This window comes from Octopus sinensis, linkage group LG17 (genome assembly GCF_006345805.1).
Source record: "Octopus sinensis linkage group LG17, ASM634580v1, whole genome shotgun sequence".
NCBI classification, from domain to species: domain Eukaryota; kingdom Metazoa; phylum Mollusca; class Cephalopoda; order Octopoda; family Octopodidae; genus Octopus; species Octopus sinensis.
In genome coordinates, this window is record NC_043013.1 from 16,214,983 (window position 1) to 16,277,482 (window position 62,500).

The window sequence follows — 62,500 nt, forward strand, 5'->3', positions numbered from 1 at the left end:
CAATCAATTTCAAAGAGATTGCACCAGTCAGTTGATAAGAATCAACTGTAATCTCCTTGACGTTATTTGCCATTCTTTAATTGTTTAAGATGTCTTCCATATTATTTAGTTGTAATGTTGAAAAACATATAATTTAACAACGTTTACGGTGAATTTGTTTTGCATTTTAACAGTTTGTCAGGAGAGGAGAAGAAGCAGTGTTCGTGATTGACTTTGCTAAGCTACGCTCTAAGATTAATGTGATTGATACGATTGATATTAATGATTAATACTTTAAATACAAATAATATAAGACATTTACCAGCAGCTATCTAGAACTTGTAATTATTTTTACTTGCAAATCTACCCATATACGATGGAGGTATAGAATGAGGTAGCGAAGTCATAAAAGCAGTATGTATTGAGAAATATGTAAACGGACTTTATAGATTACTGGATGATGTCTTAGAGAAGTCATATTATATTTGGTGATACAGCATTCCATTGCAGCTATATGACATGTGTTTGTGACTAAGTGACATGTGATGATGATTCACTCTCGAACTGAAATAAGCTCCCAGCCTCAGTATCATGAATGGCTATGCGGACCACTCCTAACGAAAGCCAGAGTTTCCTCCGACCACTACATAAGTATTAAGAAAACAAATGCTATTTAGATATACTTTTATATTAGTTGTTTACACTATTTTACGCTTGTTTATACTCTTATACATTCAAAGTTCACAAATTTCCTTATTTAAATTATGAATCATATTCCTTTCGATAGTATCAAAATGACTACAAAACTCTTTTGTGACGATATTTTCTGTGGTATATCAATTCAAGAAGGCGGCGAACTGGCAGAAACGTTAGCACGTCGGACGAAATGCTTTGCGGTGTTTCGTCTGCCGCTACGTTCGGAGTTCAAATTCCGCCGGGGTCGATTAAATAAGTACCAGTTACGATATAATCGACTTAATCCGTTTGTCAGTCCTTGTTTGTCCCCTCTATGTTTAGCCCCTTGTGGGTAGTAAAGAAATAGGTATATCAATTCAAAACTCGATATCCACGAAATAATCATACTTTCTGATTTTCTTAATGCGAAAACCCTTCCTGACGATCGCCTTTGTAATCCCGAAAAATGTCGTAACCAATGGTCCAGCCATCTGGCCGTGAAGAGGGAACAGAGAAAGAGACAGACAGACGGACCATTATAGTAACGCCCATTATAGTAAGATAGCAAATCTGGCAATCTACCATGGGGAAATAAAGGGATAGTATTGCAAATCAAAATCCTCTAAATTCATGAACTATACGTGGGTGGGGATCCAGAGTTAATCCTCGTCGCCGGAATTTTAACAAAAAAATCAAAGGTGAATTATTTATACAAAACTCAATATCCACTAAATAATCATACTTTTTCACTTTTTTTTTCGCTAAAAATCTTCCTGATTACCTACTTTGTAATCGTGAAAAACATCGTGACCCTTGGTCCAGCCGTTTGACTGTGAAGAGGGAACAGACAGACGGACTTAAGATGCTTGTGGCTAAATCGTATCATAAGCGTCAAATGCAAATGTGACACAAGAATATGTTTGTTAGTCTGTTGTCGATGGTTTATTTGGTCCACTAGCGTAGATGGGAGGAGGAGGGTTGCGGTACTTTTAAAGGAACACCACTTTTGGATCTCCTGTAGGCAATATGTGCTTTTTGTGGAGTCCCGGGACGGCCGCCCCGGGTGACACACACTCTAGTTACGAAATCATCAAGAGACTACGAAATCATCTTTGAACATCAGATGTAGAACAGATTATCTCCAAGTAATTAGAATGGCTCCGAAAATATTTATGAACTTCATGTATTCACTCAGTATTTGAATAGTTTATTGTTTTTTTCTGCTGGTGGTTAAGAATCTACAAAATTATTTATGAACCTCATGTGTTTATACATTAGAAGAATAACTAATCTGGTGGTGATTAAGAATTTACGAAATTATCTATGAACTTCATGGGATCTTTTCGGTTTGAACGGCAGTTTCTAACATAATTTCTAGGTAACTAAAAAATTTTAAACTTCGTATACTGGTAGAATGTGTTTATAAAATATCTTTTTTCTCTTGGCTTTATTGAGAAAATTCTATTGTTTGTAAGATATTTGTTGTTTTTTTTCTTCAATTTCTGCAATTTCAACCAATCACTGATGTCTATTGATGTAAAAAACATAAAAATATGTCCCTCGCTTAAGAAACAGATTGGGTTTATTTACATCTGTGAAGAAAAAAGATACTCTTCCCCCCACCCCTAACCCTAAAACAGATAGAAATGCTAGGGTCATAATTATGGGTGACATTTTCATATGACACCGCTAGAAAAAACTGCCGTTCAAACCGAAAAGATCCGAAGAATAACTATTATAATATGGTGGTGATTAAGAATTTACGGAATTATCCATGAACTCCATGTGTTCACACAATGGTAGAGCAGCTTATCTGCTGCTGGTACTTAAAGAGTCTACAAAGTTATCTGTGAACCTCAGCAGCAGAGTAACTTACATGCCGCTGGTTAAATGACTACGAAGTTATCTACGAACATCATGTGTTCACTCGGTAGTGGAATAGCTCACCTCTGGTACTTCAGTGGCCGCGGAATGGTTTGCGGTAAAATGAGGAAGAGAATAAGGAGGATATGAGCTAGAAGAGAAATGTGAAACAGTGAGCAGGAAGGAGTAATTTCAGAGTAAAAGAAAGAGCAGATGAGAGAGGTAAAAGAGAGATGGGGAGGGAAATAATGAGCGTGAGAGAAAAGAATGATAAAGAAAATGTGAGAGAGTGAGGAGAAAGTGTGAGGAGAGCAGAATAAAATGAAAGAGAGGGGTGGAGTGAAAAACTTAGCTGCGAGAAAGAGAGGGCAAAGATGTGTGTGTGTGTGTATGATAGATACTTAAACATATGTAAGTAGTTAGTGAGGGTATATGTGCATAATAACATGTATGTTTGTATGTATCTATGTATGTGTGTGTATATATGTGTGTGTATACACACATCTATCTATCTATATTATATATATATATATATGAGTGTATGCGCATGAATATATATATATGTATATATATATATATATATATATATATTATATATATATATAATATATATATATATATATATATATATATATATATACATATATATATACATATACATATATATATATATATATATATATATGTATCTATATAAGTATATATATATATATGCTTATATACACATGCATATATACATGTATAAACATACACATACACATACATACAACACATATACACGCAAATGGCTATGCATATATCTATACACACACATGCGAACATTCAAACACTGACACATATGCATATATATACACATACAAATATATATAAAAACAACTAACAGACAATTATCTGCAATTATGCTGCTACACTGCACAACTTGCCAATTTCCTCTTCTTTGTTGCGCTGCACATTGCACAATACAACAACAGCAGCAGCAGTAACAACAACAATATCAATAACAACAACAACAACAAAAACAACAACAACAATATCAATAACAACAAAACAATAACAACGACAACAGCAACAACAATAATAGCATAATAATAGCTGGAATAGCATTAGAAGTGACTGAGTCAATATTGATGTCGACAACTACAGCCACAACAACAACAAGCACAGCAACAACAACAAGCACAGCAACAACAACAAGCACAGCAACAATAACAACAACAACAAGCACAGCAACAACAACAACAACAACAAGCACAGCAACAACAACAACAACAACAAGCACAGCAACAACAACACAACAACAACAACAACAAGCACAGCAACAACAACAACAAGCACAGCAACAACAACAACAACAACAAGCACAACAACAACAAGCACAGCAACAACAACAAGCACAGCAACAACAACAACAACAACAAGCACAGAACAACAACAACAACAGCCACAACAACAACAAGCACACAGCAACAACAACAACAACAACAACAGCCACAACAAGCACAGCAACAACAACAGCCACAACCACAACAAGCACAGCAACAACAACTACAACAACCACAACAAGCACAGCAACAACAACATCAACATCTATACGCACAGCAACAACAACAGCAACAACAACAGCCAAAACCACAACAAACACAGCAACAACAACAACAATAACAGTGACAAGAACAAGACCAGCAATAGTACCAGCTTCATTAACTGCAGTCGCTGCAACAACTACAGCAGCAGTTGCAGCAGCAGCAGCAAGAACAACAACAACAATAACATCAACAACAATAACAGCAATGTTAGAAACAACAACAGCAGCAGCAGCACCAGCGATACCAATTGCATTAGCTGCAGCAGCTGCAGCGGCAACAACAACACTTTATGCCCAATTGCCTTATGTGCAGTAGCTTGCAACAACGGCAGCAGTGTTAAAAACCGCAATATCTGCACAATCTCAGCAATAATAACAACAACAACAGCAACAACACCGGCAGCATTTGCTGCAATGGCCGCAGTAACAGCTGCATCATTACCAGTTGAACTAACTTCAATAGTTGCACCAGCAACAACACTTCAGAGTGCAATATCTACACCAAGTGCAGTACCTGTAAAAAAGCATCAGTACCAACAATAATGGGTGCATAAATTGCTGCACAGTCACAACAACAGCGCTATTGGCAAAGACACAAGATGGAGTAACAAGAGTGGTTGTAACAGCAATAATAGCAACGACACTAAAAGCTGTAACAGTGACACAACATGCACTTATTGCATTAGGGGAAACTGCAGCAACAACATCAGGAGTCACACTAATTCCACAACCTCAGCAACAACGACAACAACAATTTCCGGCTGCACCAGGTGCAATAAAGGCACTAGCTGCAACAACAACAACAACACTATAAAAACTATAACAGTGACACAGCGTGCACTAACTGCAGTAAGTCAAACAACCACAGCATCAGCAGCAACAGCTGCACTAAATCCACAATCTCAACGACAATGTTAAACTTCCAGCTGCATCATGTGCAATAACGGCAGTAGCTGCAACAACAACACTATAAACTGCAACAGTGACATAACATGCACTAACTGCAATTAGTCAAAGAAGAACAACAACGTCGACAGCCACAAATGCAGTAACACCACAATCTCAGCAGCAACAACGATTTTTAGCTGCACCAATAGGTACAACAGACTGCAGTATCTACAACAGCAACAATAACAGCATTATAGACTGTAGCTGTGACACAACATGCACTAACTGCAGTTGGTGAAATTACAACAACAACATCAGCGGCCAGAACTGCACTAACACCACAATCTCAACAGTAACAACAATTTTCAGCTGCACCAGGTGCAACAGACTGCAGTAGCTACAACAGCAACAATAACAACATTATAGACTGTAGCTGTGACACAACATGCACTAACTGCAGTTGGTGAAATTACAACAACAACATCAGCGGCCAGAACTGCACTAACTCCACAATCTCAACAGTAACAACAAATTTCAGCTGCACCAGGTGCAACAGACTGCAGTAGCTACAACAGCAACAATAACAACAACATTATAGACTGTAGCTGTGACACAACATGCACTAACTGCAGTTGGTGAAATTACAACAACAACATCAGCAGCCAGAACTGCACTAACTCCACAATCTCAACAGTAACAACAAATTTCAGCTGCACCAGGTGCAACAGACTGCAGTAGCTACAACAGCAACAATAACAACAACATTATAGACTGTAGCTGTGACACAACATGCACTAGCTGCAATTGGTGAAATTACAACAACAACATCAGCGGCCAGAACTGCACTAACTCCACAATCTCAACAACAAAGTTAACTTCCTGCTGTACCAGGTGCAATAACGGCAATAGCTGCAACGACATCTCTATAAACTATAACAGTGACACAAGATGCACTAACTGCATTAAGTCAAACAACAACTGCATAACTTCAACCTCAACAACAGCAAAAATATTATTTGTACCAGGTGCAACATCAACAGTTGCTGCAACTAGAGTTCCAGGAGTAACAACTTCAGTCGATCCACAATGTTCACAATAAATATAACTACATGCAACAGTTGCATTAGCTGCAAGACTTCAGCAACACTACAAAGAGCAACAGCTGCATTTACTGCAGTTGCTGTAACAACAGCAACAAAGTAGTGTCAACTGCACTTCTGCAACAAAAACAATTGTATTGTCACAAACAGTTGCACTAACTGCAACAACAACTTAGCGATTCGGCAAAAGAGACCGATAGAATAAGTACTGAGCTTACAAAGAATAAGTCCCGGGGTCGATTTGCTCGACTAAAGGCGGTGCTCCAGCATGGCCGCAGTCAAATGACTGAAACAAGTAAAAGAGTAAAAGAGTAACAACAATTTTATTAGCAGTAATATCTGCATTAGCTGCAACAACAGTACCAGCAGTGATAGTTAAAATAACTGCAATAGCTGCAACGACAGCAGACAAGAACTAATCTCGGAGGTCCGAGGAAGGCAATGGAACAACGCCATCTTCTAGATCAAACCAATAAGATTCATAAACATACATACATACATACATACATACATACGTGAATGCATACATACGTGTGTATTTGTGTGTGTTGTGCGTGTGTGCATGCGTTAGTGTGTGTGTATGTATGTATGAATGAATGTTTATGCTTACATATATGTGCGTGAATGTTTGTGCGTGTATATATATATATATATATATATATATATATATATATATATATATCTGTGTGTGTACGTACGAACATATTGTTACGGACCACCTGCCGTCGCTCAAACTCTTCGGAAAAACCCGGGATCCTACCAAGTCGAGCAACGACGATTGACCGGCTCGATCGATCAGAGCGAGTTCGCCACGGAAAGGAGAGAATTCGGCGGGGAAGAATGGCAGCAGCGAAACCGGCGACCGGAGATACCAAACAACAACAACAGTAGGAAGAGACACAAAGAGAGACGGCGGAAGGCAATTGGCTACATTTAACAACAGTTTATACAATTATACAGTTCATAGACAAATAAGTTCAGATCAAATCAAAACAACGACACATCAGGTATACATTTAAAGAAAACAACAAATCAAAGCATTTAAACAGTTCAAATAACGTACACATTAACGATACAGTTCAGAGTTCTTTTAAAGTCTTTCTCCTTTTTTTCACATCACGTATCAACACAATTCACATCGTTCGTTATAATCCCTTTAGCACTGTTCTTTCTTATCAACAAGTCTTTTACTTAATTCACAATGTCCTTTATGATCTCTTTTTCCAGCACATCAACTCTTTTACATTTCAACATCAATACAACAATCAACACAATTCAACAACACATACCGTTTCAGTTCCTACTATGATAGCCGTGTCTTCTATCCGCCGTAATCCCTCCTTCGCTCTCAGTCCTCTGTGTCTGTCTTTCTCAACTGACCGCTTCCTTCGTAATCCCATCTGCCTTGTTACCACCTCAATTTCTCCGGCTGAACTGACTCACAGACTCACAGCTCCTGCTTTTTTATGGGGTAGTTTCCTTGACCCTTCCCTGACCGGGAAAAGGGTAGAGGTCTTTCCAAAAGCCATCACTCTTTCGTGAATCTGACAGAACAAAGGACAATAACTTTATATTGTAGACTTCCAGACTCCAAGCCAGCAAAGTAGGTCAAAAGCAATTGTTTACCAGTTGACCTACTCGTATCAATATGAAGTTGGCGAAAAAGTAATTGTAGCTTTTTCTTATTTTAAATTTACATGTTTATTTTGCAATAAAATATTACTTAACTGTGTTCACATAATTTACCATTTTTAACCAAATAGTTTAGTCTATAAATTTATATGATTTATGATAACACTATTTAAGAAATTTTTCTACTTTCCAAAAAGCTAAAAGTGAAACATTGGCAATTAGTAACTTTTTGAAAGTGATGAGATGATAGGTGGTTGTTTGGGAAGGTAATTTTAGGGTTTGTTTAAGAAAAAAGGAAGAAGATTCGTACTCCCTGTTTTTTTTTCTCTCTGTGAATTACCAAGTAAAAATTTGGAAAAAAGTAAAAAATGAAGAAATTAGGGTGGGGAGGGAAAAAAGTAAAAGATTGAGAACGTGTTTTTTGGGCGAAATCCTAATCTCCTGTATCGAAAACATAGGAATCGGAAGAAATTTAGGAAAAATATAAGGGGCGGAGGCGCAAATGTCACCGCAGATATGCTAGAAACGACAGGTAAAGGACAGGATTTCCGGGAAAACTTCCTTTTAAGTTTATATCGAAGATCAGGTTTTTAAATATGCCCATCGTAAATACAAATTACAGAATGGAAAAAAAAGGCATTTCAATTGGATTTGAGCTGTAATTTTGCGCGCGCACACAGCAAGAGATAACATAATTCGTACAGAAGCTTTACCTAGTGTGTGTGTGTGTGTGTGTAAGCATGTGCGTCCCAAAGGAAGTTATTTTATGGCATTCTTTGGTTTGAAGCAGCAAAGTTGTCAACTCGATCTTACGGTTGATCATATGGGATCATGTGATTGTTCGTTAATTTCCGTAATTTTTTTAATTTCTTTATGTTTTGAAGAGAGCAGAGAAGAGAAAGTGAAAAGGTGATATTTGCTTTGAAGTGAGAAAAGAAAATGAAAGATGTACGTACGTTATATAAAATGGTCGTGTGTGTGCGCGCGTGCGAGTGTGCGAGTGCATGAGAGAGAGAGTGAGGGAGTGAGTGAAGGTGTGAGTTGTCATTCTATATTTTTTGTATGCATGTGTAAGTGGCACTCGCTCTCTCTCTCGCTCTCTCTCCCCCTCTCTCTCTCCCTCTCTTCCCCTCTCTCCCCCTCTCTCTCCCCCTCTCCCCTCTCTCTCTCCCCTTCTATCTCCCTATTTCTCTCTCTCTCTCACAGACACACAAATACACACACATGCACATTATGTTTCATATACATGTGCGTATGTATGTGAGAGAGAGTGAATGATTGTATTTCCTCATAACACATATAGAAGGGGTGTCTTATAATGAAATATTTTTGGTTGTGGCTTATTTTGATACAATATTTATGTGTACATTTTCATAAATATTTTTCTGAGTAGAATTCAACGCATGCGTTGAAATATTGCCCGAAAATAACCTCAAAATTGTGCGACACCACTTCGTTTCCGAGGATATTTTAGTACTTGTACTAAAAACATAGTTTATTTGGTAACCTTTATATTGGGTCTTCCCATAAATAATGCAATTTTTTTGCACGTCATTTATTTTGGTGGGTAGTGCATCGTTTCCCATTCAAACTTCTCCAGCTTTTGGAATGTCATTTTCGTTGTATGTGGCCGAGCATTATCCTGGAGGAAGAACTATTTTCGTCTTGAAACCAAAGATGGTAGTTTTTCTTCTAGCGCTGACTTAAATGACTGGTTGAACGACCAAATTCAAACTTCTCTGCTTGTTCCTCAACAGTTACGATAGGATTTTGTTCCACCAGGATTTGCAAGATGTCCTTGTCGTGCTCTACAGATCTTCTAGGATGAGACTCGTCTTCTAGGCTGTAGTTTCCGGCTTGGAATTTCTGGAACTACAGTTCACACTGGCTTACGCTTATTGTCCGATCCCCATATACTCCATTAATATTCTTTTCACTTTCCGTTGCGCTGTTGTCTTTATAGAACTCATAAAGCAAAATATGCCGAATATATTCCTTTGTCACTTCCATTATAGCTTTGAAAAAATAACTGTTAAAATCGAACTGCACTCTTCAAAACTTGCACTAAGAATAAGGACAGGGTAAAATCATTACCTACTTTTCTAGCAAGTTGATGCAGGTAGTTTATCCCGTCCCCCTTCGACTTTTAGTTCATGCAATTGAAAAAAACGATTTATTTATGGGATGACCCGATATATATATATATAATATATATATATATATATATATAGATAGATAGATAGATAGATAGATAGATAGATAGATAGATAGATAGATAGATAGATAGATAGATAGATAGATAGATAGATAAGCAGATTTCTATATCATAGTACAGGTGTGACTAATCCCAGAGAAGCATTACTTTCATTATTCTACACATTGTTACTCTCCTGATGCCACAACTTGTAATTTTGGTTCAAATTGAAAGTGAGAAACTATTTTCACTTTCTAATGGAACCTGGCCGTTTTAGAGCAGTGTCCTTCAAATAACTATAGCCGGTTGTCGAGATAACGTAGAAAATATGTAAATATGAAATCGGACCCGATTTCAGAATTATTCCGCGCCGGCAAAAGTGCTGGGGACTTTGTTAGAGCCACAAAGTATGTCAAATCTACCGTTTTTTATGGTTGTAGCCAGTTTGAAGAAAAATCGGGATCTTCAGAGAAAGCCTCACAGTCCTCGCAGTGATCGGAAACGTACACCTCGCTTCTTGGCAGATCGACTGAATCGAACCCCAAATCATTTGAGCTGAAAGAAGTTTCAAACTTTTTAGTCGTCTCAAATATCGTGGCGGAGACGTCTGCATCTTCGTGGATGAAAAGAAGTTCATGGTAGACAAAGTTGAGAACCATCAAAACTCACAAGTGGTAGCATACGACCCTTCCCAAGTTCTTTCAGCTATGCATAGCAAGAATCCAGCTTCTATTATGATCTTTGAAGTTGTTGCAAGCGATCGGAAACTGATGCCGCCTTATTTTATTAAAGTGGGTCTTAAAACCAACACAACAGGGTATCTTAATCTTAGAAGTTTGTTGCCTTGGATTAGGAAGCATTATAATGCAAGTCGAGTCATGTTTGTATAGTACTCCGCATCCGCCCATTCTTCGAAAACAGTGCAAGAATTTTGAAGAAGGAATTTCCCGTGTTTGTTCCTAAGGATGTCTGGCCCTCTAACTCGCCAGATTTGGATCCGTGTGATTTTTGGCTATGGATTGCAATTGAAGCAACATCCAACGCAACTTCTCACTTTTGTGTGTCTTCACCAAAGGCTTCGATCAAGCGAGCGTTCGGTAAAACGAAAAAGAAAGAGATGGCTAAGGTAAGGGTATCATTTCGTAAATGGATTGAACTGGTAAAGAAAGCAAATGGCGGTCGCATGGAACTGAAATGAGGGCTAAACACTCCAGAATGAATTGGCATAAGCATAAAATGTCTAGTGTTTGATTTATACTAATTAGAATAAAGATATTTAAATGGTCCCAATTTATCTGTTACACCCTCTGTGTGTGTGTATGTATGTGTGTGTGTGTGTGTGTGTGTGTGTGTGTGTGTGTGTGTGTGTGTGTACACATATATGCTCAAACGGGGCAGTCTGTTGGAACAAGTACCCTTCACAGTCAATTTTTGTCAGCGTTGCTCGTCTGTTTGCTAACGTTCAGTCTCTCTTGCATACGGAATGGTCCTTTACAAATTTACAAATTTACAGGTGTTCGGGTGTTTAGATTAAATCAGGCTGCATAGTTCTTTTAAGAATAAATACCAAACTAGTATTTATTTTGATGCCTTCGTAATTTTGATATCTTCGTATTTAAAATGTTGTCGTTTGGTTATGACGAAGTATTTCTTTTCACTAAAGAAGATTCATGGAAATTTTTGTTGCTGAAGTTTAGGATGAATTAAGTGATATTAACATTTGCAATATTTTGTTCTTTCAAATACCATACAGAGCTTGACAATGCGATGGTGTTGCTTTGTTTCATGTGAACTTATGGTTTTAAGTTCAGTCTTTTGGGGCCTTAAACCGTAACTCAATAAAATTATTGTTTTTATTTTCATAAATATTTTCATAAAGGCGCAGGAGTGGCTGTGTGGTAAGTAGCTTGTTTACCAACCACATGGTTCCGGGTTCAGTCCCACTGCGTGGCACCTTGGGCAAGAGTCTTCTACTATAGCCTCGGGCCGACCAAAGCCTTGTGAGTGGATTTGGTAGACGGAAACTGAAAAGAAGTCCGTCGTATATATGTATATATATATATATATATATATATGGGAGCACTCCGTCGGTTACGACGACGAGGGTTCCGGTTGTTCCGATCAACGGAACAGCTTGCACGTGAAATTAATGTGTAAGTGGCTGAGCACTCCACAGACACGTGTACCCTTAACGTAGTTCTCGGGGATATTCAGCCTGACACAGAGAGTGACAAGGCCGGCCCTTTGAAAATACAGGTACAACAGAAACAGGAAGAAAGAGTGAGAGAAAGTTGTGGTGAAAGAGTACAGCAGGGATCACCACCATCCCCTGCCGGAGCATCGTGGAGCTTTAGGTGTTTTCGCTCAATAAACACTCACAAAGATTCCCGGTCTGGGAATCGAAACCGCGATCCTACGACCGCGTGTCCGCTGCCCTAACCACTGGGCCATTGCGCCTCCACTATATATATATATATATATATATATATATATATATATATTATATATATATATATGCGTGTGTGTGTTTGTGTGTCTGTGTTTGTCCTCCTAGCATTGCTTGACAACCGATGCTGGTATGTTTATGTCCCCGTTACTTAACGGTTCGGTAAAAGAGACCGATAGAATAAGTACTGGGCTTACAAAAGAATAAGTCCCGGGGTCGAGTTGCTTGATTAAAGGCGGTGCTCCAGCATGGCCGCAGTCAAACGACTGAAACAAGTAACAGAGTAAATTGCCAAAATGTCATAGCACTTTATTCTGACAATTCCAGTTACGTCCTTTGTTGTCCAAATTGACGGATTTTAGAGATAAATGGCAAAAGAAATGTTTTCCAGGGTTATAGGGCTTATTAAATGATTTAGCACACCACACCACCTGCGGTGATGCTCCTCATATTCGTCAAGCAACTATAGCTTACTTTTAACTTTAGCCGACTAAATACTTTATAATATTTCTGTCTTGTGGAGAAATATTTCTGAATCGGGCTTAGTTCTTGCCAATATTGAGTTTCACATTGAAGATGGATGGGAGGTTGAATTAGATTATATTACTTGCATGGTAATATTTGTTTACTTTATTCAGGCAATAAAACAGCTACTATTCACTACTACAACCTCTACTGCCACTGCTACTATTATAACCCCCGCCGCTATCATCCCCACTAGCAACACTAACAACAACAACAATAACAACAGCAAAAATCATTTCGTCTTTACTTTCACTCTCTGTTTCTACCTCCATCTTTCCAATATTCTCTTTCTCTCTCTCTTTTGCTCTTTCTTCTTCTCTCTCTCTCTTCCGTTCTCTCTTTCTCTCTCTTTTGCTCTTTCTTCCACTCTCTTCCGTTCTCTCTTTCTCTCTCTTCCCGTCTCTTTCCTCTTACGCCTACCTTTCCTCTCTGATTTTTTTTCGTTCATTCTTTGTCCTCATGTTTATTGAAGTTTTTTTTCAATTTTTTTTACGGACTTTCTTTTGCTGTCTTTGTTTCTCTTTCTTTTACTTTCTTTCTCTCTTTTCACTTTCTTCCTATTTTTTCACTTTCTTCTTTTCTTTCTTTCTTTCTTTCTCTTCTATTTCTTTACTCATTCCTCTCTTTTCTTTTCGTTTAATTTCATTTGTTTTATAATCCCTATTCATTCTTATTCCGACAATATTGCCTTCCGTAGATTCTTCTTCTTCTTCTTCTTCTTCTTCTTCTTCTTCTTCTTCTACTTCTTCTTCTTCAAATTAATTTCCTTAATTCATTTCTCTTCCTTTGCCTTTGTCTTCATTCATTTATTTCCTTCTTTTTCTTTCTGTTCCCCTTTTCCCCTTTGTTAATAATCCCGTATGCCCCCTTTTCATTTCCTTTCTCTCATCCTTTATTTCTTATAATATTTATCTATTTCTTCTCTTCTTCCTTTCCTTTTTATCTTCAGTGCTGCTGCTGCTGCTGCTGCTGCTGCGCTGCTGCTGCTGCTGCTGCTGTTGTTGTTGTTGTTGTTAAGAAAGAAATCTGGCAAAACTGTCTGAACGTCGGGCAAAATGCTTAGCAATGTTTCTGGCCGCTCTTTCAGTTCTGAGTTCAAATACCGCCGAGGTCAATTTTGCCTTACATCTGTTCGGGGTCGATAAAAGAAAGTACTCATCAAGTACTGGGTCGATCGTATCGACTAATCTCCTTCCCCAAATTTCAGGCCTTGTACTTCAATTAAAACGAAGTTATCATCATCATCATCATCATCATCATCATTATTATTATTATTACTATTATTATTATTATTATATTATTATCATTATCATTATTATTATTATTATTCTGTAGTCTTTTCTTTTCGCTTACTATTTTTGTGTTCCTCCGCCATCCACACAGCTTTCTCCTCCAGCTAAGACTCTCTCTCTCTCTCTCTCTCTCTCTCTCTCTCACTCTCTCTCTCTCCCTCTCTCCCTCTCTCTTTCTCCCTCTCTCTCTTTCTCTCTTTCTCCCCCCCTCTCTCTCTCTCCCTCCCTCCAGCAGACGACATCTCACCACTTATTGTAACAAATACAGAACCAGTTACATCATCAATAAATGTAATACAAGTAAAAAAAAAAAAAAAAAGAGAACTTTCTTTGTATTTTTATCTTCGCTTTGTAGTCTTTATTCACTTATTCCGTCTTTTGTTTTTCGCTAATGAAAAACGCTTCCAAAGTTCGATTTCCACTGAACAAACTAATTACAACCGTCCTCGATTTACACAGCACTCGCTCCAAATGATTCTATTTTAACACAGTGTTAGGTTTTTATTGTGTTTTTTGTTTGCTTTTTTGTTTGTTTCCTTTTTCGTCTACAGAAACGCTCCGTCGTCGTTCCATTTCTTTGATAGTTTGTTCGATCACATTGGAAACGAACGGTTCAGTGAATCATATTTTTTTTCAATATTTCGTTAAATATTTTTGAGATTATATAACAGAGTTCCAAATGTCATAAAAGTTGATTTCTCAGGAAATGAATTATAGTATATTAAGCATCTTCGAAATGGATAAATATTCTTTGTTTATGGGTTAACAACGCTGCCCAAACTTTCATGTAGAGAAAGTACAGCAGCATCGGGTGTCAAACGATGGTGGGGGGAGGGGGTTCAAACACGCGCGCGCGCGTATGTATGTGTGTGTGTGTGTAGTGTATATATATATATATATATAATATATATATATATTATATATATATATATATTATATACATATATATATACATATAAGTAATGTGTGTATATATATATATATATATATATTATATATATATATAATTTAAATTTTGAATTTTATATTTTATATATTTTGTATATTATATTAATTTTATTTCTATGTATTGGCTTATGTTTTTCACTGTTTGATTTGCCTAATAGTGGTTTTATTTCTAATTTAATATATATATGTTGATTCGCTAGCTTCTGCACGCATTTTTTTTCTCTCCTTGTTTCTCTCCGTGTTTCTTTTCTGTGTATCTTTCTGTTGAAGAGCGTAGGCTCGAAACGTAAAAGACTTGTTTTATTTATATTCCTGAGCGCCATACTAATACAATTGTTTGTTTGTATTCCACCTGCCTTCGTCTTTTGTTTATTTTCATAAAGCTTCCCGTTATATATATATATATATATATATATATATAAAGAGTTTGTTAAATGGAGAGAGAATGAAGAAAAACGGAGAGAGAAAAATGTGCAGAGTTCAACGGTCCAACATATATACACACAGAAAACGAGAGAGAGAGAGAGAGAGAGAGAGAGAGAGAGAGAGAGAGAGAGAGAAACACACACACACACACACACACACAGAGCTTCCTCTCTTCAGCAAGCGCGCTTAGAATGTTCTTTTACCGCTTGCTTACGTCGGTCCACTTTGCAACACTCAGCCAACACTCAGCGGGTAGGCGTGTCTGATGTACCTCTTTCTGAGGTAACCCATATGTCAGATAAGGTGCATCTGATGACGCTTTGAGTCTAAAGACTGTGAAGACTCTGAGGTGCATCTGCTAGCAGGCTCCCCGAAAGAAATTGTGCAAGGTGGAAAGGTATTGCGCCCGGCCCGTCTCTGAGAAGAGTTGCGGTGGTCAGGGAGGGCTTTCCCCACCCCACATGATGCCTTTGCTGGACCTCCGGGATAATCTTTGGACAGGTATACCGACTGACTCGCGACTACCCCACCACCATCACCACCACCACCACCTCTCAGCCCGTCCCAAAGGACGAAGACCGGTGTGTATGTATGTACGTATGTGTATATATATATATATATATATATATATCACGTGACCGACCAGACCATTAGATGTTGCTACACATCGCTGGTCACAATGCGTTCGCATTGTTTTAGCCTTCGAATGACGCCACCCCGCTGGCTAAGCGAGCAGCAAACAGAAGAAAGTGTGAGAGAAAGAGTGGTGAAAGAGTACAGCAGGGATCACCGCCCCCCCCCCTGCCCTAGCCACGTGGAGCTTTTAGGTGTTTTCTACTAACTTTTAGGTGTTTTAACTAACTCTAACTCTTAATCCTTTCCGTCGAAGAGCGTAGGCTCGAAATGTAAAAGACTTTCCCCATTCTTCCCGAGCGTTAAACTAACACACCTGCTTCTTCTACTTCCTACACCTGTCTTCGTCTTTTGGTAAACTTGAAATTCACAGGAGTCCTTTTTTGCTGGGTCTCCGGGATAATCTTTGGACAGGTATACTGACCGACTTGTCACTACCCCATCACTATCATCAGTACCACCGCCACCACCTCGCATAGCCCGTCCCTAATCGTCAGTGCATGTATCGGTCACAATAGCGTCCCAGACCTGATCGTAGATTAAATCCCACAATTAAAGTTTTATATCGATGCACCCTGCTTCTATCATGTTGCACCGTCTACAGTGGACTGCTGCGGCAAACTTCATCCTTACGTTGGCTGTTTACTGACCGCTGGTACTTTGTTAACTACTACAACTACTACTACTACTACTACTACTACTACTACTACTACTAGTAGTAGTAGTAGTAGTAGTAGTAGTGATGGTGGTGGTGGTGGTGATGGTAGTAGTGGTGGTAGCAGCAGCAGCAGTGATGATAGTTGTAGTAGTAGTAGTAGTAGTAGTAGTAGTAGTAATAGCAGTAGTAGTAGCAGCAGCAATAGCAACAGCAGTGATGGTAGTAGTAGTAGTAGTAGTAGTAGTAGCAGCAGCAGTGATGATAGTAGTAGTAGTAGCAGCAGTGATGATAGTAGTAGTAGTAGTAGTAGTAGTAGTAGTAGTAGTAGCAGCAGCAGCAGCGATGGTAGTAGTAGCAGCAGTAGCAGCAGTAGCAGCGATGGTAGTTGTTGTAGTAGTAGTAGTAGTAGTAGTAGTAGCAGCAGCAGCAGCGATGGTAGTAGTAGCAGCAGTAGCAGCAGTAGCAGCGATGGTAGTTGTTGTAGTAGTAGTAGTAGTAGTAGCAGCAGCAGTAGCGATGGTAGTTGTAGTAGTAGCAGCAACGATGATAGTTGTCGTAGTAGTAGTAATAGTAGTAATAGTAGTAGTAATCATTCAACCTCGAGTGGTCTCCTCTGTCCGAGCATCACTCACTGCCATGGCCAATGACCGCTCTGTCTAATCTACGTGTATCTAGTCTCGCATGGTCCAATGTGTCCTTTCGTTATTTAAAAAAGGTAGAGCGTAACATATGTAAGGGAATTCAACTGCTATTTCTAACAGGTTTGACGATCGTGTAGAAGCCAGTCACACTTCGAGGGGAGGTTCAGAGGTTTTGGTGGTGGTGGTGGTGGTGGTGGTGGTGATGGTGGACGACGAGGTGGACTTGGAAGAGAGGGACGTTTTCGGTACATCTGCACCCATCGCAACTGGCGCGTCTCCAGAAATATGGTGGAATTGTCGTTTCTGTTGCTGCTGCTGCTGCTGGTGGTGGTGGTGGAGGTGGCAGTCGTCGTTGTTGTCATGGTAGCTGTAGAGGTAATAGGGGTGGTAGTAGTGACGGTGGTGGTGTCGTTGTTCACGCCTTTGTTGTTATTGATGTTGACGTTGTCGTTGGGTACTACTTGAGAAGAGTGGTCCCGGTGCGCGCACTCGCGTACTCGCGCATCCGCGCTAGCTAGTGGTGACTAGTCGATCCTACAACGACGACTGGATACCTAGCAAAGTAAATAAAACACAAAATAAATATTTTTTTTACACAAAGTAAATAATTTTTTTAAAGCAAAGTAAATAAAACACAAAAACACAAAGTAAGGATCGACTAGTCACAACTAGCTAGCGCGGATGCGCGACTACGCGAGTGCGCGCACCGGGACCACTCTTCTTAAGTAGTACCTTGTCATTGCTGTGGTTGAGGTTTGTATTATCGTATTGGTGTTGGTGAACTGGCAGAATCGCCAACGCGTCGAACAAAAATGCTCAATGGCATTTCGTCTGGCTCTTTACTACATTCTGAGTTCAAATCCTGCTGAGGTCAACTTTGCCTTTCGTTCTTTTGGCATCGATCAGATAAAGTACCAGTCAAGTCGATTTATCTTGTACCAAAATTTCAGACAATCATATTGTTGTTGTTGCTGGTGTTATTTGTGGTGGTAGTGTATGTCATGAAGTTTCAACAATCGTTTGACAGATTAAATTTTAATTTTACAACCACTCATTCAATTAATCATTTATCCAGTCATTCACTAACACATCTATTCGCTCATTCATTAACAACAATGGAAATGGATTTCAAGCACTAGGGTACGCTAAAGTCCATGAGACTGAGTATGGGATGAAGGTGGGGAGTTAAACTCTATAAACGCCCCCATTAATTGAAAAGAACGGAAACACTATCCCATGCGTGTCCCCTACTTCAGCTACTGTTTACACCTTCATTCATTTAATTATTCATTCATATAAATCTATAAATCTTCGCTTATATTTTTATTCAGTCATTCGACCTTTCTTTAATCTGTGTTTCTCTCTTCCTCTCTCTCTCTCTCTCTCTTCCTTTGTATTTTATATCCATTCACCATCACCACACACCCCTTAGTCGTTTCAGACCCCATTACAACTGCCACTACAATCACACTGCTACAACTACCACTGTCATACTGCCGCCACTACAACCATCACAATACTCTACCCCACAAAACCATTATAACCACCACCACCACCAATTCTATATCCATCAGAGCAACCAACATAACTAGCACAGCAACCATTACCATAGCCATCATTGCACCACCCCTACAACTGCCAATACCACCACTACTACAACCCCATTACAGCTACCACCTCACTATAACCAACACCACTACTATTTCTATGACCAACAGTTCAACTGCTACAACTAAAACAAACAATTACTACAACAAAAACCACCGACACTACAGCCACTGTGCACCACCAACTACAGGAGGTGCAATGGCCCAGTGTGAGGTATAAGAATATCCTAAGCGCACTTGCAGAGAGGAAGTTGTGTGCGTGTGTGTTTCTCTCTCTCTCTCTCTCTCTCTCGCAGTCGGAGGATCGCGGTTTCGATTCCCAGACCGGGCGTTGTGTGTGTTTATTGAGCGAAAACACCTAAAGCTCCACGAGGCTCCAGCAGGGGATGGTGGTGACCCCTGTTGTACACTTTCGCCCCAACTTTCTCTCACTCTTTCTTCCTGTTTCTTGTCCCCGACTTCCTACGCAACCGCTGACCCTGGATATGCATTCATCCATCCGTCGATGCTCTCGGTGTCGGAGGTTGACCTGCTTTCTCTTCTGCAGGTCCTACGAATAGCAAAGGACCACGTTTCGGACTTCTCCCATCTTGCAAGCTCTGGGATGAAGACCGTTCACTCAACAGCAACAGCACCACCAACTACAATCACCAATACCACCACCACAATATAACCTAGCCACACTACATCAGTAACCGTCATTTCACCTGTTAACAAAGATCAAATTTCCCCTTCATGATAATTAATGATTTTTCTGTGAAATTCTTAATTCATTGTAGTGAACCCCACTTTTCATTGAGAGTTACTAATAATTATTGCCAAATTTCTGCTTTCACTCACCAACTAAAATGCAATTTTAAATTCATTTTTTTTTTTAGCAAACACCATTCATCACCAACCTGAATGATCTAAATTATTGCTGTTGGTCTACTTCAGTTATTTCCCTTTAACTCTTTTTGTTTTTTTTTAAAGAAAAATAACTATTATAGGCACAAAAATGGCTGTGTGGTAAGTAGCTTGCTTACCAACCACATGGTTCCAGGTTTAGTCCAACTGCGTCGTACCTTGGGCAAGTGTTTTCTACTATAGTCTCAGGCCGACCAAAGCCTTGTGAGTGGATTTGGTAGACGGAAATTGAAGAAAGCCCGTCGTATATATATATATATATATATATATATATATGTGTGTGTGTGTGTTTGTGTGTCTGTGTATGTTTGTCCCCACCCCCAACATCGCTTGACAACCGATGCTGGTGTGTTTACGTCCCATAACTTAGCAGTTCAGCAAAAAAAAGACCAATAGAATAAATTCTAGGCTTACAGAGAATAAGTCCTGTGGTTGATTTGCTCAACTAAAGGCAATGCTCCAGCATGGCCGCAGTCAAATGACTGAAACATATAAAAAATGCAATAACTACCAGCCAGAATTGTTTGTAATTCTTTTTACTTGTAAGATGAAAAGAAAATGCCCTCCCCATCCTTAGCCCCACCACAATCTTGCAGACTAAATCTAACTGTTGTTGCACTAATGAGGTTTAATAAGACTGAAATATGTCAGAAGCAATCAGTCATTTCCTTAACACTGGTCAGATTTCACCTTTAAGGAATATAATAATTAAATTTGAAAGCAGTGTCTTAATTATGCGACATTAATTTCTCCTTTTCTTTGAGTTTCCTCAGCAACTCCCACTAGGCTTTTGTTCTCTTTCTCCAGCTTAAAAGTAAATTTCAATTCATTCATCATCATTTAACGACCGTTTTCCATGCTAGCATGGGTTGGACGGTTCGACCAGGGTCTGGAAGCCATGGAGGCTGCACCAGGATCTAGTCTGATTTGGCAGTGTTTCTACAGCTGGATGCCATTCCTAACACCAACCACTCTGTGAGTGTAGTGGGTGCTTTTTACGTGCCACCGGCACAGGGGCCAGAGGAGGCTGGCAATGGCCACGATCGGATGGTGCTCTTACGTGTCACCGACACGGACGCCAGTCAGGCGGCACTGGCATCTGCCATGTTCAGATGGTGCTTTTTACGTGTCACCGGCTTGGGTGTCTTAACTGCAATTTCCATTTGAATAAGCTAAGAACATTTCTTCTTTTTTCTCTCTCATTTTTCCATTCCAGGTTTCCATTGCAAATTTTTTTTTTATGCATGCATTATCCTGTACATCGTCAGCAACCACTTTTATTAAAGGAGCACTTGTGAATGTATCTTACTGTAGAAGGGAGTGAAGGAAGGGGAGGAGAGAAGATGTGTGAAGGAGGAGGTAAGGAGGAGAAAGATGAGGTGGGGGAGTAGAGAGAAAGTGAAAGATAGGAGCAGGAGATATAGATAGATTAATAGTACTACTGTTTATTTTTTTCAAAAGAGTATTATTACCAAAGTCTGAGTAAATCCATATTAATCTGATCAGCAGAGATAATCTTGTTACTGTTATTGTTGCTGAAGTTATATTTATTTCAACTTTGCTGCACAAATTACAACAGATTAGCAAAAAATAAAAAGTGTTCTAAATATGAGTCTGGTGTCAATCATGAACTTAAGAAACTCTTATAGACACACACATACACACAAACATACACATTCACTGACGCATACTTACATATGCTATTATGCACATAATTCTTAAATTCTAATATTATTTAATAACCATTAACTCAATCCCTGATATAATTGTTCAATTAATTATTTATTAATTTTTAATTCTAAAGAGTTCTTGATTCAATAATTATTAACTTAAGAACATATCTATTGACAACATAACTTGAAAAATCTATACATTCACCCACAAAATCTAAGAACTGGAGTACACTTCCTTCTCACTTTATAAATTAAATTTATTTCCTCAAGATTCCAGTTACTGTTCAGTTTGTGTCTTCCATCTATCATTCAGACTACAAGCCCTATGCAATTAAATGAAGAATTGGAGAGAAAAGCTGGCCATATACTAATGGAATAAAACGGTTCTCTTTGTGCACTGCAACTTACAAAGGCTTCTAAAGACCTGAAGAGATGACTGAACTCAAACATTTTGGTGCTGAAGGTATGCATGTATATATATATATATATATGACCGCGTGTGTACCGATGGTGATTTTTTTTCCTCCATCTTCCCTTCTTTCCTTTTCCTATGTTTCTGACAAAGAGCTCCGCTCGAAACGTTAAACCTTCCTTCTTTCCTGAGTGCCCAATAATACTATACTTGTTCCATGTCCTCGCATAGTTGTTTTCTCTTTGTGTTTTCATGTTTGGATTAACAATATATATATATATATATATATACAGAGATAGAGATAGAGAGAGAGAGAGAGAGAGAGAAAAGACAAACACATTGAACTGGAAAACAAACAAAGGCTGTTCATTTGCATGGTCATGGTTAGTTGCAAAAGAGAGACTGTAACACGTTGGGTGTCAGACATAGTTTTTGCAAGTTGGATTGAAGCATAAGCTTAATCTCTTGGGTCTGCTAGATACAATTATACCTAAAAGCTCCAATTCATAATGTAGGCCATAGTAAATGGAATAAAGGGGCCAACATATAACAACTTCACCAATGATAGAGGAAGGGAAGAATATGTAATTGTCCACATACAGACCTATTAAGAGTCCTTAGAGTAAGAATGAAGACAGAAATTATCCAAACAATTACTTACAGTTTTGAGATCAACACTTTGATAAAAAGCTTCCATTGTCTCAGCTGCAAAACCTTTTAGTATTTTTTATATCGCTAGAATCAAGGCAAACAAACATGCATAATTTGAGAGAAAAAGAACTACTTTGTTTGGCGTGTATAGATAAAGGGAAGGGGAATAGATCACATCTTTTAGTATTTGGATTCATTAGCTTCCTTTTCACTAGTTGACATAATAAAATGATAACTAAATTTCCTAATGTGCACTGATTTCTCTTAATTAGAACAGATGTTAATTATGACTAGTCAAGCACCAACTCTGAATGCAAGCTAGTGATATATATTTTACATAATAATTTAAATTTATTTCAGTTTTTGGATTTGGTTTGCAAGATTCTTTATGTGAGTTCATGTGTTGAAGCAAATTCTGGTGAGTATGTTAAATTATAAGGTACCAAAAGAAAATGACTCTCCCCAGACACAACAAAATTCAAATTTAAAAATAACAAAATGGATTTCTTTATAAAACTGAGCCAGGAGCCAGACTAAACATTGGTGTGAGCCCTATGTTTGACACCTTAATTTACCATATGGTGTACCACATGCCAGGTGTTGAAGTGATCACAGAGAAGCATAAGATGAAGTGTTTTGTTCAAGAACCACCCCACTCCCCACTCTAAGAATTGAAACCATGTCTTGTAATCATGACTGCAACAACCTTACTGCTAGGCCATGCATCATCACAAAATTCCAATAATAATAATAGCAATAAAAATAATAAGAATAACAAAAAACTACATGTTCATAACAGCTTCCTTTATTTCAGAAATCTTTTTTTTTAATATGAATATATCACGGAGTTTTCTTTTTTGCATTTTTATTCATTTTAATAGGGACCATTTTAGAAAGTCTTCAAAAATATATAAACTTTATATTTTAATTTTCTGTTTTCCAAAGTTTTCTACCCAAACAGATAATATGACAAAAATATAAATCACAAATTCTATAGAATATCACTTCACTTTCAGACTCATTCAGCCGTTCCAGAGGAGAGACAACCAAATTTATAGAACAAGAGGATCATTAAGAAGTTAACTAGAAATATTTGTGGTGGATAACAATAATAATCCTTTCTGCAACAGGCATGAAATTTGAGGGGAGGGGGACTAATCAATAGCATTAACCTCAATGCTCGACTGGTACTTTATCATATTAATTCCAAGATGATGAAAGGTGAAGTTGACCTTAACAGGATTTGAATTCAAATTAAAAGCCAGAACAAACACTGCCAAGTATTTTTTATGATGCTTTAACAATTCTGTCAGCTTGTTACCTTAGTAATACTTGTCTGAAATTTAGGGACAAGGCCACTTTTGTTGCAAATTTGGCAAAATAAAAAAAAGAATTTAAAGTTGATGTTTAGAACAAGGATATGAAATTTTAATGGACGGTATAAATTTAGAACACTTTAACCTTCAAGCATTCAGATTACTCTATCAAATATAATAATGTTCTTTTATTCATATTGTTTTGCATTAATCCTGCTTTATATTGTAACCAAGATTTTGATGTGACTTTACTTTTAGTGTGACATTGTAGGGTAGATGTAAGAGGCCATATCTGGTGTTTAAACATAAAACAGGTAGAATATTTGGGTCTGATATAGCCAGTTTGATAACTAATGGGTTAAACAGGAAGTTTGTAAAAAAAAAAAAAAGGAATTAGTGGCAGTCGCAGGCTGGTTGATATCAAAAGGGGTTAAACATAAGTATACTAATTTACTTATCTGTCTCTCTGCTGTCTCACCACGTACTTATTTCAAGGTAGCATTTCAATTGTATCCAAAATACACTAACATTAACCTATCTGTATATCTCTATGTTTGTCTCACAACATCTTTAGGATCTTTTCGGTTTGAACAGCAGTTTTTAACATAATTTCTAGGTAACTAAAAAAATTTTAAACTTCGTATACTGGTAGAATGTGTTTATAAAACATCTTTTTCTCTTGGCTTTATTGAGAACATTCTATAGTTTGTAAGATATTTGTTGTTTTTTTTTCTTCAATTTCTGCAATTTCAACCAATCAATGACCTCTATTGAGGTAAAAAAAACATTCTGTGCCATATGAATATGTCCCTCGTTTAAGAAACAGATTGGATTTATTTACATTTGTGAAGTAAAAAAGATACCCTTCCCCCCATCCCTAACCAACCCTAACCCTAAAACAGATTGAAATGCAATAGATCGATACTAGGGTCATAATTATGGGTGACAATTTCATATGACACCGCTAGAAAAAACTGCCGTTCAAACCGAAAAGATCCCATCTTTATATCTCTAGTTAACTCTTCGATGTTTCCATACTTTAAATATCTTCACATCAATTAACCTAATTGTCTGTCAATATAAAATTAGCTGAACAATGAAAATGATAAAATTTCTGAATATCCGAGATGAATTGTTAAGATTATAATTGTTTTTTTTTTTACAATCATTAACCTCAATGGTTAAGTAGCAAACAGCTGCATTATTACCCTTAACTTAAAAAATAAAGGATCCGGGTTCAAATTCTGGCTGGTACTTTACGTGAAAAAAAAAAAAAAAAAGAATGACCATCACTCAGAAATGTAGGTGACTTGATAATATCTACCTTGCTTTCATTAACTGTTTTAGGTGCCTAAGTAGTAACAAGCAGACAAACATCCTATGTGCCCCACCCCTCCACCACCACTATTGATCTACTAGAGCACAAAAGATGTAAAAGATGGAGTGACAGGAGACTGCATCAGCAGTTGGCTGGATTCATTTTCAGCTGAATAGACTCGAATAACATGAAATGAAGTGCTTTACTCAAAGACACACGGCTCCACCCTGTCCAGCAATTAAACCCATGACATTATGAACAGGCGTCTAACATCCTAATTATTATACATCCAGAAGTAAGGCACTTTATAACGATTAGAGAGAAATTCAATCGAAATGGGTCTTTCAAATGTTTTACTATTAATTTCCTCTTAAGAGGAAATTAATAGAAAAACATTTAAAAAATTAATAGTAAAACAAAAGTGGTAAAAAAAAATACAATTCGATGCATCATAATTGTTTACAAGTAATTTACAAAGACAGACAACTGATATTATTAAAGTTAATTAGTCTTAATTAGTCTACACACACATAGGAATTGCTTACAAGAATACCAACACTTGACACAAGCATTTAATATTGACAGTAAAAGTTTTTATCAAAAAATGTTATTCTTATTCTAGCAAGAGTAACGAGATAATTTCCCTGCCGTACCCCAAGACTGTTTATTACTGACTGAATCTTAATAAAAAGAATTTTAAAGAGCAAGGGTGTATTTTCTGGGTGTGATAGATGAGTGCCACACACCCATCAAAAATGGAAAATCTTTATAATAATTTGCTGTTTGCACAATCATAATATATGGTCATAATTTGGTTTCCAGTCTAAGAATGCACACTCAGAATCCAAGATTAAGTCACATTAAACTTATATTGTGTCTAGGAATATTTCAGAGTTTTTATGTTTAATATAGTAATGTCAGATTAGCAGATTCCTTCTGGTGACCATAGCCACTAGTAAAAATAGTAACACATTCACCAATCAGTTCCTTGTTATAGGAATATTTTTAGAGTTACATCAATTCTTAAAGACTCAAAAATATGGCAGGATTATTATTCTTGGAATACAAAATCAGAATTCATATGATTTGGTAATCTTTATTTTCAGAAGTCGAATGTTTGATTCCATAATCTGAGATAAATTAAGTCATAGAGAAGTTGTTATCTGATTTCTGACTCGAGTTAGAAGTTGGTATAAATTTCTGGTAGATAGAGAAATAGGAAGAGCATAATTAAGTAGACAGGTAGACACACAAAACAGTGTGTAGGTAAGAAGTAGGTAGATAAGCAAATTGACAGGTAGGTAAGCAAGCAGGTATGTAGATAGGTAAGTAACTAAACAGATAGAGAGATACTTAATTAGGCAGGTTGATAAGCAAGTAGTGAGGAAGGATGGTAGACAAATATATGCAAGTAGATAGGTAAAACAGTATGCAGGTGTGCTGATAGGTAGAGTGATATACAGGTAGGTAAGAAGATACAGACAGACAAATAGAAAGGAAAGTTTGGTAGGTAGGAAGAAGTGTAAGCAGGTAAGAAGACTATGCAGGTAAGGCAGGCACGGAGGCAAGTAAAAAGACAGGTATGTATGTAGGCAAGCAAATACATAGGTAGGTAAGCAGGCAGGTACATAGATAAGTAAATAGTGAGGCAGATAGCAAGATAGATATGTAGAAGATAGGTAGGTAGGCAAGCAAGCAGAGATACAGTAAGGTGGACAGGTAAACAGGTAGGCAAAACAGGTAGGCAAAACAGGTAAAGTACATGAATTAATAGTGTCAGATAATGGAATACTGTAAACATTTTATCCATGCAATGTAGCACCTCTGTAAGAACCAAGTTGGTTAACCAGTGAAACTCTTCCAAATAGCTACACTCAATTATTTTCGCTTTGATGATAAATTCTTCCTCCAAGAATTGCAATATACTATAAATCTCTCCCAGGCATTGGGAAAGATCCTGAAAATCGTTTCACTTCAGATTCAAGATGTTCAATTTTCTTTTTAATGTCTTCATTTTCCAGTAAAAATGCCCGGTACTCCTTCAGGTTTTCTGAAACAAGAATAAATAAAATTAATAAATAAAGCTTTCTCTCAATGCCTCTTTTACCTATACACATACACCTACATTATATATACATTCATAAAATATGGACCAACTAACAATATGGATACACACGACATACACACAATATACATGCATAAAATATAACAAATGTACTGTTTCTCTTAATTTCCAAACCCAAATGTACCTCAGTCAAAAACATACACACACACACATATCCACTCACACAAAATATGGACCAACTTCAAAATATGATTACATATACAATTCATGGCTCGCAGGATGGCCTGCTGTGCTAACCTTGGATCGTAGAGTGACCCTGTTGTTCTTGAGGAGACCTATTGAGTCAAGTACATCAACATCAAGATAAAAATTCAAATGGAAATTGTAGTTAAGACACCTGTGCCTGTGACATGTAAAAAGCACCATCTGAACGTGGCAGATGCCAGCGCCGCCTGACTGGCGTCCGTGTCGATGACACATAAAAGCACTAACCGATCATGGCCGTTTGCCAGCCTGCCCTGGCCCCTGTGCCGGTGGCACGTAAAAAACACCCACTACACTCATGGAGTGGTTGGCATTAGAAAGGGCATCAAGCTGTAGAAACACTGCTAAATCAGACTAGAGCCTGGTGTAGCCTCTATGGCTTCCAGACCCCAGTCAAACCGTCCAACCCATGCTAGCATGGAAAACGGACGTTAAATGATGATGATGATGATACACTCGCACATACCTATAAGTGACTTTCTGGTCTTCTTAACATCCAAACCAAACTGTATCACACATAGCAACACATTATAAATTTTCATACAATATAGGCCAACTCACCGACCCACTTCTTAATGTCCAGTCTCAAATACACACACATATCTATACGCTATGCACAAACATAAAACATGGCCAACTCACTGGTCTTCTTCTTTACTTCTTGCCCCAGCTGTATGGCCTGGTCAAAGAAATCAACGACCAACTCAAAATCTTCTTCTTTAAATCCTCTTGATGTTAATGCTGGTGTTCCTGAAGAAATATTACAAAATCAAAAAGTAGTCTTCTATTGTGAGTCCGTATACATTTTGGGTAGCTTATAAGAATATCAAATGAACCCCAGTACATTATTTTATCGAGGATTAAAATGTAATATCTTGATAGAATTTGAACCCAGAACATAATGCGCCAAAACTAAATCCTTGATTGTTACTTTAGTTTAACGACCTCAAAATAATGAAAAGTCAAAGTCAACATTATTGAACTTTGAACTCAAAATGTTGTCAGTTATTCATTTATAAACCTGTTCTTTTATGAGATGGGGACAGATCGAATCAACAAATATTTGATCATTATAATTTAGAAATTAACAAGATTTTGATATTAGATAATTATGATCATTAATTTGAGACAGAAAAAGATCAATGGATTTGATGGAAATTTAACCCAGTCAATCACTTACCAGGCAATAATAGTACCAACTACACGGTGTTTGCTATTCCATCTCAAATTAGATGCTAGAAATTGTTTCTATTAATAAACAGCGCTATTATATTTTCATAAGATTATTTGTCAGTCACTTAGCACCATCAGGATAGGTTAATCTATTAATGCTGAAAGTAGTGAGGTGACACACCAATATTTCATGTTATTTCCCCATCTCAAATACTGAACCAATGTAAAGACAATTCTCAACAGTGACCCAGTTACATCACATATAGAAACCACACAAATATAGATTTTGAGGCTCCTATAACCCTTTTGTTACCAAACCGGCTCTGGCTCTGAGTACAAATGTCTTGTTTTCATAAGTTTTGAATTAAAATCTTCCACCAAACCTTAATCACAATTTATGTTCCTAACACTAGCTGAACTAAGTTATTTTACTAAATTCTTTGTTATATTTAAAGTAATTGAAAAAAATGCAGAGCATCTCTAAATAAATTCAGTAACGAAAGGGATAAAGACTAATACTGACAATTTCTGATGATCTCTCCTGACCTACATACACATCAGCAAAACTGACGACCCTCAAAAAAACCTGTACTCCTTCTTCATAGCTAGAAAATACTTAAGTGGTAACTCACATTTAAGTACTGCTCACGTGGTTGGAAACATACATAGATATCCTTGACCACATTGGAAGACCACTCACATTACTGTGATATTGCAACTACAGCTTCATACAACCATTGTAGATCACATCCAAGTAAGCCAAGTATTTAACTTCTATGTGATTGCTCAGCATGCTAGAAATAGCAGCCAAATCTCCTTTAAATTACATCAACTATATTAGTAAAGGTCATGTTGGATAATGTAGTCCAAGGTTCCCTAGCAGAAAAAAATGGGATTGTCATGGTTAGAATGCCTTTGATCAAAAGTTGGCTCAATCAAGAATGACCTCGGGCTAAACAGCCACAACCAAAAAGCAATTCAGCTGATTGGTAAATAAACCTTCCTCTTCATCACCAATGAACTAGAATCTCTCTGGATCACAGACTTTCTGCTTCAGCTCTTTGTCCTTTCTACCACTACTACAACTACTATTTCTCACCAGCATATTTCTTCTTTCCTCACATAGACACACTCCTCTCCCTTTCTCTTGTCCTCCTAACTACATCTCAAAACCTCATATTCTGCATTAAACCCATTTTCTTCCCTGGCACTAGAAACCCTCTGAAATTCCTTCTCCTGCCAACATTGACTCTGGCAATGTTCAGACATCATCAACCACATCAATCTCACAAGTCCAAGATTGAGGCCCACAAAAACTGAAGGTACGAGAGCTCATTCTTCTGAATGACCAACTCATAAAAACAGACATAGACTTAGGTTTGTCATGAACCCAAGGACTCAGTTGGTTGGAAGTCGATCCAGTTTACATAGCAAATAACTAAGATTACAACACTTCCCTCTGAATGGGATGTCAATCAGTTGCAGGGTTAAATTCCAGTTTTTGGAATTACTGAGTGAACTGAATCAACATGAAATTAAATGTTTTGTGTAGAGTAAACAATGCACTGCCCAGTCAAGGAATTGAAACCATGACCTTCTGGATAATGAGTGCAACACCCTAACCACTAGGCCATATGACTTTACCATAAAAGCATTAAAAAAAAAAAAAAAGATACATAGGAGAGGTTGGGATTGTAGTGTGCAAATCAAAGAGAACTTTACCTAATCTAATTCCTCCTGGTACCATAGCACTCTTGTCTCCTGGGCAGGTATTTTTGTTGGTTGTAATACCACTCAGTTCTAGGATCCTCTCAGATCTGGCGCCATCAATTCCTTTAGATTTCATATCCACCAAAACTAAATGGTTATCAGTACCATCTGTAAAAGTAGGGATTAAATATGATTAGATATTGTAATTGTCAATTAGAGACAGACAAGAATAAGTCTTATGGCTAGATTTGAACCATGTATGAGTCACTTACCAGTCAACCTCAATACCAATTACTGTAAATCCTTGAGTAATATCCGCATTTTTTCCCCAAAATTTAAAGGTCAAAATTCCTAGTGAGTACTATACACGAGGTTAAAAATGAAAAATATTTTCTAAGCAATGTCCGAGTCTCTATTTGCTGAACTGCAATGTTTATTCAGACGCATTTTTTTATGTCGGGCGCGAAAATACCTTAAGCTAAGCCTGAAAGCAATGAAGTCATAAAAGAATCATCCATAACTTGCAGTTTGCAACATTTATTAAAATAAAAGTATTCAGAACACAGAATAACATATAACAAAAACAATTTGCAAACATATTTACATTGCCATATAACAGTTAAGAACATCACCATTATTGTATTGCGCATGCATGGAAGTGTTTGTTCGACTAGGTGCTGCTGGCTTAATTACGCATGACTCAAGTTAGAGAAGGGGTGCGTATTATACACAAGGTTTAGGTTTTTCAGAGCTACAGCCCCCTAAAAGTCCCCTGCGTATTATACTCAAGGGCAGACTATACTCGAGGATTTACGGTACACCAGAGAGCCTCTGCTCTTCCATCTTACCTAATATGCAGATGAATCACTTTTGACAGAGACTATTCCTTGTTTCCAAGTATTTTGTTTCTGCTCTCATTTGTTATGCTGGTATTTACCGAGAAGACTAATCCTCATATGAAACATGCACCCACACAAAAAACTGCATTCAATAGACATAGGTTGGCATGTTTGCACCTGGCAAATTTTTCCATTTTTGTCATTTGCCCTCTTCACTTCTGTGTAATTCTTGTCTTAACAGTTCTACAGCAAGCAAGATGATTTGATGGCAGAGTTTACAATTTATTGCTTGTTTTCTCATATTGAGTGTGATCATTGCAAGAGCAGCCAACTGGCTTCCATGTGGGTGGCACGTAAAAGGCACCATTCGAGCGTGATCGTTACCAGCATCGCCTTACTGGCACCTGTGCCGGTGGCATGTGTAAAAAGATTCGAGCGAGGTCTTTGCCAGTACCGCCTGACTGGCCCCGTGCCAGTGGCACGTAAAAAACACCCACTACACTCTTGGAGTTGTTGGCGTTAGGAAGGGCATCCAGCTGTAGAAACTCTGCCAGATCAAGATTGAAGCCTGGTGCAGCCATTTGGTTCGCCAGCCCTCAGTCAAAATCGTCCAACCCATGCTAGCATGGAAAGCAGACGTTAAACGATGATGATGATGATATTCATTCTGCTAGAAATAGCAGCCAAATTTCCCTCAAATCACACCTTACCATCTTAAAAGAAGAACAAAGAGAGAGCACATTGGATAATGTAATCAGAGTACACCATGTCTAGAAGAAAACAAAAACCAGGTCACAGCTGGAATGTCACTGACCCCAAGGTCTACTCAATCAAGTTCAACAACAAACAAATACAAACCTGAGACTAGTTTGTAGCCTTTTGCATTTAGACATTTAGCAAGAGTTTTGGCATTTTTCATCACTTGAACTTGATAGTCCTTGAATTCTGGATCCATGGCCTGAAACAGAATTGATTAATTAATTATAAAATAATTAGCATATCCATGCTCTTTGTAATGACAGCAGATATGATTAACTTATACATATTAAAAATGATAAAAGAAAGTTAAAATATATAAAAGGAAAATTAAATATGATGATGGTAATTTAGGATATTGGTGAGAACAATTTATGAGGAATTGGATGCACACATGAACAAACACTGTCCAAGTACATCTGAGCCACACTGGTCCAAGACACGGTCAGCAAAACTTCACTCTGCTCAAAGCAACATCACAAAAACCGAAAAGCTAAATCAGCACTTCGCCGTCCTAAACACAGGAAACACCACCATTGCTTCAAAACAAACACACAAACACACATACACATACAACCAGCTATATTACAAAGATATAGAGCCAGCTCGGTTTCATGCCAAGTGGAATCAAGTCCTGAAAGGGTGATGAGGCAAGGAGAACCCTCAAGTCCTGAAGAACCATGTAATGGAAGCCAACAATAACAGTTACATTACAATTTAACCCTTTAGCATTTAAACCAGTCATACCTGGCTTAAATATTCTGTTTTATGTTCAAACCAACCAGATCTGGCCTCTCACACCTGTCCTACAATGTCAGTGTAGAAGTAAACAATTACCATCAAAATATCAAAGCCATAAGATAATGCATGGATAATTCAAAACAATTTGAATAGGTATTACTTTTGACAAAACAATCTGAATGCTAAAGGGTTAAAATAATTCCATCATCCAAGCGTGATCGTTGCCAGAGCAGCCAACTGGCTTCCGTGCCAGTGGCACATTAAAGGGCACCATTTGAGCGTGATTGTTACCAACGTTGCCTTACTGGCACCTGTGCTGGTGACATGTGTAAAAAGATTCGAGCGAGGTCGTTGTCAGTACCACCTGACTGGTCCCCGTGCCGGTGGCATGTAAAAAGCACCCACTACACTCTCGGAGTGGTTGGTGTTAGGAAGGGCATCCAGCTGTAGAAACTCTGCCAGATCAGATTGGAGCCTGGCTCAGCCATCTGGTTTGCCAGCCCTCAGTCAAATCGTCCAACCCATGCTAGCATGGAAAGCGGACGTTAAACGATGATGATGATGATATTCAACATGAAATAATATACTTTTCCCAAACAATGACACGTATAAGCAAGAAACAAGTTAGAATTTGTTCATCACCTGTTTGAGTGCAACAGCCAATGCTCCTATTTGGTTCTGATGAGGCCCACCTTGTAAAGCAGGAAATACAGCATTGTTTACCTTGGTCTCTAAATCATAAATCTTAATTTCTCCAGTTTTTTTATTTACAGATTTCACACCTTTACGATAAAATATCATTCCAGACCTGCAGATGGTACAAAGCAAAACAAAACAAATTATGGAAAATTTACAAAATTAAAACAAAGCTTCGACAATATTCCAAAGAATTCATTTCGTTTTAATCTTTTAACCTTTTTCAGCACCTTCCAAATGTGGTCGATGCCAACCACCCTGACTGGCTCCTGTGCCAGTGGCACATAAAAAGTACCATCCAAATGTGGTCAATGCCAGTGCCATCTGACTGGCTCCCATGCCGGTGGCATGTAAAAAGCACCCACTTCACCCTCGGAGTGGTTGGCATTAGGAAGGGCATCCAGCTGTAGAAACCTTACCAGATCAGATTGGAGTCTGGTGCAGCCTACTGGCTTGCCAGTCCCCAGTCAAACAGTCCAACCCATGCCAGTATGGAAAGCGGACATTAAATGATGATGATGATTTCTGTTGAAATACACTGCCTCTGTTTCAATTATTTTTCAAAACAATGAAGAATTTAGTAGAACAGTTCTGTCATTAAGTTAGTTTTTCGAACATAAAATCACAGTGAAATCTTTATGAAAGGACTTTAATGTAAATAACTTTAGAAGAAGTTTGTATCCTGGAACCAGAGAGAGTTTCAAACAGGAGGATATCAAAAAGATTAAAATAGTTTTCCAATGATTATAAAGCAAAGGATCATTGTCTTTTTTTTTAATAAATCACTGGTTCTTTAATGATGGTTTGTTTCAATGATGCCATAGATACTGTTTATAAAGACAAGATGTATACATCTGTCTGTTACATACTGTTAGCTGAGATCTATAGATATAATAACGTAACACACACACATAAACCATCATAGTAGATATACAAGCATGTCAAATTAGACTCATTTTTCTGTAGGTTGAACAAAACAATGAACAGCCAGAATAGAATTTGAAATCTTATTGACTTCTCATCAGGTGTCTACATTAGAAACCAATCCCAAAGAAATGAGTGGCCAATCTGTTTGTATACATCAAATCCACCAGCTTCAGAGAATTAGAGCCACTAATTTGCATACGATAAGTGCTTAACACTCCATTTAATATCAAAGTCCTGTCAACAGGGAGCCCAGTTCACACAGTATCAAGTTGGAAGGTGGCTATCTGGCAAAAACGTTAGCACGCCAGGCGAAATGCTTTGTGGTATTTCATCCACCAATGCGTTCTGAGTTCAAATTCTTCCGAGATCGACTTTGCCTTTCATCCTTTCGGGATCAATAAATTAAGTACCAGTTACGTACTGGGGTTAATGTAATTGACTTAATCCGTTTGTTTGTCCTTGTTTGTCCCTTCTGTGTTTAGCCCCTTGTGGGTAGTAAAGAAATAGGTATTACGTCCACCACTGCGTTCTGAGTTCAAATTCCGCTGAGGTCGACTTTGCCTTTCATCCTTTCGGGGTCACTAAATTAAGTACCAGTCACGTACTGGGGTCAATGTAATCGACTTAATCCCTTTGTTTGTCCCCTTGTGGGCAGTAAAAGAAATAAGTATCAAGATGATATATAACATGGAAAGGAATTATCTGTAATATTTTGTTTCAGAGAAACTTTTCAAAGAGATTTGTATGTGAAAACGCACTGCGTCTAACAAACCACTGACAACATTCTGAGTAAGTTTCGTCATTTTCTTACGGCAAAAGTCTCTTTGAGAAGTTTTTCTGAAACATAATATTATAGCTAGTGCCATTCCATATTTGTATAAATTACGTTTTGCACACTGGTATTTTAATCTAAATTTGTTGTTATTTAGTGCTCCAGGTCAGTTCTGATTAAGCAGATCTATTCCAACCATGACCATCTTGACTTTTTAGAGGTATCTAGGATTATATGGTCATGTGTTCACAAACCTCACTATAAACACAAGAGCTATATAGCTCATGCGTTCAAGTGTTATCATTGTAGCGTGTATTTGAGCAAGGGAGACAACTCAGCTTGCACCGTTTAGTTTATCTGAGAGCAAAGTGACGATGATGACGATGAGGGAGCAGATAATGATGGTGATGATGATAGCCATGCTGTCGTTCACCTCAAGGTCATTCTTGATCAAGAAGACCTTTGATTAAAAGAAGTCCAATTGTGACCCTCCAGTCTTTTTGTGCAAAAGGGATCACATAATACAACTTATTATTGAGGATGGTAACGTGGCAATTGTTAGCAACCTTTTGTTTGTCTTTACATTCTAAGTTCAAATTCCGCCAAAGTCATCTTTGGCTTTCATCCTTAAGGGATTGATAAAATAAGTACCACCTAAGCTCTGGGACTGAAATCGACTAGCCCTTCCCCAAAAATTTCAGCTCTTTTGCCCTATACTAGAAAGGATTTGCACTGAAGATGGTAATGTGCGATTGAGGGAGATTTGGCTGTTATTTCTGTTTACTGCATGGAAATTTCCCTTGGATATTAATGGCAGTGAGGATTGTAGTGATATCAGTGGTGACAGTCATGGAGAGAGTGATGGTGGTGGTGGTAATGATAACGACAATGGTTAATAATGCTTATGATGATAATAATGATGTTAATGGTAATGATGTTAATGATGATGATGTTAATGATGATGATGTTAATGATGATGATGTTAATGATGATGATGATGTTAATGATGATGATGATGTTAATGATGATGATGATGTTAATGATGATGATGTTAATGATGATGATGTTAATGATGATGATGATGTTAATGATGATGATGATGTTAATGATGATGATGTTGATGATAATGATGATAGTGATGATGATAATAATGATGTTAATGATAAAGAGGATATCAGTAATAAAAGGAAACCAAGAATTCTGTAATGGCACTGCTTACCTTGGTCCCCGCAGTGATTTGTGTGTTGTGGTTGATATAAGGTCAGCATACTCAAAGGGACTGGGAATAACTCCAGCGGCCACCAAGCCAGAGATGTGGGCCATATCAGCCAGCAGCAAGGCCTTAACGTCATCACATATCTGCAAGAGCAATGATTGGTAAAATGAAGGTGGTCATCATAGAAAAAGAGGAAGATGGGAAGGGGGGGGATGGAGAAGGAGGGCTGGGAAAGGGGGGAGGGAAGATGAAGAGGAAAGGTAGGGAGAGGAGGGAAAGGGGACAGGAAGGTAGAGGAAGGAAAAGGGACAGGAAAATAGAGGAAGGAAAGGGGACAGGGAGGTAGAGGAAGGGAACAAAAAGGTAGAGGAAGGAAAGGGGACAGGGAGGTAGAGGAAGGAAAAGGGACAGGAAAATAGAGGAAGGAGAGGAGACAGGGAGGTAGAGGAAGGAAAAGGGACAGGAAAATAGAGGAAGGAAAGGGGACGGGAAGGTAGAGGAAGGAAAAGGGACAGGAAAATAGAGGAAGGAAAGGGGACAGGAAGGTAGAGGAAAGAAAAGGGACAGGAAAATAGAGGAAGGAAAGGGGACAGGAAAATAGAGGAAGGAAAGGAGACAGGGAGGTAGAGGAAGGAAATGGGACAGGAAGATAGAGGAAGGAAAGGGGACAGGGAGGTAGAGGAAGGAAAAGGGACAGGAAAATAGAGGAAGGAAAGGGGACAGGGAGGTAGAGGAAGGAAAAGGGACAGGAAAATAGAGGAAGGAAAGGGGACAGGAAGGTAGAGGAAGGAAAAGGGACAGGAAAATAGAGGAAGGATAGGGGACAGGAAGGTAGAGGAAAGAAAAGGGACAGGACGGTAGAGGAAGGTAAAGGGGGGCAGGAAGGTAGAGGAAAGGGAGGGGGTTATGAAGGTAGAGGAAGGGAAGGGGTACAGGAAGGTATAAGAAGAGGAGGGGACAGGAAGGCGGAGAAGGAGATGAAGAGGATGAGGGAAGAGAATGAAGAGAAATAGGACATGGATAAAGAGATAAAAGGATAAGAAGATGAGGACAAGAAGCATGGAGAGGAGCAAGGGGAGGAGGGGACACAAACTTTGGCAAACTATGAAAAAAGTGAAAATGTCTGACCTCTCTGAAACGCTTGTAATCCAGTAAACGAGAGTAAGCAGATGTACCAGCTATAATGAGACGGGGTCGGAATAGTTTGGCATGTTCGTGGAGTTTGTCATAGTCTACAAGGCCTGTTGATGGCTGAAAGATAGAGAAAGAAAAGAGATGGCATTATTAGGTCTCATGTCAGTTTTTTTAATACATTTATTGGATCTGAAAAAAAATTGGGAAAAGAAGAATTTTCTTTCATCTTTAAGTCACATGATCAAAGTGTATCACCTGATTTATATATATATATATATATATATAAGTCTATAGATCACGAAGGCACGTGGCTTGGTGGTTAGGGAATTGAACTCATGATTTTACAATCATAAGAGATTCCCAGCAGCACATTGAGTCTTTGAGCAAGACACTTTATTCTCATTCCAGTCCACTCAGTTGGCAAAAATGAATACTGGAGTTGATTAAGAAACTGTGGTGGGGGACGGGAATGGAGGGGAGGATTAAAATTTTGAAAAGTGATTCCTCGGCAAAATCGATTTTCACCCCCTTTCAAAGTTTGTGATCCTTCTTAAGAACAGAAAGCACTTTCATGCAAACCCTTGCAAATTATACCATCCCTTCCTTCACTTTTAAACAATAACTTTCATTACACCAGTAATCCAGTTCACTATATACCAGCTGTGCTGATTCTACCCATAAGAAAGGAACTAATACGTGGCTGTAGGTTATGACACCCTGGCAACGCTGGGATGCATTGCTAGTGATTAATAAAACAAGCTTAGTTATAGTGTAGTAGTTTTCCATATATCTATCTCTGAAACACAACTTATTCTTTCCATGTGAAATACACAGTGCACCAGTAACTTTTATAAACGATATCTAATGAACCACAGAGGTAAGAGTAAGAACCACTGCTTTGAAGTCTCAGACATTTGGGAATTTAAAGTGAGACCACAATGAAGGCAAGGGAGATAAATCCTTAAAGACATTCAATGGCACTCACATTGATCTTGTAAGGCATCGATTCAAAGAAAATGGATGTAGCAGAGATTCTTTTGGTATCAGTCATAAAGCCATGTGTCAAGCTGAAAGAAACAAACAAACAAAAAAATCTGTTATTAAGAAGAATGGAAAATCCTGAAGAATTCAGTAGAATAATGAACATATTTCATTACAAATGATAAGGAGCTGAGCTGAACATGAATCTAAACCATCAAATATGTTTCTTTATTGCCCACAAGGGGCTAAACACAGAAGGGACAAACAAACGAATTAAGTCGATTACATCGACCCCAGTGCATAACTGGTACTTAATTTATCGACTCTGAAAGGATGAAAGGCAAAGTCAACCTTGGTGGAATTAGAACTCAGAACGTAAAGACAATACCAATCGTGTATTAGAATCAATTCTTCTTTCTCACTTTGTAAGAATTGGCTAAAACCTGCAAAATGAGGTCATGTAAAAAAGAATAACTCAGACATCAGGAAACTCCATTTGTATTCTTCCATAAAAATTCCATGAGCAACATCCCATTTGTCATGGAATTCAGTAGGGGTTGTTAATTAATCTGATGGATCAAAGAAGGAAAGGAAGAAATTAAACAGATATTTCAACACAGCAAGGAATACATTTTTTTTTTTCTTAATACAAATACAGAGGTTTGACTGTGGTGAAGCAGTTTGCTTTGGAATCTTGTGGCTTCAGGTTCAGTTCCATCACACAGCACCCAGTGCAGCTGTCTTTATTATAGCTCCAGACTGGAAAATGAATTGTGTGAATTTGGTAGTTGGAAATTATAGGAAAACCATCAAATGTAAACACACATATTATCATTTATTCAACATCACATCTACGTTTCCATGCTTGCATGGATTAGGTAGAGTTCACTGAGACAGGTTCCTACAGCTTTATGTACTTTGTCTTGCCAACCCTGACCTGTTTCCAAGCAAGGTACTAATCACCTGGTTTATGGAATAATAAAGAGCCTGGACCTAGTTACATAATGAAGTGGAAACAAGCTACACCATTTGAATGGACCTTTTGTTTACAAGACTATGAAACAAAACAAGAAACTCTTACATGCTTTATGCTGTTGGTTGCAAACAAAGGACACAACATGTATCACTGTTTACAATCAATGAACACATAGGAAGACAAGGGGAAATAGAAACTAGTCCACACAAACAGAAATACATATCTACACACACGTACATAAATGTACACAAATACAAAAATACACACGCAAATACAAGTACACACACATGTACACATGCAAACACATGTACAAATGCAAACACATGTACACATGCAAACACATGTACATGAGTACACATGCAAACATATGCACACATGCAAACATATGTACTCAAGTACATATGCAAACTTATGCACACGAATACACACGCAAACATACGCATACAAATACACACGCAAACATACACACGAAAATACACACGCAAACATACACACTTCAAATTCGCAAAAATTTTCTGAAAATTCCAAATAACAAAAAAGTTATGAGGGGTTATATGGGATGCTTAAAGCAGAATCCCTCCAAAATAGACAAACAGTAAAAATTGGGAAAAAAAAATTACATACTGTCCTCCATCTGGTAAATCTTGTCCCATGATCCGATCATGGGGATTTAAAACAGCAGTATACACAGCCATGTTAGCCGGGCTCCCAGAATATGGTTGTACATTCACACCCCATCGTTCTGGATCAGCTCGGAAACATTCCAGGGCCCTCTTCTGACATAAGCGCTCAATTTCGTCTATGTAAATATTTCCTCCATAATATCTGCAAAGTAAAGACATCAATGTTTTAATTTCATTAACACAGGTAATTATTCATCACCACCACAACAACAACATCCAGTATATCCAATCTGTAACCAACCAACAAAGAGCCTCTTATGAAGTTAATCAACTGACTAGAAACAGCAGTCAAATTTCACTTTGTGCCTTAAAAATAATGAAAAAAAAAAAACTCATTAAATAATGTTAGTCTTTGATATATAGATATATATATATACACACACACACTATATATATATACATTCATGCATACTCACACACACACTCACACTATATATATATATACATATATACATACACACACACACACTATATATATATATATATATATATATATATATATATATATAGGAGTGGCTGTGTGGTAAGTAGCTTGCTAACCAACCACATGGTTCCGAGTTCAGTCCCACTGCGTGGCATCTTGGGCAAGTGTCTTCTGCTATAGCCCCGGGCCGACCAAAGCCTTGTGAGTGGATTTGGTAGACGGAAACTGAAAGAAGCCTGTCGTATATATGTATATATATATGTATGTGTGTGTTTGCGAGTCTGTGTTTGTCCCCCTAGCATTGCTTGACAACCGATGCTGGTGTGTTTACGTCCCCATAACTTAGCGGTTCGGCAAAAGAGACCGATAGAATAAGTACTGGGCTTACAAAGAATAAGTCCCGGGGTCGATTTGCTCGACTAAAGGCGGTGCTCCAGCATGGCTGCAGTCAAATGACCGAAACAAGTAAAAGAGTAAAAGAGTATATATATATATATATATATATATATATATATATATATATATATATACATACATACACACACACACACTATATATATACACATACGCACTATAAATATATACACACACATGCACTATATATACATACATACACACATGCACTACATATATATATATATATACACATGTGCATGCGCACACACGTATATTAATATACACAAATTTACTTATCTGTATGTATGTATATATATATATATATATATATATATATACACACACATATATCATCATCATCATCATTATTTAGCATCCGTTTTCCATGCTAGCATGGGTTGGACGGTTCAACTGGGGTCTGTGAAGCCGGAAGGCTGCATCAGGCCCAGTCAGATCTGGCAATGTTTCTACGGCTGGATGCCCTTCCTAACGCCAACCACTCCGTGAGTGTAGTGGGTGCTTTTATTTTACAACATGCATACATATACAATTCGATATACACATGGATATATATTTGAGAGCGGGAGAGAGACATCAGGTTTCTTTCAGTCTCTGTCTACCAAATCCACCCACATGACTTTGGTTGGCCTGCGGCTATGGTAGAAGACATTTGCACAAGGTGCCACACAGTGGGACTGAACCCAAAACTATGTGGTTGGGAAGCAAACTTAGTAACCACATTACCATGCCTGCACTTAGCGACACCTGACGACTATTACAGTATTTCTGGCTGTAAGAGTATCAGATGATATCATAGTACTGATCATTATAATAATAATATGGGGGTGATTAACTGGTAGCTATAACAGTTAGAATTGATGGTTTTAATTGTATTAATGGTTCTGGTAAATGTACCTGGTGCCTTAGACCACTCGGCCATTCTGAGTGTGATCGTTGCCAGAGCAGACAACTGGCTTCCGTACCCGTGGCACGTAAAAGGGCACCATTCGAGCGTGATCGTTACCAACGTCGCTTCACTGGCACATGTAAAAAGATTGCCAGTACCGCCTGACTGGCCCCCATGCCAGTGGCACATAAAAAGCACCCACTACACTCTTGGAGTGGTTGGCATTAGGAAGGGCATCCAGCTGTAGAAACTCTGCCAGATCAAGACTGAAGCCTGGTGCAGCCATCTGGTTCGCCAGCCCTCAGTCAAAATCGTCCAACCATGCTAGCATGGAAAGCGGATGTTAAACGATGATGATGAGGTTTTATTAGTCAGTATTGGTAGTTGCCGTAGATACTGGTAGCTGTAATAGGAGCGATAAACCCATTCAAATACTGACAATATTTGAATAGAAAGGACATTGCGAATGAGGATGTCAATCATTTTAATTGACCAAAGGCAGCGGAGGAGAAAAAATATAAGAGACAGGAGACGAGTTGTAGTCAAATTGAAGACAGAGATGGCAGCAGAAAGAGATAAGTGGTATCAGCCTATAAATGAGGTCAATGAGAAATAGTGGGGTACTCGTGTACTCATAAGAGCTGATGTAGGGTAGAGTGAGTGTGTGTGTGTGTGTGTGTGTGTGAATGATAAGGGCCAACGAAGGACAGGAAAGGAGATGAGTAGCAACAGATTTAAGAAATATTAAATTACATTTAATAGATAAAAAAATATTCTTATCTTAGATAAACAAATGCAATATATATTTGGAAATTATCATCATCATCATTTAATTTTAGTTTTTCCATGCTGGCATGGGTTGGATGGTTTGCAGGAGCTGGCAAGGTTGGAAGCTGTACCAGGCCCCATTGTATGTTTTGGCATGACCTCTACAGCTGGATTATTATTATTATTATTATTATTATCATTATTATTATTCATCCTCATTATAGGTTCAGGCATGGCTGTATGGTTAAAAAGCTTGCTTCCCAACCACATGGTTCCAAGGTCAGTCCCACTGCATGGCACCTTGGGCAAGTGTCTTCTACAAATAGCTCCAGGCCAACCAAAGCCCTGTGAGAAGATCTGGTAAAAAGAAACTGAAAGAACTCATGTGTGAGCGTGTGTGTGTCCTTGCTTTGACATTACATGAAAGTTGTAAATGAATATGCTGTTACACAATCAGTATCATCATCATTTAATGTCCATTGTCCACACTGGTATGGGTTGGATGGTTTGACCAGGGCTGGCAAGTTGGAAGGCTGCACCAGACTCCAGTCTGATTTGGCATGGTCTCTACAACTGGATGCCCTTCCTAACTTAATGACTCCAAGAGTCTTATGGGTGCTTTTATGTGCCACTGGCACAGATGCCATTTTTGTGACACCAGTATCTGCCACCAGTGTGATTTTACTTGGAAAAGTGTATGTTAAAACGATGGTGTTTTTATCTTCATTAATTTGATTTAACCAGTTGAAATGATGTAATCTTCTCAAAATATTTGTCTCACACCATTTTCACATTAAATATAGCAGCAAAAATTCCCTCAAATCATATCCTACCACCTTTAAAATAAATGAAAAGTACATCAGATACTGTGGTCTGAGATATACACATGAATAATGTCTGATTGTTCATGGTTGGAATATCTTTAATCATATCTAAATCAAATATTCATGATGGTTATGGCTGGAACGTCCTTGATGGGTCAGCAGGATCAGAGCTGACCTAAGACAAGATGACAAAGAGGGATACATTGAACAGTGTTGTCTGAGATATACTATACCTAAAGAAAATACAGGATGCTCATAAGAACGTCCTTGATCATAGGCCAGCGGAATCAGAAATAACTTAGGGCAGTTGGGTGTTAAACAACAAAAAGATACTCACCGTGCCCCGGGGTAGCCTTCAGAATACTTATTGGTAAGGCATGAGCCTGTAACATCAACCACAGCTCGACTGGCAAAGTTCTACAGAAGAAACGGTGAAAACATTAACTCATTTATTACCGCATTTCTGATGAAATAAAGTCTCTGTTTCAATCAATTTTTTAAATAATTAAGAATTCAGTAAAATAACTCATTATAAAGCTGGTTTTTGGAACATAAATTAATATGAAATTTTGATATAAGGCAACAGTTCTCAACCAGGGTTCATATAAGATTTTTGGGGGTCCAAAAGTAGTAAATCAGGGATCCACAATGGCATTTTAAGGGCCATGCTAGTGAAGGCACATCGAACTTATGATCGTGAGGTTGTGAGTTCGATTCCTGGACCAAGCTACATGTTGTGTTCTTGAGCAAGACACTTTATTTCTCATTGCTCCAGTTCACTAAGCTATAGAAATGAGTTGCAACATCATTCATTGGTGGTACCAAGCTGTATCAGCCTTGGCCCTTTCCTTTGGATAACATTGGTGGCGTGGAGAGGGGAGGCTGGTATGCATTGGCGACTGCTGGTCTTCCATAAACAAGCTTGCCTGGACTTGTGCCTCGGAGAACTTTCTAGGTGCAATCCCATAGTCATTCATGACCGAAGGGGGTCACCCTTTCACCCTTTCCATGCTAGCATGGGTTGATTGGTTTGGCAGGAACTGAGGTGTCCAAAGACTGCATATAGCGCAAGTGTCTGCTTTGGCATTGTCTTTATGACTGGATGCCCTTCTTAAGGCCAACCACTTTACAACAAGGACTGGGTGTTTTTTGTGCCACCTGCACTATTGAGATTGCCATGCTGTTTACAGGACTACTGGCTCAGGGTAGGTGTTTGTGTAGCAGGGGGTCAGCATCCTGCTAAGGAAAAAGGGGATTACTATGAGCGAGGGCAGGCAGAGAAGGTTCATGCAGAGGGATCTGCATGGCTACCCCCATCTAGTATGAAAAAGAAAAAAAAAGGGCAGAGAGAACAGAAAAAAAGAAAATAATTAGTAGGAGTTGCACACATAGATAATGCTAATTAAGATGTCCAGGTACCCCCCACAAGGCACAAGCTGAGCAAAGGTTGATGGGTGGGTGGTTTGTAAGATTGTAAGAGAAGATGAATGGGGAGGGGAGCAGACTACCAAAATGGATGAAGGGAGGATGAGAAAAGCTGGGGATGAGGAGCAGAGAAGAGTGGTGGGCAGCAAACAGCAGGAGTAGTAAAGATGATACAGCTGCTGATGGTGAGAGGATAAGAGAGATGGGGGGGTGGGGTGAAGACAGTGCATGAAAGGAGGGAGTCACAGTAGTGAGTGGAGAAACCAACAGCAATAACAATGAAATGTAGATAATTATACAAACTTCTGAAGCAATTAATTCTAATCCATAAATTTGCCGGTTTTTCTCCTTCTGTAACAGGTCATGCACCTCAGGGTCGACATCTTTCAGTTCTTCTTGACCAGTCCATACTGTCCGATGCTGACCAACTTTGGTGATGGTGGCAGCAGCAGCGGTGGTGGCAGTAGAGGGAGGGAGAAGTTGCTACAATGAGAGAACAATTATTAAAAGACAATAAAGTGGAATGGTGTAAACAATAGTAACAGAAATCAACAGAATGTGAACTGACCAATAAATACATTTAGCTGATCAATAGATCACCTTCTCAACCCTCCCACCCCTTTAATTCAGGAGAATATTGAGGATGTGACAACTAGAGAGAGACAGGGCTGCACCAGCACTGGGGCTGGCATTCATTTTCATATGATTAACCTGGAGCAATATGAAGTGATATATGTTGCTCAGGGACACGATATACCCCTATTCCAGGAATTCAGCTCACAATCTTGTGCATATTAGCCCAACACTAACCATTACACCACACATGTGGTAATGGTTTCAAATAAGGCGGCAAGCTGGCAGAATCATTAGCACACTGGCCAGAATGCTTATCGGTATTTCAGCTGCCGTTATGTTCTGATTCAAATTCCGCCGAGGTGAACTTTGCCTTTTGTCCTTTTGGGTTCGATTAAATAAGTACCAGTTAGGCACTGGGGTCAATGTAATCAACTTAATCGCTTTGTCTGTCCTTGTTTGTCCCCTTTATGTTTAGCCTCCTCTCTCTCTTTCTCTTTTACTTGTTTCAGTCATTTGACTGCGGCCATGCTGGAGCACCGCCTTTAGTCGAGTAAATCGACCCCGGGACTTATTCTTTGTAAGCCCAGTACTTATTCTATCGGTCTCTTTTGCCGAACCGCTAAGTGACGGGGACATAAACACACCAGCATCGGTTGTCAAGCAATGCTAGGGAGACAAACACAGACACACACACATACATATATATATATATACATATATACGACAGGCTTCTTTCAGTTTCCGTCTACCAAATCCACTCACAAGGCATTGGTCGGCCCGGGGCTATAGCAGAAGACACCTGCCCAAGATGCCACGCAGTGGGACCGAACCCGGAACCATGTGGTTGGTTAGCAAGCTACTTACCACACAGCCACTCCTGCGCCTGTGGGCAATAAAGAAATATAAAAAAATGGTTTCAAATTTTGACACAAGGCCAACAAGTTCGGGAGAGGGGGTAAGTTAATTACACTGACCCCCAATGCTCAAATGGTATTTATTTTATTGACCCTGAAAGGATGAAAGGCAAAGTGAACCTCAGTAGAATTTGAACTCAGAAAGTAAAGATGGATGAAATGCCAATAAGCATTTTGCCTGGCATGCTAATGATTCTGCCAGCTCATTACCTTTACACATCTATTAATAACACTGCTAACTTGTCAGCCTGACAAAATAGTTGCCCCACATCTTACAATTGAGTGGTTCGCAAGAGGTAAGGGTGTTACCTGTAAAACCAGTAGAATCAAAAATATGCAAATTCTATCTGGAGTCGAAGTAGTGAAGACATGTATATTAACTCTTTCATTATCATATTTCTATTTAAAAATACAGTGCTTTTATTTTAATTTAGAAAATAATGGAAATTTAGTAAATAACTGCCTTAATGAAGCTGGTATTTGAAACATGAATTAATATGAGATTTTGATAGGTTTTTATTTAGATTACTTGTTTTGACACCAGCTTATTCCTGTCTTAACCCACCTTTTACAAAATTTTTGTAGAAAACACTATTTTTGTTTAAAATAATTTTGAAAAATGGAACTTAATAAAATTACAGTCATTATTAGGCTAGTGTTTAGAAAATAAATTAACATGAAATTTTGATGGAAGGTTTTAATTAAGAATACTTGGACCCTTTTGTAACCAAATGAAAAACATACTGCTTTTGCTTCTATTAATTTCAAAATAAAGAATTTCATAAAATAACTGTCATTATCAAGGTGATGTTTAGAACATAGATGAGTATGTCTATAAAAAAGTTTTAATTGAGATTACTTTGAAACAGAAAAGTTGTATCACAGAACCAGTGTGGGTCTCAGGTGAGTTGGTATCAAAACGATTAAAGCACAAGTTTTAGGACACTACCTGAAAGTAAACACAAAACTGTTCACACTAGTTTGCAAGTCAGACAGTAACGGGCCAAGTTGCAACTTCATTGTTGAGTGTTAACAACAGGAAGAGATATCCAGCTGAGACAGCTAATTATACCAGCAACATGCCGTTGTGCTAATTAATCGATTAAATAAACACATAAGACAGTGATTATTAGAGCACAACACAATACCATGTGACATTGGTTTCAATTCTCACTGAACGGAGTTCAAATCCAGTCAAAGTTAACTTTGCCCTTCGTCCTTTTGGGCTTGTAATAAACTAAAGCCCAAGATTACTCTCTTTACTCTTTTACTTGTTTCAGTCATTTGACTGCGACCATACTGGAGCACCGCCTTTAGTCGAGCAAATCAACCCCAGGGCTTATTCTTTGTAAACCTAGTACTTATTCTATCAGTCTCTTTTGCTGAACCACTAAGTTAAACACACCAGCATCGATTGTCAAGTGATGTTGGGGGGGACAAATACAGACACACAAACACACATATATACGACAGGCTTCTTTCAGTTTCTGTGTACCAAATCCACCCAAAGCTTTGGTCAGCCCGAGGCTATAGTAGAAAACACTTGCCCAAGGTGCCATGCAGTGGGATTGAACCTAGAACTATGTGGTTGGTAAACAAGCTACTTACCACACAGTCACTCCTGCACCTATTAGTGAAATTGTTAGGACACTGGATGAGAAATGTCCATCACCCTGTATATGTAACCATGACAACACAACCAGGGAGCCTCTACATTAATCATGGACACACTGTGATCCATGGGTCTTTCTGAATAGCATGCCTAATAAAAGAAATTATCTTGAATGTTTTTAATAGTACAACCGGCCTGATAATGAGCTGTCTCATGTAACCCACTTCTCAAGAAGGGCTGCTCTTGCCTGCTCTATGTAGTTACTTGAACTGCTAAAAACAGCAACTAAGTTCCCTCAAATTACACACTTCATCGTACCTCTAAAAACAGATGGTCAAACCTCTGGCTCAGTTAGGGCTGATCTGGGAGTTAAACAGTACAGATAAATACACAGAAATTCAGACCCATGAAGGAGCAGGCCTCTATGTAGATATTCACAAAGTTAGAAATAGCAGCAAAATCTTCCTCAAACCAGAACCTACCGTGTCAAAAGAGGTCTTCAATAAAATAAAAAATGGAATGGTCAGAGTTGATCATGCCTGACCACAACCCTGCTCAATAAGGACTGACCAATGAATAAATAACTATAACAGCAACAACAGATCCAACTGTGGTGGGGGGTGGGAGTGGATATCAGCTATAATACCATATCTTTCTTTAAATTTACTTCCAGGAGTGAATTTGCTTTCAAATGGTAGAGTCATTCGAACATCGGATAAAACTTTGTGACATTCAGCACACAGAGTCCAAAACCATCAAAAGTCAAATTTGCTTTCGTCCTTTTAAGAGAAGCCAACCATTGCTTTGTGAATGGTTGATAGAAAGAAACTGTAAGAGGCCCATCATGTAGGAGTGTGTGTATGTATGTATGTATATATATATATAGTCCAACCCATGCCAGCATGGAACATGGACATTAGATATATATACAAATATACCTTTTATCTTTTACTTGTTGCACTCAGACTGCTGGAGCATCACCTTGAAGAATTTTTGTCAAACGAATCAATCCCAGTACTTTTTTAAGCCTGATACTTATTCTATTGGTCACCTTTGCTGAACTGCTAAGTTGCAGGGATGTAAACATACAAACATGTTAACTAGTGGTGGAGAACAGACAGACATAAAAAGACACACACTTATATATATATATAAATATATATATATATATATATATATATACACACACACAATAGGTTTCTTTCAGTTTCCATCTACCAAATCCACTAAAGACTTTGGTTAGTCTAAGGCTATGGTAGAAAATACTTGCCCAAGGTGCCACACAGAGGGACAGAAACCAGAACCATGTGATTCGGAAACAACTTCTTACCACAGTCCTCATCATCATTAAAACCACTTTTCCATACTTGCATGAATGAGTCAGATGGAATTTGTTGAGGCAGATTTACTACAGCCAAATAGGTTTTTCATGGAAGGCCAGAAACAAACATCACTTCTATGATATTGATGCTCATTTGCAATCAGCACATGATGTCAAGACAAAGGTGTACACACACACAGCTTCTTTCAGTGTCTTTCCACTATATCCGTTCAGAGATTTGGTCCTCCTAAGCCTATAGTGAAAGTCACTTACCTAGGTTCCACAAAGAACAAACAGAGATAAAGAGACACACACTGTGTGTGTGTATATATATATATATATATATATATATATATATATATATATTAGAAGGTTTGGAGAGGATGTACAGGTATTTTATATTAGAAGAAATTCGGTACTCAGAAATTCAGATGGTTTTATATTTACAGATATTTATTTGCATATTAAAGGTTTTTATACATCATATAACATATATTATATATTAGCGCTTTCGCCCATGCTATATATATAGACACACACACACACACACAATAGGTTTCTTTCAGTTTCCATCTACCAAATCCATTAAGGAATTTATTTCTCATTCCCCCAGAAGTTTATAAATTCTTATAAGGTCCACAATATATATCACCATAATTTTAATGTCCATTTTTCCCTGTTTTTATGAATCAGGTCAAATTCATTGAGTCCCTCTCTCTTTTTACTCTTTTACTTGTTTCAGTCATTTGACTGTGGCCATGCTGGAGTGCAAATCAACCCCAGGACTTATTCTTTGTAAGCCTAGTACTTATTCTATCGGTCTGTTTTGCCGAACCGCTAAGTTACGGGGACGTAAACACACACCATTGGTTGTCAAGCGATGTTGGGGGTACAAACATAGACACACAGACATATACACACACATACATATATATAAATATATACAACGAGCTTCTTTCAGTTCCTATCTACAAGATCCACTCACAAGGCTTTGGTCGGCCCGAGGCTATAGTACAGGACACTTGTCCAAGGTGCCACACAGTGGGACTGAACCCTCTCAACTATTTCTGAGCAAAATAATATTTTCACATGGCCAGACATGTTTCCATGAAAGATTGGAAATAAACGACCCTACTTATGACAGTGGTGCTCGTTTACAACTGCTGTACATTATCAAAACACGTGTGCACAAATACATAGACTGGTGGTCAATGCAGAAACTAGGGATAGACAAGTGGTTGGTAAGAGCTGTACAAACCCTGTACAGGGATATTGTCAATAAGGTGAAGATTGGCAACGAGTATAGTGAAGAATTCCAGATAGAAGTAAGGGTTCACCAAGGATCAGTCCTCAGCCTCCTATTCTTTGAATATTGTTATATGATGTACTCTTGAGGTACACACAGCCATTTTCCTACATGCAGGAAAACAGGGGGACATGTTATCGAAAGATATCTTTTCCTTAAGGCGGCGAGCTAGCAGAAACGTTAGCACACCGGGCGAAATGCGTAGCCGCATTTCGTCTGCCGTTATGTTCTGAGTTCAAATTCCGCCAAGGTCAACTTTGCCTTTCATCCTTTCGGGGTCGATAAATAAAGTACCAGTTATGCACTGGGGTCGATGTAATCAACTTAATCCCTTTGTCTGTCCTTGTTTGTCCCCTCTATGTTTAGCCCCTTGTGGGTAGTAAAGAAACATATCTTTTCCTAAAATTATAAAAGTATATTTTGCAAACTTTATTTTTACCAGATTGAGAGAAGACGCAGCGGTTTACTCTGGCTTGGAAAGACTAGGGTGGGTGGATGAGGAGATGGAAATTATAATTTAGGTCAACAACTTAAAACAAGGAGGATGAAGACAGAGAAAGAAGAGGATTAAAGCACAATATCTTGGTTTTATTTTATTTTTTTTTTCTGAGAGAAAAATCTGATTCAAGGAGTGAACCAGATTGATAACGGATCCACCTCTACCCAACCCTGTTCTGAATTAACCTGTGTCTAATTAATATAATGACACAACTAGAGACATCTGTTTAATCCCTTTAGTATTCAGATAACTGCCAAATGCAATGTTTTGAATTAATCAAGCATTATTTCATAGAATAGAGATTTCAATGGCATGCTTGTTTAATTTTAGAATAACAGATCTGACCAGTTTGAACATAAAAAAATAGAATATTTGGGCCAGATATGGCCAGTTTAATTGCTAAAGGGTTAAACAAAGACAACACAGGTGGTGTGTGTGTGTGTGTTATTTGGTTCCAGGTCAGAACTAATGATCAAAGGTGTTGTAGCTAGGACCATCTTGTCCTTTTAGGGGTGGGTATCAGGGAATACAATACATCATCCAAAGTGTCCTTCCTGTTTTTTTTTTTATTGTAGTGTGATATCTGAGGGAAATTTAGTTGCTATTTCTAGTAGGCTTACAGACCATGTGGGACCTCATATGCATACATGTATATGTAAGGTCAGTGTGAGTAGAAGGGGACTGCAAATGAATATGTATGCAAGGAAGGGATGTCTGTGGTTTTTGTCTTTTTTTTATTTTTGGCTCTCGTATTTATGAGTGTGTATGTGTGCCCTTCTTTTTGCAAACCCTTTCCTGTTTTTTCAAGTAAAGCAGTTTTCATTTCACTCACCTTCCATAAACATCAACACCATCAGCACTTAGCATCTGCTTTCCATGCTAGCATGGGTTAGATGGTTTGACTGGAAATGGTAAGCCAAAGAGCTGCACCAGGCCCCAGTCTGTTTTGGCTTGGTTCCTATGGTAGGATGCCCTTCTTAATGCCAACCACTACATAGTGTACTGAGTGCCTCACACATGTCGCTGGCGTGGGTGCCTCACATTTTATTGTTCTCTTTTACTGAACTTTGGAGATATGCTGTGATTGAGAAGACCCAGCAACTAAAGTGAGATCACAGCCGTGGCCGATGCCAGCGTTGCATGCCCGGCCCATTTAAGAGTACCCCTGATGCGTCAGGCAATTTGATATGCTTGAGAAGACCTGTTGAGTCAAGTAAAACCAAAATCGTAGCTGTGGCCAGTGATCCCTGACTGGCCCCTGTTCTGGTGGCACATAAATAGCACTATCTTAACATGATTTACCCCAGGCCTGCCTGGCTGGCTCCTGTGCCAGTGGTATGTAAAAAGCACCCACTATTCTCGGAGTCGTTGGCTCTAGGAAAGGCATCCAGCTGTAGAAACATTGCCAGATCAGATTGGAGCCTGGTGCAGCCGCTGGCTTTCCAGATCTCAGTCAAACCGTCCAACACATGCCAGCATGGAAAACGAACATTAAACAATGATGATGATACAGGCACACACACACAATATTAGGTGTCCCTTGGTTTTTTACAGTAGATACATTATATCCCTGCATATTGTATGAGGTGATTGAAAAGCTCCACATGAAAGGTGTCCAACCATAAAATACTATCTCAAAAAGTTCAACACATTCCAGTTTGGAAAAGCAAACATAAAAACTATGAACCACATATATACATATACACATCTACCCAACCTAATGAAAGAACCCCTTCATGGCCACTTCACTCAATCTGCTAGAAATAGCAGTCAAATCTTCCTCAAATCACACCCTAACATTTAAAACTAAGATATGATATACAAAAAGATGGAAAGGCCATGACTGGAACACCTTTGATCAAATGTCTACTTACGGTTAACCAGATGCTAAACAACTACTGGCTTTATCAAACATCACATTTTGCTTTAAAGAAAGGCCCAAGTTTGTCTTGTTCAGTACATAAGAACTCACCTCGCAAACTTAACAAATTTGCACATTTAGTCAATGTAATTAGTAAATGCTTTTAAAGGGAAAAAAAATGCACAGCGAAAGATAAGATTAGTTGCATGGGTTGGATTACAGTTTCATTGCTGACCTTGCAACAAAAATATCTGCTATTTGCAATATTAGCAGAATTATATTATGCTAACACATACACAAAAATGCATACAGACACATGTATATATACAATGTGTGAGTCACAAGCCAACAAGGAACCTCTGCACTATCACCCAACTGTTTGAGAAATAGTAACTAAATCTCTCCTCACATCACTCCACCTTACCATAATGGTTCTCATGCACATCAGAGTTTAAAAAGTCCATATCAATAGTTGAGCATCTTAAAAATCATGTTCATAACTTCGCTATACACAAGCATGAGTAATAAGGCACAGCTACACTTTAGTGCCCACAACGTTTTTCTCATAAGTCTCTAAAATGTGACTTTATATGAAATTTTACAGAGTTTGTTTTCTCCAGGTGAAGATTACAATTATCTTTCAGCTGTTAGACAGCAGTCATGCTTGGGTTACCACCTTGAAGAATTTGTAGTCAAATAAACCAGCCCCAGTACTTTTTTAAAGCCTGATACTTATTCTATCAGTCACTTATGCTGAACTGCTAAGTTATGAATGTGTAAACACACCAATGCCAGTTGGTAAGCAGGAACGGGGCACAAACACTGACACAAAAACACACACAGCTTCTTTTAGTTTCCATCGACCAAATCTACTCACAAGGCTTTAGTTGGCCCATGGCTATAGTAGAAGACTCTTGCACAAGATGCTATGCAGTGGGATTGAACCTGGAACATTATGGTTAGGAAGTAGACTTCTTACGACCAACACAGCCACGTTTGTTCATAAAATAAAAAATAAAAGTTACCAAGTTGTTTCTGATCATTCTTTCCATTTTCCAATGGATTCTTCATAACTCTCTTCAGAAGTCTTTTTTTTTTTACTGGCATTTTGCAGAATTAGAATTATGTTTTCAAATGTGTAGATTATGTAATGCTTAGGTTACAAACAAAGAAATCTTAAAAGATGAAAAATGATAAATTGATGGTAAGAAAGATAGGGGAAAGTTCCAAAATCTTCTCCCTGCCATCCAATCACACCCCCACAAAAATGTCCTAAATTTTATCAATATAACCATGTCTACCCTTGAAAACGTATTTCTGTAAAAATTCAATTACAAATACACACATTTTCCAGAAAGTTATAAAGAAAAAGTCGGGAAGTGGTGAGGGCACCAATCTAGTCATGCAATTAGTCAACAGACTAAGTTTTTCTTCCCTAAATATTAAAGTTTAAAACGGATTTTGCTTTTAAAACTTTCTGTGCAAAGTGCACCAGTTATTCATCTCCTGAGTGCCACGATGCCAAAATGACGGAGAACTGCTGGTTAACCCTCTTATGGACATGTTGGATAATGGGTTTCTGTCTCTGGCTTCCTTAAACGTTGGTAAAAGATGAGATGGTCATGGCTAGAATGCCTTTAATCATAGACCTTACACATTCGGAATTGAGCTGAGAGCTAAATAACGACAACGACGACGACGACAATAAAGATCTACGTGGTTGTTCGACGTGCTGGAAGTAGCAGCAACCCCATCACCTCCACCACCAAATCACATCGTGAAAGAAGGGTAAGATATGTTGGTATGACGTAATTACGAATACACTATGTCCGAGACGTGAAGAAAGAATGGATGGTCACCTGTGGAATGCCCTTTAACTATAGATCTGCTAATCTAAGCCTTCAATTTTTGTCGCCACACAGGCCGAAGAAGTTGTTATGTAGCCGCTACAGCTGCTAGAAATAACAATCTGATCTTCCTCAAATTACCCCCTACTTAAAAAGGGAATACATTACTATAAATGGTGTAATCATAAATACACTGAAGAGACTGCTCATGGCTGGAATCCCTTTGACCATTCATCTTTCTGGATCGGAAATAACTTTTAACTAAGCAAGAACAAGATCAAATTTCTTGCTGAAGTTTTTTTAATTTTTATTTATTTACTTATTTTCTCAGAATCTGAATCTCTGGTTCAAAAAGAAAGGGGAAAGAAATCAAGACCATTATACTCAGAAGGGGCTCAGACTTCCAAAATAAAACGAATAAATCAATATACGCAAAAATAGAAATAAAATAAATGCACACTATGCATATTATATAAAAGATCCCTTTGTACTAAACGTTCTGCAGCAGCAATCTGAGGTGACAGTCACGGGAGGGTGTTCATGTTTCGCTTCTGTAATTATTATGTGATACGAAAACCTATGACATCATGGTTCAGCTGAGACAAAATATTTACTAAAAGTTACAAGTTTGTAATTGAAGAAGCAAGATATCTACGTCGTTGCTACACAACAATATGCAGAGGTCTCCAAGAGGGGACACGTAATTCTTTCTACGATATACCCCAACCAGAGCCGGGTTAAGACCCATTGAGGCTCTAAGCACCACAAAGATCTTGGTGCCCTCCTACATGTGTAATTCAAAACAAACAATAAGTAACCATAAAATACATATTTTTCGAAATGAAACCAAACTAACAATAAGCTAGAAAATGTATATTTTAATATACTTCCACTTTATATACATTTGAACAATATTTTCTTTTTTTTTTTTATTGTAAAATCTTTGATCAGATCCTCAAAATTAATCTTACGTAATGCATCTGCCTCTCTACTTAATAGAAGGGGTTAATGCAGATTCGCACCTCACCTTGAAAAATGCACTTTTCTGCAAAAGTTTATTCGGGTTTTACACGTCGGAGATTACGAATATGCAAAAGAAAATTTTCCAAAATTTTAACCACCACCACCACCCCGACCTACCTCACCCCATTTTAAATGTATTGTCGTATACTGAAGTGTGGAAATTTCATTAAAGTATGTATGTAAAATGCACATTCCATGTTCATTTGGCTAAACTGTAGAAATTGTTGTTTTGATATTGTTAAAATCCCCGTATTTTACCATGTTACATACCTGGCTCAATGAAATTTCTACACTTTTTTTTATCCAACAATACATTTAAAATTGGGGATGTGGGGGGGGGGTAGATTGATGGAGGGGTGTTAAAATATTGAAAAAAATTTATTTTTGCATATTCGTAATCTCCGACATGTAAAACTAAGGAATCCGAATAAACTTTTTCAGAAAAATGCATTTTTGAAGATGAGATGAGAATCTGCATAAGTCATCCCGAATACTATTTAGGCATATTTAAAGTGATTTTCTTTGTGCCGTAAACAATTTACCATTCCTGTGGTGACCCACACACACACTTTACGTGATACCCAAAACACGTGCTTATTTCGCTAAATGGCTAATCCAGCGCTGAGTACAACACAAGGCCTGGAATTTTATGGGACGGGGGTTAGTCAATTATATCGATCTCGAAAGGAAAGGCAAAGCAGACAGCGACGGGAACGTAAAGACGGACGAAATGCCCAAAGCATTTTCTCCGATCTGCTCCGGCTTCTACGAGTTCGCCATCTCACGCGGGAATAAGAAATAAAGGGCTTTCTATGTGGCAGCATGACTGATTGGCTAGAAATAACAGTTAAGTCTCGCTCGAATTACTTTCTACTGCCTAAACATACATACCATGGGCACTGCCATGGCTGGACCGGCGGAGGTAAAGAATACGTACATCACTAGTTTTCGGCGTAACAAAAACCCCAACCCTAAACACTAAGTGTATGTATTCTTTACCTTCGTCAACTGGACCACTTCTCATTTATGTTCTACGACTAAACAACAACTTGTACATGGTCAGACAAGCTGTGAGAAATAGCAGCTAAATCTGGGTTTGAAATGGGGCAAAACAAAGACGATTCGAATTTATTCTTTAAAAATTTTTATAAAATCAAAAAATATATAAAAAAACATACAACAAGCGAATTATCAAAATAATTTTTGCTTACGAAGGTATTCTGAAAATGTTTATCGTGCATAACAAAACAGCCTTGAAAAACACGCAAATATTACAAGGACGCACAGTTTATTTACCAGGAAGAAAAACACACAAAAATGCACCAAAAGAAAGATAAAAACAAGATTGTATTTTGTATTAAGGAATTATTGAAAACAAAAATTGTTTTTTTTTTTAACAATTAAAAGGAAAATAAGAAAAGCGGCGAAATTTGAAATTAAAGTAATGGGTAATGTAAAAACTTGTCTTGGCTCTCCTGTATCATCAAAACGAATAAAAACAGTGTTCCAAAATAAAAATTTATGTAGCAACCACTTTTAACTTTTTGAAATTTAATTTATTAATAGTAATTAATTATAATCTGCGAATCTCCGTTTTGAACATGGAAGATTTCGAAGGTACAGAAAAAGAACATTTTTTCGCCCTTCTCGGATTCATGACATTTTATATAACGTTTCATTTCAATAAATCGCAGTTTCTTACAAATTACAATGTTAAGTTCTATACAGGATCGACAGGACTTTGTCACATATACATTCATAAATAAATAAATATACTAACATACGAATTATGTAAAATTATCGAAAATAAAAGAAAAAAGAAAAAGTTAAGGGGTGGTACTACGATTTACATACTTTGAAGCATAAACTTATGTTTCGATAATTCAGAAAGCCAAACTAGATCCCTACAACCCTCCACATTCCAACACCGCTAATCTCATCTTCTTTAATATTCCCCTTTTCTTCACATGTTGCCGAATAAATTATTTATAAATATTCGTATGTATTGATAACAATCGACAAGGTCGCCTTAAATAGTCGTTACTCTGATGCTAAAATTTCTTTGTCATAACAAAAGGAAGGACTTGCTTGAAGCACAAACACACACACACACACACAAAAGGACAGGGTGGTCTGGGCAGGACGCCTTCGATTGTGGTCTACTCATGAAATGCGGGGAGAGATCTAAATAAAAACAACAAAGCTAAATAGTTCAGTGCGAACTGGCCCACATGGAAAAGAGTTTAGTAGCCGACAGTTATGCACCACCAGTAAACTTCGTGGCCTAAAATCAACAAAGAATATTTTTAAAATGCTTACTTTGAAGACATTGTGGACGAGTCTGAAGTGGGTTAATTTCAGCAGCATTTTGCAGACTACACAGAGGGAAACTAAGGTAATGTTGACCTCTTAAGTTAGCCACGTGATAAGTTCAAACCCAGCCGTCAGGCAAACTGTGCTGCTAGCAAAACTCTTTGGCTCCCACCCACAAGCCTTCTCCTCCTCCTCCTCCTCTTGTTATATATTTGTGTTACTTCGTGTTGTTTGTTGTTGTTATGCTAATTCTATAAGGGGAAACAACTCTCATTATTGATTGTCTCTTCTCACTTATCCGTTCTTATCGTTTTTCTCTATTAATCTATTGATATTTCTCCCCCCCTCTCCGTCCCACCTCTCTCTCTCTTCCCCTCAAAAATGCTTTATTTACTGTTTGTTCACCGATTTCAGTCAGCGGATTACGATCATTTTAGGTTACCACAAGGCGGCGAGCTGGCAGAAACGTAAGCATGCCGGACGAAATACGTAGCTGTATTTCGTCTGCCGTTACGTTCTGAGTTCAAATTCCGCCGAGGTCGACTTTGCCTTTTATCCTTTCGGGGTCGATAAATTAAGTACCAGTTACGCACTGGGGTAGATGTAATCGACTTAATCCGTTTGTCTGTCCTTGTTTGTCCCCTTTGTGTTCAGCCCCTTGTGGGCAGTAAAGAAATAGATCATTTTAGGTTACCATCTTCAAAGTGTTTTTAGTCCATCAAATCGACCCCAGTACAAATTTTAAAAGACTTTTGAAACAGCTCTCCTTCAGTTTTCCATATTCATGAGAAAAGAAAAGAAAAGAAAACAGTAAAATTTTCCTTCATTTTTTAGTATTCTGAAAAAAAAATTAATTTCCAAGAGTTTTTTTTTTTTTTTTTTTTTTTAACATTTTTACTCAACACCACTACCACTTCTGTTCGTTTCCCCTTCCCATTATTTAGGACTTTGAAGGGCCAGTATTCTACTTCAGCCCTCTACTTATTTTATTGTTATTTTGATATTTAATTATCGAAATTTTGACATTGCAAACCAAAAACTTCAGATTTAATCGAGGCCTGATTAAGTGGTAACATTCTACAGGTGGTTGTGAAGGGTCATAAATCAACACTTAGCCCTTTAAGCATCGAGAGTACAACAAGATTCTCGACAAAGCTCTTTTGTAATACAAATATATCCAGGCCCCTGTTTGCTTTATGATACTGTGGATCTGCACCTCGGACAGTCTCTTTCCAAGGTGCAGCCGTAGCAAGGTTCGTTTTGTGGTAGACCAACAGTTTACATATGTAAGAGTTAGCACTTCCTTCTCTAAGCCTAGATTCGAAATCGAATCCAAGAATCATCGGTCGTCAAAAACCAATGCATGTATATATTTCTTTACTACCCACAGGGGGCTAAACACAGAGGGGACAAACAAGGACAGACAAACGGATTAAGTCGATTATATCGACCCCAATGCGCAACTGGTACTTAATTTATCGACCCCGAGAGGATGAAAGGCTAAGTCGACCTCGGCGGAATTTGAACCCAGGACGTAGCGGCAGACGAAATACGGCTACGCATTTCGCCCGGCGTGCTAACGATTCTACCAGCTCGCCATAGGCGCGAAATTTAAGGATCTCTTTGTTCTGTCAAAAAGTGATTGATCATCTCCCTTTGACCTGCGACCTCAGCCATGTCAGGCGAAGTTCAACTGGACAAGCGCTGACCTACTCAGGTACTAACTCTGCTGCAGTATATCTATCTTTCTAGCTGTCTCAAATATTATAAATACAACGGGGAAAACAGAAAACACAATCGCAGCTGACACACCAGCAGACAGATTTATCTCGCCCCGCGTTTTGGAGACGACAGAGAAATGCCTACAGTATCTATCGGCTACTGTTTCGAATGATTCACGCACACACCCACACACACAAACATATTCATCTTTAATATGTGTTCTATACAAGCAATTCGTAGCATTTGCTTACATTTGTATGTAGTGTACTTATAACCCATGTAAATAAATCCCTTTTTAATCATGAAACAGTTTATATATTTATTTACGTACACACACATCCACTACACATACATACATACATACATACATACATACATACATACATACATACATACACACACACATACACATACACAGGTGGTGCTGTTAAGTTAGACATGGCCTGGGCCAATAATGGCCGAAACCTATCAAAGTATCAAAGTATATATATATAGAGAGAGAGCAATATATATATATATATATATATATATATATATATATATATATATATATATATATATATATATAAATAATCGTATATAATAGTATACAGTGGTTTGTGTTTCCTTTTGTGTGATTTTTTTCATTGTTAACATGGAAATATGCATATGAATATTTGAATAATAACAATCACTCAACCATGAAGCGAGAGTACGTTGATTCTTTTCATGCACCGACAAAGTATTGAAATAAATATAGCCTCATGTTAATTCCTTTAACACCATGTGGAACATAAGGCGCCAACAAGAGATTTCTACCTGCCTCGATCTTTGACAAAGGATTACAGCTGTCCTCAGGCGTCGCCACCCGTCAGTGCTTCAGTTTCTATGATCTTTACTCTGTTGCTTTTAGTCTTCACTCTTCTGTCTGAGTATGTCCATCGGAGGGAGTTGCCTTGTAATGTTGGAAACTGGTTTCCGTGGGGAGTGCCCCAACCAACCCCATTTTCTCCTCTTGGTCTGAGTTTCGATAGGTTGCCGATTCGCCTGTTTCCACAAGGTTTTGTTTGTGAGCCTGTCTTGCCATCTCACCGGGAGAATGTTCTGGAGACATCTACTCAAACGTTTGGAGCTTGGCAATGAAGAACTTTGTGACTTGCTATGTTTCACATGCGTACAGCAGAACCGTCTTCGCGTTTGAGTTAAAGGGTCTTAGTTTTGTGTTTGTTGATAAGGTCTGTGCGTTCCCAACGGGTCTGAGCATTCTGAAAACGAGTTCAGTCACATTGTGACGACTCAATTAGTTAGGGAATAGACTGCTAGAATCATGATCCCAAGGAATGCAGCTACTAAAGATAATGGTCAGCGAGAGAAATGAAGTTTACTGTCAGACAACACCCTACAATTCTCTCTAGCTCTAATTCTGTTCTCTTACAACATCATTCTATCTCTCTCTGTAATTACTACTACTAAACAATGAAGAGGACACAAACACAAACTTTACTTCGCATGCTTTTGGATTTATCATAACCTGCCCGTCGAGGCAAGGTATTTGTAACGTAACGGTAAATAAATATTTCCTTAAAACTTCATGAATTGTCCATCTTTCACATCCTACAGTATGCAATTATAACAACATTATTTTATCTTTACAATTGCTGACTCCAGCATCATTATAACATGGTTTACCAATCAATTTCTCCCGTTACAATAGTAACTGATACCGTTACATATACATATAGCGGCGTACGTACACTTTTGCTGACCTTACACACACACACACAGAGGCATACCTCAACTTACGTCGGTAATTGGTTCCATGATATGCAACTTACTAGGTTGAATCAAAAGCTTTTGATTTTCACTTATGACTTTTGGCAGCTTGTAACTTCATGTTATGTCATTAATCTGATAAAACTTGTCCAATCGTTGCTGAATTGCTTATTCTTTAATTTCAGTTATGACATATAAATATTAATTGTTTGTTCTTTATTTTGATGTTTTGACAATGAGTAGTGCAAAACTTTTCCGCTGCCAGTAGAAAAAGAAAAAGAGAGAGTGCAAGGGCAGCGGCAAAAGAATGTGTGACGCAAAACCTTTCAGACGTTTCAAGCAAGATGACACTAACATCGAGGACAAACCAAGGTCAGGAAGACCTTCTATTGTGGAAGATGTGGCCTTGCTTGAAATAACTGAACAACAGCCAAGCACAAACACTCGTCGCAGAATTTGGGCCTTCTCAAAGCAACCTCATTCGGCATCCCCATAAGCTCGCCATTGTGAACAGACGCTCAATGATCAGGTTCAACGGCGCGTGAACATTTGTAAGCAACTGCTGACAAGCCCTAGAGATGCCCCTTTTGGGCGTCGAACTGGAAATGAAAACTGGATCTATTTTCGTAATCCTAATAAGAGGAATCAATGGTTTCGTTCCGAGCAGGCTCCAGAACAAGGGTGGTGTGAATTGAAGGTCTTGTGTGTT

General features: G+C 38.2%; 1 protein-coding gene and 1 long non-coding RNA gene across 2 annotated transcripts; one reads left to right on the forward strand and one right to left on the reverse strand.

Moving 5' to 3' along the window:
• Nucleotides 1-8,375: 8,375 nt before the first annotated feature.
• LOC118766723 lies at nt 8,376-23,126 on the forward strand. The gene is made up of 3 exons (XR_005002632.1): nt 8,376-8,597; nt 14,095-14,099; nt 23,116-23,126. It is a non-coding gene; the product is annotated as an uncharacterized LOC118766723 (long non-coding RNA).
• Nucleotides 23,127-25,715: 2,589 nt separating this feature from the next.
• On the reverse strand, nt 25,716-58,508 carry LOC115220966 (serine hydroxymethyltransferase, mitochondrial). Its single transcript, XM_029791175.2, has 12 exons — nt 58,324-58,508; nt 45,349-45,528; nt 43,958-44,037; nt 40,243-40,443; nt 38,647-38,728; nt 37,656-37,778; nt 36,531-36,670; nt 33,559-33,724; nt 32,278-32,377; nt 30,593-30,748; nt 28,340-28,447; nt 25,716-27,418 (listed from the first exon to the last, which is right to left on the reverse strand). The coding sequence occupies exons 1-12, from the start codon at nt 58,369-58,371 to the stop codon at nt 27,294-27,296; spliced, it is 1,509 nt and encodes a 502-aa protein (XP_029647035.1). The 5' UTR covers nt 58,372-58,508; the 3' UTR covers nt 25,716-27,293.
• Nucleotides 58,509-62,500: the final 3,992 nt, after the last annotated feature.

Bases quoted from the DNA above. Each gene is read 5' to 3' on its own strand.
- LOC115220966 (XM_029791175.2), bottom strand. From the start codon at position 58,371: ATGCTGCTGAAATTAACCCACTTCAGACTCGTCCACAATGTCTTCAAA. The intron at 40,444-43,957 runs GTGAGTATCTTT...TTTACTTTGCAG, and splicing joins GAAGGCTACCCCGGGGCACG to ATATTATGGAGGAAATATTT. The intron at 28,448-30,592 runs GTAAAGTTCTCT...ATATTTCTTCAG, and splicing joins ACCAGGAGGAATTAGATTAG to GAACACCAGCATTAACATCA.